Raw genomic sequence first — 64,681 nt, forward strand, 5'->3', positions numbered from 1 at the left:
ATCCCCCACTTTCACAGCTACCTGGCACCTCTAATCCAGAGTGTTGTCTACTGTCTCCATTCTTCATCCATCTTTCGGGGCCTCCCTCCTCCCCATGCATCAACTTTCACTCTCTCTGCCCTAAAAGCAGTGGTCATTGTTCTGTCATCTTTCAGCTTCCAGAGTGCTGTTGCCATCGTCTCCTCTTCCACTTTGGACACATGGGCTTGTGCCTTTACAGACTTTATTTTACTGTCCTTTTAGAAAAACTGGGGGAGGGAGTGAAAATTCAGGTTTTTATCCTCCTTCTTTAATAGCAAATGCCAAACTGCTTTTTTGAATGAACACTTAAAAACAATATTATGTATGTTTCTACACTTTTGACTGCTACCTAGCATCCCGTAGTAGAAATACTTAATAACTTATTTAACCATTTACTACCATTGGTCATAGGTTATTTCATACTTTTTACTACTATCAATATCATTGAGGTGAACAATCAGTCTGATACAGACATCTTAGGGCTCATTCAGAATTATTCCTCAATAGAAAATAGCTAGGGCAATGAAGATACCCTTCTTAAGTATTTGGATAGATTTTGCCAAATTGCCCCCAAGAAAGGCTGTACTAATTTATTTCCCACATCAGTGGTGAAAGTTCCTGTTTTTCTACACTCTTGTCAATACTGGCACAACCATTAAAATAGTAGTGAGATGATTCCTTGCCAACTTGACAGGTACAGTTTGAGTATCTGGTTTTAATTTGCACGTCTTGATGTTCATGCTTATTGTATATTGAAATGACATTTTATATGTGTGTAGCTTGAAGGGTACTTGAAACCTGGGTGATGCGTTGGGGGAACCGTGGACTGACTCAGCCTCCCACATACACACTTGTGCCCACCCCTCAATGTGCTCCCAACCTGCTACCATAGAAGGACAAGTAGGCACAGAACAGACAATGATTCAGGGGATCTCAGGCGGTTACAACTTCCCCGTGGCTCCTGTGACCTTTCAGAGTGAGAACTGAGAGCTCACATCAATAGGTCCTGGGATTTGGCAAAACTTTTTGCCATCTAGCGTTTTGGAAATGCTTATGTAATTATTCTTGCTGAGGCCTGTGGGAGCCCCAAAGGCCAAGCTTTCACCTGCAGAGAACTTATCTGTCTTTGGAAAGGAGAGCTCACCCTCCACCCTCCCAGTGAGTGTTTGGGAGGTTCCTTTTCAGAGTATCCCTCTTGGCCTCTCCAGTGGCTTACCTGCTTCTTCCAGATTCTACTTTTGGAAACACCCTTGTTATCTTGTCATTACCATTGCAATGGCTCCCCATTGTCTGTCCAGGGTGAAACCCAGTTCTCCTTAGCTTGGCACTGGTGCCCTCTGTCCTTTATTCACCTTTCAGCCCCTGCTGACCTCCCCAGGAAGCCTTCAAATCCACCTGGCACTGCTGCTAATGTCCTTTCTTCTCTGTCCTCCAAATTCTGTTCACCTCTTAATGCCCAGTATGATCAGAAGTCATGGAAAGTTTTGAGCATTTATATATATGTATATATTTTGACAATTCCAGGATAAAAAAAAAAACACTTCTGTAGTTGGAGGTCACTGTATTTGCCCAGATGTCTATAAAAAATCTATAATAATAATTTGAACTTTTTCCAGAATATAATTCAATCTTAACTTTTCTAGGTCTAAATTTTTACATGTCTTTCTGATTCACCCTTTTTCCTTTTTGACTCTTAAAAGGCTGAAGGAAAGCTTTATAGAGTAGTCCTAGCAAGTAGGGACTGGATGTACAATCAGGCTACTGTAATTTAAATCAAAGAAACAGGGCTTCCCTGGTGGCGCAGTGGTTGAGAGTCCGCCTGCCAATGCAGGGGACACGGCTTCGTGCCCCGGTCCGGGAAGATCCCACATGTCGCAGAGTGGCTAGGCCTGTGAGCCATGGCCGCTGAGCCTGCGCGTCCGGAGCCTGTGTTCCACAACGGGAGAGGCCACAGCAGTGAGAGGCCCGTGTACCGCAAAAAAAAAAAAAAAAAAAAAAGAAACAGAAAAACTCAGTGTTTACCAAAGTGTAGTACTTATTCCCAGAGTTATGCAAGGTCATTTTAGATGGTGTACAAACAAACTTTAAAGGGTTTATATAATGATTACATGTTTATTTTGCTATGAATTAGGAAAAAAATCTCTAATATCAAATCCATGATTTAATGGCTATTAATTGTGGCAGGAATTGCTAGCTGTCCATTAAAATCCATCCTGCTTTGTTTGGTGCACAACCAGACCACGTTTCCCAGCCTTCCTTGCAGTTAGACTGACTGTGTGCCTGAGTTCTTCCCAGTAGAACCTGAGTGGAAGTAAGGACTGTCACGTCCAGGCCTGGCCCACTTTTCCCCAATATTCACTCCTTCCTGCTCCTCCCCTCTCCAGCTGGACTAGATTTAACACCAACTACAACATTAGAAGCCATGAATTAAAGATAGCAAAGCCACCATTGTCTAGATCAGGGGTCAGCAAACTGTGGCCCATGGGCCAAATCTGGTCCACCACCTGTTTTTTGTTGGTTTTTTTTTTAACATCTTTATTGGAGTATAACCGCTTTACAATGGTGTGTTAGTTTCTGCTATATAACAAAGTGAATCAGTTATACATATACGTATATCCCCATATCCCCTCCCTCTTGCGTCTCCCTCCCACCCTCCCTATCCCACCCTTCTAGGTGGTCACAAAGCACCGAGCTGATCTCCCTGTGCTATGCGGCTGCTTCCCACTAGCTATCTGTTTTACATTTGGTAATATATACAAGTCCATGCCACTCTCTCACTTCATCCCAGCTTACCCTTCCCCCTCCCCGTGTCCTCAAGTCCATTCTCAATGTCCGTGACTTTATTTCTGTCCTGCCCAGCACCTGTTTTTAAAGTAAAGTTTTACTGAAACACAGTCATGCCCATTTGCCTAGGTATTGTCCATTGCTGCTTTTGCTACAACAGTAGAGATGAGTAGTTCCATGGAGACCATATAACCGGCGGAGCCTAAAATATTTACTATCTGGTCCTTTATAGCAAATGTCTGCTGACCCCCTGGTTTGATCCCTGAATGGAGGACAGCCACCTTGTTGACCTGAACCACACCCAAGTTCTTTATATAACAAGAAATAAGCCACTAAATTCTGAGCCTATTTGTAACCATAATTCACTCCCCTCTCTCAATACATTCTCACTCAACAGGAGCTAAACTAGGCAGTCCCACATGATTGCCCGATGGAGACAGCATGACCACCAGTTGTTTGTACCATGTAGGGTGACCACTTGTGCCCATGGTGACTGACTCTCTCCCCACTGGGAACCACCCCCAGGCCAAAATTTCCACAGGTACTCTGCCTCAGTCAGTCCTAGGACTGGACTGACCCCAGGGTGTCTAGCAACACAATTACAACAGAGCATCAAAGGCCTTGAGAGGTGTGAACATAATGTGATTTCTGCCCAGTGATTTAAGTATCAAAAGGAAGAAGGTCCCTGAAGCTCAAGGAAATGGCTACAGTAATGATGACCCTTGATGAAGCCAATGCCTGGTCACCTAACAGGTGGTCATATGGTGGACAAGTTTGTCCCTGCCCTTATATTACTAACTGACCATCAATGGTCCACTTTTCCCATTGAGTATTTATTTTCAGGTGTACACTTTTGTAAATCAGTTAGAGATGTTATTACCTATATACTTATTCAATTTTTATTTTTACCATTATTTTAATTTTTAAAAATACAATGACACATTTCCATGCTTACTATTAGTACATAGTACGTTATACAGGTCTTCCTTTTATGGAAATGGTGTAAAAATTTTTTGAATAAGTTTGTTAAAGTAAAAAGAATTAATCTAAAGAAAACTGGTAATAGTAGTACAGATGGTATACTGATATGGCAAAAAAACATGATGTTATTATGAGAATAACTGAGGTTCCAGAAACACTGCCTATGTCTAGGCTGCATTGGAAAATGCCATATAATTCTAGATTCACAGAATGTTGATCCAGGGTAGGTGGTACATGAGAGATCACCTCACCCATAGCCACCCCTGCCTCTCACCACTCCCTTTCCAGAACAGACGCCCGAATGTCACCCAGTGGGGTTCCCAGATTTCTGGTCTCCCAGCGCAGTGTTCTCCATCATAGACAAAGCCCAGTAATGGGCCTAATAGGACACAAGCTCATACTTGTCCAGTGCTTGTTTTGGTGTATACCCTCCATATATCTTTTGAGTAAATTGATGGAGATGGAAAGTTTTGGGGGTAGCTAATTTGGAGGCCCCACAGGTGTCTTCTCTCCTAAGACCTGCCCAGCTGCTTAGGAGTTAGGGTTAGTTCCTAGGATTTTACTTTCCAGATCATTTAGTTTCATATGGGAAACCTTAGGGAGTTCCCCAAAGGAAAAGTGATAATCCCAATCAACTGCCACTGAAACCTAAGAGCTGTATTACTTATAGCTAATGTGATGCCAAAAGATTGTACACATTAAGTGAAACTGAGGGTTGGCTTCAGGTTTGGTAGGCTGCACCCACTTCTGCAGAGTCCTTATGAGCCAGGAAGGGGCATCCAGACTGCAGCCATTCACAGCAAGGTTTGGAAGGGGCTGCCTCTGGTTTTGATATTATGGGTGTCACAATTGGGTATGTGATTGAACAGTGAGAGTAGGAGAATAATTCATCCCTTTCTTTATATTTTGCTAAGACAGCATCCTACAGTCTTATAGCCTGAGAACTAGGGCTGTGTTCCTAGGTTAGAAAGGCCAGATGGCCAGGGCAAAAGGCTGGATGGTTATTCCTTGACAGGTGTGTGAATTTTTGTGTTTGAGTGTATATGTGGTGTGGTACGTGATTAGAAACAGCGCTGTTTTCTGCTTAGGAGGACCACCTGGATTGTCCTATGTGGATAGAATTAGGGGTGCTCTTTATTAGGGTGCTCCTATGACCCATGATTCTTTCCCAGGTAAAAGGGAAGAATCCCAGACAAAGTCAAATTTCATAGAAGCAATCTTCTCTAAGGGCTAACGCTAATGCTGTCACAAAGTCCCCGTCCCTAACACAGGGCTCCCCCTTACTGGCCTGCCATAGTGGCTAGAATGAGTGAAAATGAGCATCCTTTATAGAATTTTGGTCTCCAGAAGCTTCATTTCAGCTATATCCTATGCCCTTAGCCAAGAACTCATGAGCTTTTCTGGGATTGTCATGTGTTTTATAGACGCTGGTTGCTTAACTCTCTCTGATATCAATATTGGTCTGACCTGGACAAAAGCAGGCTTGCTAAATGAAACTGTGAAAGCAGTGTGAGCATAGGGAAGATACAGCTGCCTCTTACTGTGCTGGCCTGACTTAAATTTTAAAATGAAACTATAAAGTCTCTTTGCATCTGTCTGTATGTTTATGTGTGTAAATATGCTTGTTGTAGATGTGTGTGTATTTTCTACCTTCTAGATGGCATTTCCAAAATTAATTTGTAAAAAGAGCTCTCTCTATTTAATTGGTTTAAGAAAAATTAAGTGCTTATGTAAGTCAAACTCTCAGAAATATAATAGAAACTAGCCCAAATGTTTCTCAAGTTCATATGATCTAAAATAATCTTTAGTAAATAAAAGCTAGTTTAAGTTTATTGGGGTTGTTAGTAAACATAACGTGTGCCACATTGAGAAATTTACTATGAAAATTTATGTTCCTAAAAAATATATTAAATGTATATTAAAATTTTTAAATAAGTTGAATGAGTTTTAATATCAAAAGTAAGCTGGTACAAAATTAAAATTTGGTTTTCTCACTGTTAAAAGGACAGTCTTATTGGACTATTGGTCTGTTCTTCATAAGAGATTGTGAAAGGTTTTTCTTTACCTTTTAAAATAATCTGCCTAGAAAACAAACATCTTGAGACTTGTTAAAATAATCTACCTAAGTTTCTGTGTTGTCTTTGATTACTTAGGTAAAACTAGTCCTCTAAGTAGTAAAAGAGCTAAGTTTTGCTCAGAGTATATCACCTTCTATGTTTGCCTGCGAAGTCTTTAATTGTCACTTTGGTTAAGTAGATAACTAAGTATTGTTTCACAGTGACCTGTGATCCTATTTGACTGAGTGTTTTTAAACCTTTTGTTATTTTTGACAAACTTCCCCAAAATCAAATTCTAAATGAAATCTTTTGACCTCAAACTAACTTTGGGATTTTTTGAAGGGTTCCTGGAACACCTTAAAAATTTTATTCTTTCTCCTTTAAAAAAAGAAAGATGTTAAACTAATTAGGTTTATTTAATATATTAAGTTACATGGGAAGCATTGTCAGAAAAGAAGTAATACTAAACTTTTTTTTTTTTTTTGAGGTACGCGGGCCTCTCACTGTTGTGGCCTCTCCCGTTGTGGAGCACAGGCTCCGGACGCGCAGGCTCAGCGGCCATGGCCCACAGGCCCAGCTGCTCCGCGGCATGTGGGATCCTCCCGGACCGGGGCACGAACCCGTGTCCCCTGCATCGGCAGGCAGACTCCCAACCACTGCGCCACCAGGGAAGCCCCTAAACTTTTTAATGTTGCATTTATGTTGGTATGTATTATAAGTGTTCCAGAAATTGCATGAAATTCCTAAAATCTGAGATGTCCTAGTATGTTATCACTTGTAATTCCAGTTATTATCTTAAAATGTTGTGTGTGTCACAGAAATAACCAAATTTCCTTATCAATTGCATTGTAATGAACTCTAATCAGATCTTTAACCATGGCTATTTTAAGTCTTTTGTTATTTACATATAGTTATTGTTTTACTCTGATGCTTTTGCAAAAGCGTTCCTACAAAAGTGTTTCATCTTCAGAGAAATTCATAGAAAGGATTCTGACAGGTACTCTAGAATACAGATTCCTGATAACTTTCAGATCATACCACAAAACTGGGTAAGCATTTTCAGAACTCTAAGGAAAAACTAGATTCATAGAATTGCTAACAAAATATCGAGAGCAACAGTAATTAATTACATAGGACTAAATGAACTGATAAAGATCATTATAATTTTTGGTGATGACTTTTTGTTTGAAACGTTGCTGGTTCTCTTATGTTTTGTTTTTCCAGATTTAAGGAAACCTGTTTTCTTTCTCTTGAAGCTATTGACAAGTTAAATCAGTTATACCTTAGTGAACAAAGACGAAACCTTTACTTTTTCTCCCTACCCAACCCCTTCAAATTTCAGAAACTCTTGAGTATTCTTTTCATGCCAATATAGTTTGCTGTTTCAGTAAGTTCAATAAGAGTCTGCTCTCCTTGTAACAGAACACAATAACATTGGATAGATTATCAAAGTTTTTTTATTAATTAATTTACTTATTTATTTTGACTGCACCAGGTCTTAGTTGAGGCATGCAGCCTTCTTAGTTGCAGCATGTGGACTCTTAGTTGAGGCATGCCTGCAGGATCTAGTTCCCCAATCAGAGATCGAACCTGGGCCCTCTGCCTTGAGAGCGTGGAGTTTTACCCACCGGACCACCAGGGAAGTCATATATTACCAAAGTTTTGACTAGAATGTCATATTTAAAAGAGATGTAGGGACTTCCCTGGTGGCACAGTGGTTAAGAATCCACCTTCCAATGCAGGGGACGTGGGTTCGATCCCTGGTCAGGGAACTAGATCCCACATGCATGCCACAACTAAGAGTTTGCATGCCACACTAAGGAGCCTGCTGGCCACAACTAAGGAGCACACGTGCTGCAACTAAGGAGCCCTCAAGCTGCAACTAAAGAGCACATGTGCTGCAACTGAGCCAGTGAGCTGCAACTAAGGAGCCCGTGGGTTGCAACTAAGGAGTCCACCTGCCACAGCTAAGAGCCGGTGCAACAAAAATAAATAATAAAATAAAATAAATAAAAAATTAAAAAAAAAATTCCCAGCTCCGTTTTAAAAAAAAAGAGAGATGTATAAAGGCTCAAATTGACCAGACAACTTTAAGGAACTGCTTGAAAAAATCACCCTGGTACCTTGCTTACAGGGTTCCCAGCAACCTTACCAGGTGAGTAAGGCAGGTAACTTCCTGGCAGACCCAGGAACCTCAAGAAGAGAGGAATTTACCCAAACTATAGGTATTGCAAGTAAAAACTGATGGTGAGTTCTTGGCCTTAGAGACTTTTAAGAGTTCAGTCTGAGATTCCTTATGAAAAGTGCCAATGAAGCAGTCTCAAAAAGAACGTATATGGTCAACTATTCTTGCTGCACTTATGTAAATAATCAAGCCAAATTCGATACAAACAAATTAAGTTTTACTGTGATTATCCTTGGAAAATAAGAAATGTGGATGGTTGTAGAGAGAAAAATTACTTTTGCATAATCCTGATAATTGCCTTTGAGGTTTTGCTATATACCTGTTAATTGGACTGGATCTTGAATTCTTCTAGTTTCCTCAAATATCTGGCTACAAATCTCCAAACTAATGTTTCTAATTATATCCCACCCTTCTGATTTAGAATCACTAAGAACAAAGACTGCCCTTGGATCTCCTTGGAAGGATCCAGGTCTTCCTCCTACTACCCAGACGGCAGCCAAACTTCAGGAACTTGAACCTTAGATATATAACTCACAGCTGAAAAAGGCTCCACCTGTCATCTGGTCCTGTACAAATGCTGGAGGCCACCACATCAAATTGACTGGAGAGAAGCAGCTGACATCAAGGTAGACTTCTTCCACCAAAGATGTCGGATCGGGACTTCATACTTTAACTAAATATGAAACCTTTTTTTTCTTCTTTTTCTTTCCTTTACTCTGGCATTGGCCTAGAAAGATGATGCCATTATCCATATCTCCAAGACCATTGCTAAAGGGGGTAAGTTTTCAGACTGCTGGATTTGTCGTTTAAAAAACTCTTATCTGTCCATGATGCCAGGGTCACCCTGGTCCATTTCCTTATCTCTGGTTAACAGCCCCAAACTTGGGAAACCTTGTGTCCAGGCTCTATGCAAAGAAAAGTACATGAGGAAAGGGTAACCAGAATAAAACTGCCTGTGTGGTCTACAGACCCTTTTACTGGCCTCCATGGCTGTCACCTTTCCAATCCTGAGCCAAAAACTTAAATGGGAATTACCAGGAGGCATTCAATTTTCAAGATTCGCTTCCTTTGAAGGAAGGCCCTACTTCCCTGGTTAGGAGTAAATGTAAATGAGGCTGTGATCAGGAAGCTCTTCTTAACTCTTGAAAGTATTATGGAATCTGCCACTAAAGCAATAGCTCAGAAAAATTCTGAGACTCTGGCCAAAGTTGTTTTTGATAATACCCTTGATTATCTTTTAGCTGAGCAAGGAGGTAACTGTGCTTTGGCCAACACCACTTGCTGCACTTGGATTAATATTTCTGAGGAAGTAACTTAGTTACATAAGAACAGTTATATAAGATCACTGAGCAAGCCACTTGGCTTAAAAAAGTGACTTCTTCAATAAGTCTTTCTTGGACTTATTTGATTTTGATTGGTTTGGGTCTTAGGGACCATGGCTCTAGAGTGCACTCCAAACATTGAGAATTATCTTGCTAATTACAATCATAATCATTTCTGTGGTGCATTGTATTCTCTCAAAGGTTTTAAATACGCGTTCCCAGCTGCTAACGACCACGCAAATGATCTCACTAAGATAAAGACACAGACCTACTAGAGAATAGACTTGAGGATATGGGGAGGGGGAAGGGTAAACTGTGACAAAGTGAGAGAGTGGCATGGATATATATACACTACCAAACGTAAAATAGATAGCTAGTGGGAAGCAGCCGCATAGCACAGGGAGATCAGCTCGGTGCTTTGTGACCACCTAGGGGGTGGGATAGGGAGGGTGGGAGGGAGGGAGACGCAAGAGGGAAGAGATATGGGAACATATGTATATGTATAACTGATTCACTTTGTTATAAAGCAGAAATTAACACATCATTGTAAAGCAATTATACTCCAATAAAGATGTTAAAAAAAAGAAAAGAAGGAAAGAGAATAACCACTTAAGTATTATGAACCTGAAGCCAGGACCTGTGACCATCACGGGGATTAGACAAAAACATGATGAGCTATGGACGCCACACAAAGGATCCACAAAAGTGACCGGTAGCTGAGAGTGGTGCTGATGCCTTAGATTTTGATCGCATCTCTCAGTTAAGCCAAGAATTTGATCAAAAGAGGGAAAATGTTAAAAAAAAAGAAACAACAGACCCCAAATGCAGCCACTTGTGCTAAGCCCTTGTCACCAAATGAAGATTTAGTACCTAACTTAATTGTAGTTTCAACCTTCCCCAGGAATGTAATCTTAACCAGTCAGTCTGGAATTTCCTGGTCAGCACCAGTGAGGTAGTATGCCTAATAGACCCTCTTATCCCCTCAAAGAAGGTAACCCTGCCTGAAATCATCATTTTTGTTTGTTTATGACTTCCTTGTCCTACTTCTTCTCTGCCTTTAAAACCTTTTCTTTTCTGCTTGCTAGATGGGATGCCGCTTGGTTCGTGAATCATTTGAAAGGCCAATTAGATCTTCAAATTTATGAAGTAAAACTTTGTTTTTTAACATGGGATATTATACATGATGGGATTTTTAAAATATTTATTTTTTTGAAATACAATACACATACCATAACATTCACCTTTTTAAAGTGTAAAGTTTAGTGATATTAGTATATTCACAAAGTTGTTTAACCATCACCAGTATCCAATCTCAGAAAATTTTCATCACACCTAAAAGAAACCTTATACCCATTAGGAGTCATTCCTTATTCCCCTCGTCCCCAGCCCATAGAAACCTCTAATCTACGTTCTGTCTCTATGGATTTGCTTATTGTGAACATCTCATAAATAGAATCATACAATATCTGGCCTTTTGTGTCTGGCTTTTTCCATTAGCATACTGTTTTTAAGGTTCCTCCACATTGTAGCAAGTATCCGTACTTCATTTCTTTTTATGTCTGAATAATATTCCATTGTGTGGTTAGATCATATCTCTTTGTCCATTCATCAGTTGATGGACATTTTGGTTGTTTCCACTTTCGACTTTTTTGAAGAATGCTGCTATTTGAGTACAAGTTTTTGTGTGGACATATTTTCAGTTAGCTTGGGTATATACCTAGGAGTGAAATTGCTATGAAATATGGTAATTCTAAGTTTAATTTTTTCTGAGTTTAATTTTTGACGAACTGCCGAACTGTGTCCCGAAGCAGCCATAACTATTTTATAACCTGTTTTATTTTCCTTCACAATGGATCATGACTGTATTCCCTTGTCCACATGTAGAGGTATGCATCTCTAGTTTGAGTGAATGTGTAGTATTGTCTTAGCCAGCTAAGTATCAATATCACAGTGTATTTGGAGAATTCTCTTTTATTGGACACTTAATGATTCAATGACACAGGCTTTAAGCATCCTCCTTGCATCCCCATCAGGTAAATGACACTCTTCCAGGTATACCCAGAGCACTTTGTGTCCCTTTATTTTGGTGCTTTCACATTGCATAGCAAGCCACCCCTTCCCCCATCTATCTTATCTATTACATGGTGAACTCCTCTGGGCACTAGAACATGTCTTAAATTTATCTTTGTATCCATACTACCTAGCACAGAGGCAGGCATTTGATAAATGTTTGAAGAATGAATAAATAAAGGGAATAATGACTAAATGGAAGGATGGATGGTTAGAGCGAGGGATTATGAAGAGATGGAGTTCCTTTACTATAAGAACATTCTGTCCAAAGATCCCTGCGTGGAGAGGTAATGAATTCCCTGACCCTGGAGGTGTGCAACAGGAGGCTGAGTTAATTGGCAGGAATATTGAAAAGTTAATCCAGGCATCAAAAGGGAAATGGGATGAAATTTAAGATGCTTCCAAAGTGGAAAGCATGGAACTCTATGAAATAGAAACTCAGGGAAGCTAAGGGATTTGCCCTAAGTTCTCCAGCTGGGCAGCTGTGGAGCTAGGAGTCACTCTGAAAGTTTTCAAGTTGTTCTGAGGACCCCAGGCCAAAGCCTCCCCTTGTCTAAAGGCCTCTGTCTGCTTGTGTCTGCCTTGGGTAGCCCACAGCACACTAAGGTTAGAGTCCAGGAAGGGAAAAACACTTATGAAACAAATTGTTGAATGAGTAGGTGGCTATCTGTAATCAGAGAGTTTAATCCAGACTCTTTTGATAAAAGAGGGTAAACTCTGGGAGGGCAGGGCTTGGAGGCGCCAACAGCCGCCCATTGCATCTTTGGGAAGGGGAAGAGCTTTTCTGTTGTCTCTTCATCAGGCTATTGGGTGGCGGGGGCAGAGCTGGGGGTGGGAGCTGGAGGGGGGCGGGAACTGGGGGGTGGACTCCTAAGGCCCTCTATGGGCACAGAGACCTGCAGGCCCAGAAGTTGCTGTCCTTCCACGATGTGGCTGCTTCTTCTGGTCCTGACCTCCCTCGCCACTTCCACGGCTTGGGGTGAGTCCTTCTGAAATGCAAATAGCGGGGGCATCTTTGGAAATCTTCCTGGGGGACAAGGTAGAGGAGATGCGTACAGGGCAAAGGAGTGACAGGCTGGGTTCTGCAGTAGCACGTGCTGTCAGGACTCTGAGTCTCTGCCCAGCCAGCCCCAGTGACAGGAGACAGAGAGGAAGGTAACCGGGCTATGCCACGTGCAGGAGGGCAGCCAGCTAACCTCGCCCCTGGCAGTTGAGGACTTTGGCAAGCCCCATGTATCAAGGCAACCCCTTGATTATTAGTCCAGATATTGCCAAAAGTGGGTTAGCAGAATATTGATATCCACTCTGGAGTCAGAGTGTGTGAGTTCGCATCCAGCTCAGCACTTAGTAGCTGTGTGTTCTTTGGCGAAGGATGTCCCTTTTCTGTGCCTCAGTTTTGCATTTCTAAAATGGGGGTGACAACTGTATCTACCTCACTGGGCTGTTGTAAGGTTGAAATGGGTTGTTGTTTCTAAAGAGTGCCTGGAATGGAGAAAGAAAAATAAAGTAATTCATAAATAAAGGGGTTGTTTTAAGATATAGTATATTAATAGACAGTCTGAGGTGTGGTAAGGCCACGGATCAGGAGCCAACTGCCACTGAAAAGATAGTTTGTTACTCACAGCTCCCCAGAGGAGGGGGCGTGACACCACCATGGTGGGCCACAGGTGAGGCACCGGGTGCATCAGGAGGCAGAGGAAGGAACGAGGAATTGGGCGCAAGAACCTTTATCTTGGTTGCTGGGGGCAAGGTCGAGGTGAAGCAGAATAAGTAGGTTTGGAATTGGCAAACTAGCCAATTGCAATGGGCTCTGGGGCTTAGGGAGTTCCCACAGTTGTCAGGTACTTGGCCTAGAGTGATTAGGGCAGGATGATAGTGGCCAGATGTGGAGGGCCTGGTAGAGAAGGTAGTTGGGGTACAGGCTCTGGCATGCTTGAAGGGGAAGTCCATTCCTATCATTAGGGATTGGCAAACTCTGGGAGGAGCAGTCCCTCCAGAATCAGCAAGGTCCCAGATGTCAAGGCATCAGAATACAGAACATAAAAGACCTGGTTAATACAAGGGTGCAGCAAGGGACCTCAGAATGCATCTGTGCCATTTTATAGGTGGGGAAACTGAGACTCAGAGAGGGAAATGTACATGCCCAAGGTCAACCGGAAAATCATGCTCTGAATTCTATCTCTAACTCCTGAGTCCAGAGCCAGTGCTCTGGGCTGTCAGTGCACTGACAGCCCAGGCTCCACTGGGTTTTCTTTTCTTCCTGGGCCTATGACACTGTGAGAGGCCTGGAACTGAGGGTAAGAGCAGAGTAAGAACCAAATTAGGGGCAGATTATTCCCTTACTGCTGTTTACCCCCTGGCAGGGCCATGCCAGTTCTACCTTTAGAAAGTCCATACTGGCTGCCTCCATTTCCTCAGTTACCTCATCTGTAAAATGGACATATTAATGTCTACCTAGCAAGGCTTTTGTGAAGATTAGTTTAAAGGAACTGGAATGCCCATGTAGCACATAGTAAGTGCTCAGTATACAAACATTACATATAACACAAGTGGTAACTGCTGCTGTTACCAGTATTGCCTATACCTCTCAGCCAATCACCCACTTTTTCACCCTTGCCATTTGGACATCTGTCCACTTCATCTCTCTTGAAGGTTATCATCAGATTTGTCCATAAGACCAAATTTGGGTTATTCTTTTCTATTCTGGCCACATACTTTGAGAGAGAGGTTGACCTTGTGTCTATATATAAAGGGGAACCATTGGGAGGATGAGAGGCTGGAAATCATTTCCTGTTAGGATGCTTAAACAAACTGAAGCTGTTGAGGACGGACAAGAGAAGAAGAGAAGACTTGAGGGATGAGTGTGAACATGGGTCACTAAGGCTGCCTGTCACATGAAGGTGCGGGATGTCCCACAGCAGGTAGGACCAGGACTGATGTGGCAGCTTCAGGGAGACGCATTTCAGCTCAGTGAGAAAGAACTGTCTGCTCCATGAGAAGGGGACAGATGGAATCTGAGCCCGTCTTGCTCCCTCTGGATGACCGTGCTCAGAGCCAGCAGAAGGGACCTCTTCAAGCTGATTGTGTCACTCTCTTTTACTCCAGGATGGTTCACTGCTGCTCATTTACCCACTAAATAAAGGCCGAATCACTGGCCTGGCGTTTGAGACCCTCCCAGACATGAACCTGTCTCATCCAGGGTTATGTTCCTCCCCCATTACTCTTCCTGACCCAAATGGGCCAATCGCTCTTCCTCAAGCAGGTCTTGCACTTTGCTGTCGCAGAGCCTCACCTCTGCACAATCTCATCTCTGTTTATACCTTTAAGCACCCTCTTCCACCTCCCCTTGTCACTCCTTCCACTACTGCAAGTCCCAGCTCCAAGGTCACTGCCTCCATGAAGCCACCAGTCAGAAGGCCTCGCTCCCTCTTCTGTCTCCTATGGCACCTTACTTGGTACGTCTCTCAGGACACGGACCACTTTCTTCCCAGCAGTAGGGTCAGGTATGTATGTGGCTCATCCTCCACATAAGGCCAGATTTATGAGAAGAGCAGCCTGCTCTTGTTCATCCTCTCATCCAGCGTGCAGCTCGGCACCAGCGTCCAGGGATTTCTAGATGCTCCTAAGTGTGGAAACTGAATGCCTTCTTCATTCCCAGTGGCTCTTCTTTTTGCATTTATGTCTTATTTGATGCTGTTATACCTCCAATTCCAATTTGCTCCTTCAGATAGCACTGTGAGTTAGGAAGGACAGTTAGCTTCGCTCTCTCTTACATAAGAAGAAACTGAGGCTTAGAGAGTTGAGGGGACATTCAAGATCACGTGGCAAAAGTAACAAAATTCACCCAGAATCCAGTTCACACCTTCACCACTGACATGTTCTCATTTCCTCTCAATGTCCGGCAGGGCAACCGCCCTCACCGCCTGTTGTGGACACTGCGCAGGGCAGAGTCCTGGGGAAATATGTCAGCTTAGAAGGTTTTGCACAGCCTGTGGCTGTTTTCCTGGGACTCCCTTTTGCCAGGCCCCCTCTTGGATCCTTGAGGTTTGCTCCGCCGCAGCCTGCAGAACCATGGATCTTCGTGAGGAATACCACCTCTTACCCTCCCATGTAAGTCAAGGTGTGACTCTGGCATCTTCCAGTGGGGATGTTAGCCTCAAAGGGACACAGGAAGGAGCCAAGGCGATCCTCTGAGTGGCTCATACTTTGTTCTGGAATCCTAAGATATTGTAGATCCTTACAAACATTTCAGAACTCTCACAGCATTCTAGAGCCATTTATTCAACAAATATTTATGGAGCACCTCCTGTGTGCCAGGCGTGTTCTAGTTTCCTGGGATCCATTAGTGAACAGAACAAAGATCCCACCCTCATGCAGCTTGCATTCTAGCAGGGAGAGACACACTGAACAATATGCAAAGCAATAGGTTATGTAATATGTTAGAGTAGGATAAGTGCTTTGGAATAAAATAAAGAGTTGAGCAGGTGAGGGGGATCAGAAGTAATGATTCTATTTATTCTCCTGTCTTGAACTTTGTTGTAGTTGGGGAGTGAGGTGGACCAGATGTGTAGGTGGGGAGTCTTTGGGGTGTTGACCAGTCAAGTTCCCAACTCCCAGGTGTGACTGTTACCTAGTAAGGAGCAGAGCACTGGTTGGTGTATCCTGGTCACTCTGGCCGTGTTGGGCAAAGATGTTGAAGTCATCCCCCAGGACACCTGGGATATCTACATGCATGGATTCAGACCTTTTTCATCTCAGCAAGGCATTTCTGGGAATTTCCAGGGGCCCGCCTCTTCCTGCTTTTTTCTTTTCTTTTCTTTTCTTGTCCTTTCCTTTCCTCTTCTCTCCTCTCCTCTCCTCTCCTCTCCTTTTCTTTCTTTTCTCTCCTCTACTCTTGCCATCCTCCCTTCCTCCCTCCAACTCTCCCTTCTTTCTTTTCTTTATAATATTCACTGTTTTTATTTCCTGATTGCAAGTGTAATACATACTTATTACAGAAAAGTGAGGAAGTAAAGGTAAGAAAATGAAAATTATATATACTTCTACCACCTAGAGAGAACTGCCATTCATATTTTAGATTCTGTTTTTGTAGTCTCTTACCTATTGCATATTTTATCCCTTAAAATGTAACCACATAAGATTCTGCACACAATTCCAATGTTTATTTTCTTTTTTCCACACCAACACGCAATTCTCTGACACCAGCTGGGTGTCCTACAATTCAACTCAATTCTGACACTAACCACCTGGAGACAGCATCATATTATATGGGTTAAAGGCTCAGTCCCACAATACCGCCCTCCGTTTCAGATGATATCTCAAGTCCAAGTTGTTACCTCTGCTTCTGATCAAATGGCTGTAAGTCACAGGTTCCCATGACCCCCTCCCTGGGTTCCATTAATTTGCTAAAGCAACTCATAAAACTCAGGATGCTAGTTTACTCACTAGATTACTGGTTTATTATGAAGAATATTAAAGGATATGAATCACCAGCCAGATGAAGAGATACATAACATGAGGCACAAAGGAGCTCCTGTCCTGTGGAGTTTTGGTCCCAGCACGTTGGCACTTGGAAGAGTTCTGGTTCACCAACCTGGAGGCTCTCTTAACTCTAGCCTTTTGGGCTTCGGTACATGGGCAGGATTGATGAAATCATTGACCGCTGGTGATTGATTCAACCTCCAGCCCCTTTCCCTTCCCCAGAGGTCAGGGGGGTGGATCTGAACGTCCCAAACCTGGAATCACATGTGGTTCTCTTGATAATCAGCTCCCATCCTTAGGTAAGGTCCAGAATCACCTCATTAACACAACAAAAGACACATTTATCACTCTCATCACTTAGGAAATTCCAAGGGTTTTAAGAGCTCTTTGCCAGAAATGGGAAGAAGACCAAAAATATATTTCTTATTATATCACAGGATACAGATACTTTGAATGCCTGCTTTGCTCATTTATAAATGTATCATGAACATCGTTATATGTCATTAAATATCACAGCCTGACATGATATTACACTGGGTACTGAATAATAATTTATTTACCCAATCTCTTATTTGGGATCGTTAAGTTGTTCTTGATGTTTCTGATAATATAATTAGCACCGTGATGAACATCATGCAGCCAAACCTTTATGCACATTCACAGTATTTTGGGATAAGTTCCAAGAAATGACATTTCTGAGGAAAAGAGTATAACCTTTTGTTAAATTTCCTTCCAGAAATGTTCTAACTACACTCCTTCCATTAATATATGAAAACTTTCATTCACCAGACCCTTGCCAATGCTTGGGATTATTAAAAAATTGTTTTGACTATTGGATAGGCAAAATAATAATAATTATCATCATAATTATATAATTTTAAAATTTATTCTGCAATTATCTGAATACTAGGGATGTTGAACTCTCTTTCCCTTTTTTAATTTTTGAATTTCTTCTTTTATGAATAATATGCCCTTTGCCTTGGTGATCTGGGGAAAGTTCCCCCACGATGGAAATCAAGAGGCTGTCTTTGCAGCTCTGACTCTGCCACTTGACAGCTGTTTCATCCAAACACCTCAGTGCCCCAGTTACCTCATTGACATACTGGGAGCAGTCATGCCTGCTTTCTGGAAATCTGAAAATGTTGCTTATAATGTCCTCAGAAACATAAACACTACATAGTATGGCTCTTCCTGGCTGTGTGACCTTGGGCAGGTTCTGTAACCTCTCTGTGGCTCAGTTTTCTCAAATGTAAAATGGGGATAATAGTAGAACCTATATCATGGAGCTGATCTGAAGATTAAATATTACCAATTATCTCTGTTCGATCTTTAAGATCCATTATTTGGGCAACAAATAGCACTTGACCAGATGGGTTGATGATAGAATCTTAGCATGTCAGTGCTGCAAGACCCTTACAGAAATCACTCCCCTCACTTAGACATGGCAGACTGGGGCCCAGAGCCGAGAAGGAATTCACCCAAGGTCACCCAGCACATAAGTGGCTGAGGCACGACTAGAATAAAATTCTCCTAATGTTGCACCACAAATATTTTGTCCTTGACCTGTTGCATGCCTTAAATGTCTACCAATAGAGTGACTTCTCATGGTTTTTGGAAGTATCCCATGGACTGGAACACCTGGTTTACCTGGTAGAGGAACGTGGTCACCCCACACTCACTATGCAGAGCCCAGCAGAGAGTCAGCCGCGACCAGGACATGCAGAAAATGATCCTTTCCCAGGCATGTAAGCAGCATCCTCTTCTTGACACAAGGCATCCTGAAGGCTCCTGCAAGGGGACGGTGCCAGGCCTGCTCACTATTCCCTCTCCCGGGAGACCTTGGTGAGCCCCAGGTCCCTCCATCGTGATCCCCCAGGTAGCCTCCTACGCATTCCAGTGTCTGGAATCTGGTAAGAACAACTCTATTTACAGGCTTAATTCTCCCGGTCCAAGACCTGGCCTGACCACAGGAGACATCTCCTTGGTCAGCTCTGATTGAACTTCAAGAAATCATTTCTCTCCTTGCCTCTCCCAGGTGCTCCCAAGACCCAGTGGCGGGGCAAGTGATCTCAGAGCTCTTTACCAACAGAAAGGAGAACATTAATCTCAGGTTTTCCGAAGACTGTCTTTACCTAAATATTTACACTCCTGCTGACTTGAGGAAGAGAAGCAGGCTGCCGGTAAGCAGTGGGAACACATGGTCAAGGCTGGTGTAGACTGGAGGGGGATGAAGGCAGTGTTGGGTTGGGGCGTCTTGGACCAACGCTGTTCCAGGGGCCCCAGGCTGTTCCCCAGGGGCCCCAGGGCTTTCTTTACCACCACAGCCAAACCTGACATCAGGAAACACAGGTTTTCCACACCTCAGTTTCCCATAGTGACAGACATAGGGCCTCTGGGGGAGTTTGCTATACATCTGTAATGAACATTTTAATTTTTCTAAGGTCTCTCATGCTAATAGATGGACAAGAAGGATTACTCTTAATTGTTAGATTAGGAATCTGATACCCAGGGTGGCTAAGACATAATTTCCAATAAAGTCAGAGCTGGAAGGAATCTTGGAGATAAGCCAACAACCCAACCATTCCGTTACAGATAGAGAAACTGAAGCCCAGTGAGGGGAAGGCGAGGTCGCAGAGTAGGGTTGGCAGGACTAGAGCACGGGTCTCCTGATCTCAAGTCACGCTCTTTGACACACACACACACACACTAGCAAGTGGAGCCTGTGTGTGGCCTTTCCTCAGCACACAGAGACCTTCTCTGACAAACTTTCAGTGTCTCAGTGTCACAGGTGGAGGATGCAGAGCCTGGAGCAACAGAGAAGTCCTTTCCTTTGCCTTTGCCAACTATCAAGATTTTACTGTAGATAATTTCACTTCCTAATTTACTTTGACACAAGCTGGTGACCCAGTGAGTCAGCATTTGCAGAATAAATGGAAGCCCAGAGATGGGGCAGCCTTCCAGACTCAGGCTGGAGGGTGGGGCTGGTCTGCTGGGAAAGGAGGGGTCAGTGGGGTAGAGACAGGAGGGGTGTGAGCACCCAGCCATCTCCCAGGAACACCCCTGGCATGGTGCCCAGATGTGGAGGAGGGCATCTGTGAACTTGTGACTAGAAGGTGGCCCTGCATATGCTGGGCTCAAAGAGGTGGGGACAATTGTTAATTCATTCATTCATGCATTCATTCATTCCCCTAGTACATACTCAGCGCCCCCATATGCATAGCTAGAATTGGGGGTTAAGAGAAAGGAGGAACATAAAACCATGACCACACAGCCCCTGCCTTCGAGGATCTTAGCATCTGGGTTGCACAGAGCTGGACTAGCTTCTTCAGCAAATCACTGCTGGCCAGCCCTTGGCTCAGCCTGGACTCAGAGGTGACTGCACACTCAGTCCCTCTGCCCGGAGGTAGGCAGGGATCAGAGATGTAGGAGGAGCAGGGGCTCCAGGAACCTGAAGCTGGAGAACCTCTACTATGGACACAGGCTCTGGAACTGCAGGATCTGGGTGTAAATCCTGGTTCTGCCTTTTACTAGCTGAGAGACCTGGCTCTGTTTCCTCAAATCAGGGATAATCACACACAAGTGTTCAATGATGAATATCAAGATTTATGTCAGTGTCTGACACAGCACACGAGGCAAGTCTTGCTGATGCATTAGTTAGAGTTGAAGGGAAGAAATTACTCCTGCCCCAACAGCCGGCCTACTGCACCGTGGCCATTGGCTGCCGTGTGCTGGGCAGCTCGACGTGTGGAGTCTGGAGCCAGACTGCCTGGGTTCAAGTCCTGCCTCCACCACCTATTAGCTGCATGACCTCAGGGTGGTTAAGTGCCTCGGTTTTCCTGTCTGTGAAATGGGACAATAGTAGTCCCTATCTTGTGGATGGTTTATTTTTAAATGCTTAGAGCAGTACTTGACACATAGTTCATGTATGAGTTCTTTGATTTTTTTATTAACAAAATCATTATACTATTATTTTAGCCATTCTCACTTTCTTGCTATGTGAACTCTTTAAATTCAGGGCCATGCATTATGAATTGTCATGTCCACTCTCATCCTTAATCCTTACCACAGTCCCTGGCACCTAGTAGGTTTTCAAATCATATTCATCAGATGATTGAAGACTTCTTAGAGGAGGTGGCTTTTAGGCTGGGCTTTGGAGGATGGGTGAGATTTGGGGAGCAGAGGAGGCAGTGGAAAGGCCTATTAAGAAGAGGTACCACCCAGGGCATGTGCTTCTTGACATGGTCATCATTCACGTGAGAAGTTTATTTCACCTCACAAAAGGTAACTAAGGTGAAGCTGAAATAAGCTTCTAACCAAGGGCTGTTGCATGCGGAGTGTGCTGAGCTGCGTGAGGGGTCCGGGAGTGAGGACTGTGGGAGTGTTGGGGAGAAGATGACGCTCTTAGCCTTGGCTGTTCCCATGATGATGTTCTCAGCATGAAGAGCACTGGCAGGAGGTGGCACTGAGGCAGGGGAGACAGGCAGGGGCAGCCAGGGTGCCCTGAGTTGGGCCACAGGTGGGAGGACGGGTAGATGACCAAACCAGACAGCCTCTTGAGGTCTTTCCCAGCTCTGCTTCCTGTGCCCCGTATGGTTGCTTCCTCCCCATCCAGGTGATGGTGTGGATCCACGGAGGAGGTGTGATGTTGGGCGGGGCATCAACCTATGATGGGCTGGCCCTCTCTGCCCATGAAAACGTGGTGGTGGTGACCGTTCAGTACCGCCTGGGCATCTGGGGATTCTTTAGGTAAGACACTGGACTCTCCTCACGGCACATTGACCCTCAGTGTGGGAGTGCTAGGACCCCACTCTGGTCATGCAAGCCCTCAAAGGGATCTTTGCTAGGTTCCCTACTAAGACATGCAAGTCCCCTCATAATTGGGCTCTACCTACCTTCTCCTTCCCCAGCCACCCTGGTCCACTTACTTGCATGTAAAATGCCTAATCTGCCTGACAAACTCCTATTATTCCTGCAAAACCCAACCCAAATGTTACCTCGTCTGAAATGCTCATCTCTTTTTCACCTGTGCTGCCCAGCATGTTGCATACCTGTAAGGTGACAGTTAACATGCAGCGCAGCAGTTAGAGGCTTATACATCTTACCTCATGGGGAAGGAAAGAAGGAGCAGACTCACGTGGGAGCTCCGTAAAGTCTTGTAGGTGGAGGAACGGGTGGCTGGAACTTGGAGGCTGTAACGAGCACCTGACTCCAGTGGACACGTCTACTGAGAGGAGTGTAGGGCCCACTCACCCCATTTCCTTCGTGGAGTTTGGCACATGCGTGAGCGAAGGCTCGAGTCTCCTCCATGGAGTGTCCGTGGGGACAGGAACCGGACTTCCTGCAGGCACAGTTACCGAGCCTTTTCTGAATGCACCAGCCCCAGGACCGCTTACCCTCAGATGGCTGGTGGGTGGGCTGGGCGAGGGGTGGTCATCTCACTGGAAAGACCTATGGGCTGGAGGAGGGCTGTCCCAGGTGAGTCATGTCCCGGGATGTGTCACCTTCACTGAGACTCCTCATGTCCTTCCCCCGCGGCCCACGGCTGCTCCCAGTTACAGTATAACTGCGTACACTCCCCCCCCCTCTCCCCCAGGCTCTCCTCTACCACGTCAGTCAGGGTTTCACCCCGACCAGACACCACACTGCTCTGGTCCAGGTCACCAGCGGCCCAGCCTTGGCAGCAACCGCACGTCACCCCTCAAACCTTTTTGAAAAATTTCCTTCTCTTGGCTCCTGGCCACCTCCTCCCTCATGGCAGCTCCTTCTCGGCCCCTCCCGGACCCTCCCCTCCCCGTCTCAGCCTCTGTGTGCATCTTCTTCTCTGTCCCACTGGTTTCCTGAGTGACCTCAGGGGGCACTTCCAGGCTCCCTATTTTTAGCCCATTTCTCCTTTGAAACCAGCAGGTACATCATTAACTACCTCCTGCCATCCCCACGGGACACCTGAGGGCACCTCTCCCTTCCTCAGACAAACTTAACCCTTGACTCCCCATGCCGCTGCCCCAAACCCTTCTCCTTTCTCCACAGGGCCTCCGGCTCAGCTGCAGGCAGCTCCACCCTTCCAGTTACTCAGGATAAAAGCCTGGGGGCACTTGGATTCTTTTCTTTTTCTCACACCCCACATCCAGTCACCAGCAAATCCTCTTGGCTCCACTTTTACAATATGTTCAGAATCCAGCCACTTCTCACCTCCTCCCTTGTAGTCACCCTGTTCAAAGCACTCTGTGTCTCTCCCCTGGATTGTTGTAATAACACCTACTTTTATAACCCTGCTATTTTACACCGTGTCTGATCCACACAGTAGCCAAAGTGATCATTTAAGACATAAATGGAATCATGTCATCCCTGCAGTGGCTTCCTAACTTACTCAAGATGACATTGACATCCTTACTGAGGCCCTCAGGGCCCTCTGTAGCTGTAGGTCCTAGACTCACACTTTTTTTCACGGGACGCTGGGGCCTTTGCATGTGCTGTTTCTTCTGCCTGAATTCCCTTTGGAACTGTAGAATAGTAGATGCTCAATAAATAGATGTGGGATGGATGTATAGAGTGCTACAATGCTGTAGGATGGGAGGCAGCTAAAGACCCCAGTGTCAGGGCTCTGGAAGCCCAGTCTCTTGCAGAAGGCTCACCCAGACCCCCAGCCCCATCTGTGGTCCTGAGAGCCCTGCTGTGACATGTCTGCTCTCAACCCCACCCTGTTCTCTTACAGCACAGGGGATGAACACAGCCGGGGGAACTGGGGTCACTTGGACCAATTGGCCGCACTGCACTGGGTCCAGGAGAACATTGCCGACTTTGGAGGGTATCCAGGCTCTGTGACCATCTGTGGAGGGTCAGCAGGAGGGGAAAGTGTCTCTATTCTTGTAAGTGTTCCTGGCCCTGATGTGGCTACCGATGGGACCCCTTGCAGACCAGCCAGTCTAGTCATGGGACCTGGTTCAAGGCTGACCCTACTCTGTGCAGCATCAGATGGTGGAAAGTTATGGCCAAACTCTCCTTGGACCGCAGGAAGCTCAGAGCTCAGCTTAGCATCCTGGGGCCATATCTCCAGCCACGGCTGCAACGGAGACATTCCTCCTGTCCTGTGTTGGTTGAGCTCTTACTCTCCTTCCTAATCATTTTACTATTAGTACTCACCTCACTCCTCTTGGGAAGTAGGGGTGGGTGTAAATTCTGGATAAGAGGAGGCAACCATGAAGTTGGGTGCAATGTCATTATTTGGCTTGAAGCCAGATCTACAATTCAAGGGGACACGAACACTAAGAACAGGTCAGAGGCCTCCTCTGGGGAGGTCTGATGGCTTGTTCCTCTCACGAAGGAGAGCAGCAGCGTCTGAGGCTGAGGATGGAGCTGGGCTGGGGCAGGAGAGGTAGAGAGAGGAAGGAGGATGGAAGGGGGGATGGGACCCGGGAAATGGAACACAGACACGACCTGGGAGCCTGATGTGGGAATGGCAGTTGGGAGACACCGAGGGAAGCAAAGGTGGAAAACCAGATTAGAAGGCGCTGGGAGCTGTTAGAAACCCTCCAGCTGCCTCACAGTTGAGCAGAGGGTCAGTGCTATTACTGCATTTTAAAAGCATATCTTGGTTTCATAGTGGAACACTCAGAGGAAAATGATTTTATATTTTGTAAAGTGGAGAAAAGGAAAAGTACAGATAATCTCAAAGAAACAAAAAGTCTTTCACAGTCCCATTATCCTTGGATACTCACCATGAACATTTTTTTTTTTTTTTCCCGGTACGTGGGCCTCTCACGGTTGTGGCCTCTCCTGTTGCGGAGCACAGGCTCCAGACGCATAGGCTCAGCAGCCATAGCTCACAGGCTTAGCCGCTCTGCGGCATGTGGGATCTTCCTGGACTGGGGCACGAACCCACGTCCCCTGCATCAGCAGGCGGACTCTCAACCATTGCGCCACCAGGGAAGCCCATGAACACTTTTTTTAATGTTTATTTTTTAATTATTTTTTTTCTTATTAGTTATCCATTTTATACACATCAGTGTATACATGTCAGTCCCAATCGCCCAATTCATCACACACACACCCCACCCCCTGCCACTTCCCCCCTTGGTGTCCATACGTTTGTTCTCTACTTCGGTGTCTCAATTTCTGCTCTGCAAACTGGTTCATCTGTACCATTTTTCTAGGTTCCACATACATGCGTTAATATACGATATTTGTTTTTCTCTTTCTGACTTACTTCACTCTGTATGACAGTCTCTACAGGCATCCACGTCTCTACAAATGACCCACATCTCTACAAATGACCCAAGTTCATTCCTTTTTATGGCTGAGTAATATTCCATTGTATATATGTACCACATCTTCTTTATCCATTCATCTGTCAATGGGCATTTAGGTTGCTTCCATGACCTGGCTATTGTAAATAGTGCTGCAATGAACATTGGGGTGCATGTGTCTATTTGAATTACGGTTTTCTGTGAGTATATGCCCAGTAGTGGGATTGCTGGGTCATATGGTAATTCTATTTTTAGTTCTTTAAGGAACCTCCATACTGTTCTCCATGGTGGCTATATCAATTTACATTTCCACCAACAGTGCAAGAGGGTTCCCTTTTCTCCACACCCTCTCCAGCATTTGCTGTTTGTAGATTTTCTGATGATGCACATTCTAATTGGTGTGAGATGATACCTCATTGTAGTTTTGATTTGCATGTCTCTAATAATTAGTGATGTTGAGCAGCTTTTCATGTGCTTGTTGGCCATCTGTATGTCTTCTTTGGAGAAATGTCTGTTTAGGTCTTCTGCCCATTTTTGGAATGGGTCTTTTTTTTTTTAATATTGAGCTGCCTGAGCTGTTTATATATTTTGGAGATTAATCCTTTGTCCGATGATTCATTTGCAAATATTTTCTCCCATTCTGAGAGTTGTCTTTTCATCTTGTTTATGGTTTCCTTTGCTGTGCAAAAGCTTTGAAGTTTCATTAGGTCCCGTTTGTTTATTTTTGTTTTTATTTCCATTACTCTAGGAGGTGGATCAAAAAAAATCTTGCTGCAATTTATGTCAAAGTGTGTTCTTCCTCTGTTTTCCTCTAAGAGTTTTATAGTGTCCGGTCTTACATTTAGGTCTCTAATCCATTTTGAGTTTATTTTTGTGTATGGTGTTAGGGAGTGTTCTAATTTCATTCTTTTACGTGTAGCTGTCCAGTTTTCCCAGCACCACTTATTGAAGAGACTGTCTTTTCTCCATTCTTTATCTTTGCCTCCTTTGTCATAGATAGGTTGACCATAAGTGTGTGGGTTTATCTCTGGGCTTTCTATCCTGTTCCATTGATCTATATTTCTGTTTTTGTGCCAGTACCATATTGTCTTGATTACTGTAGCTTTGTAGTATAGTCTGAATTCAGGGAGTCTGATTTGTCCAGCTCTGTTTTTTTCCTCAAGACTGCTTTGGCTGTTTGGGGTCTTTTGTGTCTCCATACAAATTTTAAGAGTTTTTGTTCTAGTTCTGTAAAACATGCCATTGGTAATTTGATAGGGATTGCATTGAATCTGTAGATTGCTTTGGGTAGGATAGTCATTTTCACAATATTGATTCTTCCAATCCAAGAACATGGTATATCTCTCCATCTGTTGGTATCATCTTTAATTTCTTTCATCAGTGTCTTAAGTTTTCTGCATACAGGTCTTTTGTCTCCCTAGGTAGTTTTATTCCTAGGTATTTTATTCCTTTTGCTGCAATGGTAAATGGGAGTGTTTCCTTAATTTTTCTTTCAGATTTTTCATCATTAGCGTATAGGAATGCAAGAGATTTCTGTGCATTAATTTTGTATCCTGCAAGTTTACCAAATTCATTGATTAGCTCTAGTAGTTTTCTGGTGGCATTTTTAGGATTCTCTATGTATATAGTATCATGTCATCTGCAAACAGTAGCAGTTTTACTTCTTCTTTTCCAATTTGTATTCCTTTTATTTCTTTACTTCTCTGATTGCCATGGCTAGGACTTCCAAAGCTATGTTGAATAATAGTGGTGAGAATGGACATCCTTGTCTTGTTCCTGATCTTGGAGGAAATGCTTTCAGTTTTTCACCATAGAGAATGATGTTTGCTGTGGGTTTCTCATATATGACCTTTATTATGTTGAAGTAGGTTCCCTCTATGCCCACTTTCTGGAGAGTTTTTATCATAAATGGTGTTGAATTTTGTCAAAAGCTTTTTCTGCATCTATTGAGATTATCGTATGGTTTTTATTCTTCAGTTTGTTAATATGGTGTATCACATTGATTGATTTGCGTATATTGAAGAACCCTTGCATCTCTGGGATAAATCCCACTTGATCATGGTATATGATCCTTTTAATGTGTTGTTGGATTCTGTTTGCTAGTATTTTGTTGAGGATTTTTACATCTATATTCATCTGTGATATTGGTCTGTAATTTTCTTTTTTTGTAGTATTATCTTTGTCTGGTTTTGATATCAGGGTGATGGTGGCCTCATAGAATGAGTTTGGGAGTTTTCCTTCCTCTACAATTTTTTGGAAGAGTTTGAGAAAGATGGGTGTTAGCTCTTCTCTAAATGTTTGATAGAATTCACCTGTGAAGCCATCTGGTCCTGGACTTCTGTTTGTTGGAAGATTTTTAGTCACAGTTTCAATTTCATGACTTGTGATTGGTCTGTTCATATCTTCTATTTCTTCCTGGTTCAGTCTTGGAAGCTTATACCTTTCTAAGAATTTGTCCATTTCTTCCAGGTTGTCCATTTTATTGGCATAGAGTTGCTTGTAGTAGTCTCTTAGGTTGCTTTGTATTTCTGCGTTGTCTGTTGTAGCTTCTCCTTTTTCATTTCTAATTTTATTGATTTGAGTCCTCTCCCTCTTTTTCTTGATGAGTCTGGCTAATGGTTTATCAATTTTGTTTATCTTCTCAAAGAACCAGCTTTTAGTTTTATTGATCTTTGCTATTGTTTTCTTTGTTTCTATTTCATTTATTTCTGCTCTGATCTTTATGATTTCTTTCCTTCTGCTAACTTTGGGTTTTGTTTGTTTTTCTTTCTCTAGTTCCTTTAGGTGTGACGTTAGATTGTTTATTTGAGATTTTTCTTGTTTCTTGAGGTAGGCCTGTATAGCTATAAACTTCCCTCTTAGAACTGCTTTTGCTGCATCCCATAGGTTTTGGATCGTTATGTTTTCATTGTCATTTGTCTCTAGGTATTTTTTTATTTCCTCTTTGATTTCTTCAGTGATCTCTTGGTTACACAGTAACGTATTGTTTAGCTTCCATGTGTTTGTGCTTTTTACGTTTTTTTCCCTGTAATTGTTTTCTAATCTCATAGTATTGTGGTCAGAAAAGATGGTTGATATGATTTCAATTTTCTTAAACTTACTTAGCCTTCATTTGTGACCCAAGATGTGATCTATCCTGGAGAATGTTCCATGAGCACTTGAGAAGAAAGTGTATCTGTTTTTGGATGGAATGTCTTATAAATATCAATTAAATCTATCTGGTCTATTGTGTCATTTAAAGCTTGTGTTTCCTTATTAATTTTCTGTTTGGATGATCTGTTCATTGGTGTAAGTGAGGTGTTAAAGTCCCCACTATTATTGTGTTACTATCAATTTCCTCTTTTAGAACTATTAGCAGTTGCCTTTTGTATTGAGGTGCTCCTGTGTTGGGTGCATATATATTTATAATTGTTATATCTTCTTCTTGGATTGATCCCTTGATCATTATGTAGTGTCCTTCCTTGTGTCTTGTAACATTCTTTATTTAAAAGTCTATTTTATCTGATATGAGTATTGCTACTCCAGCTTTCTTTTGATTTCCATTTGCATGGAATATCTTTTTCCATCCCCTCACTTTCAGTCTGTATGTGTCCCTAGGTCTGAAGTGGGTCTCTTGTAGACCCCATATATATGGGTCTTCTTTTTGTATCCATTCAACGAGCCTGTGTCTTTTGGTTGGAGCATTTAATCCATTCACGCTTAAGGTAATTATCAATATGTATGTTCCTATTACCATTTTCTTAATTGTTTTGGGGTTTTTTTTGTAGGTCCTTTTCTTCTCTTGTGTTTCCCACTTAGAGAAGTTCCTTTAGCATTTTTTGTAGAGCTGGTTTGGTGGTGCTGAATTCTCTTAGCTTTTGCTTGTCTCTAAACCTTTTGATTTCTCCATTGAATCTGAATGAGATCCTTGCTGGGTAGAGTAATCTTGGTTGTAGTTTTTTCCCTTTCATCACTTTAAGTATATCATGCCACTCCCTCTAGCTTGTAGGGTTTCTGCTGAGAAATCAGCTGTTAACCTTATGGGAGTTCCCTTGCATGTTATTTGTCATTTTTCCCTTGCTGCTTTCAATAATTTTTCTTTGTCTTTAATTTTTGCCCATTTGATTACTATGTGTCTCAGCGTCTTTCTCCTTGTGTTTATCCTGTATGGGACTCTCTGCGCTTCCTGGACTTGGGTGGCTATTTCCTTTCCCATGTTATGGAAGTTTTTGACTATAATCTCTTCAAATATCTTCTCGGGTCCTTTCTCTCTCTCTTCTTCTTCTGGGACCCCTATAATGCGAATGTTGTTGCATTTAATGTTGTCCCAGAGGTCTCTTAGACTGTCTTCATTGCTTTTCATTCTTTTTTCTTTATTCTGTTCCGCAGCAGTGAATTCCACCATTCTGTCTTCCAGGTCACTTATCCGTTCTTCTACCTCAGTTATTCTGCTACTGATTCCTTCTAGTGTATTTTTCATTTCAGTTATTGTATTGTTCATCTCTGTTTGTTTGTTCTTTAATTCTTCTATATCTTTGTTAAACATTTCTTGCATCTTCTCGATCTTTGCCTCCATTCTCTTTCTGTGGTCCTGGATCATCTTCACTATCATTATTCTGAATTCTTTTTCTGGAAGATTGCGTATCTCCATTTCATTTAGCTGTTTTTCTGGTGTTTTATCTTGTTCCTTCATCTGGTACATAGCCCTCTGCCTTTTCATCTTGTCTATCTTTCTGTGAATGTGGTTTTTGTTCCATAGGCTGCAGGATTGAAGTTCTTCTTGCTTCTGCTCTCACCATGAACATTTTGATCTGTATTTTTCTAGTGTTTTTTTCCATGACCCACCCTATCTATCTGTGTATCTATCCATCTATCTACGTATTTATCAATCTAGCTAGAATTTTTAAACACAAACTTTCCTTAGCATTATAAAACAACATAAATATTTCTCTAACCATTAAGCACTCTTTCATATTTTTTATGTGTATAGTCAAGAAGTATTCCATTGTAAGAATGAAAAATAGTTTATTTACCAAATCTCATAATATTGGAACCTTGGGTTATTTCCAATTTTTACTACTATAAAAAACATGAGCATTCTTAGAAACTGTTGTGTACCTCCGTGTTCATTTTCCATAGGATAAATTCTTTTTTTTAAATTAATTAATTTATTTATTTATTTTGGCTGCGTTGGGTCTTTGTTGCTGTGCGCGGGCTTTTCTCTAGTTGCAGCAAGCAGGGGCTACTCTTCGTTGGGGTGCGCAGGCTTCTCATTGCGGTGGCTTCTCTTGTTGTGGACCACGGGCTCTAGGTGTGCGCGTCAGTAGTTGTGGCACACGGGCTCAATAGTTGTGGCTCACGGGCTCTAGAGGGCAGGCTCAGTAGTTGTGGCACACGGACTTAGTTGCTCCACGGCATGTGGGATCTTCCCGGAATAGGGCTCGAACGCATGTCTCCTGCATTGGCAGGCCGATTCTTAACCACTGCACCACCAGGGAAGTCCAGGATAAATTCTGAGTAATGGAAATGGGGAATCAGAACTGTGCTTTAAAGTGTTGCTAGGAATTGCTGAGCTGCCTTTCAGATACTTTGATTGTTATAATCAGTGTGTGCCACACACTTCCTGTTTTGTCCTTCACTCTGCTCCTGGCTCCTTCCAGCTGAGGTTTTCTTGCAGAAGCCAGGCCCCATGGTCTCCAGGGGAACAGCCCAGGACAGGGCTGTGGATGGGGGTAACTCTTGAAGACCCCTCCCCGTGAGCATAAACTCCCTTTCTCGCCACCCTCCTCCCAGGTGTTATCTCCCCTGGCCAAGAATCTCTTCCACTGGGCCATCTCTGAGAGTGGTGTGGCCCTCACTTCTATCCTGGTCAAGAAGGACGTGAAGGCTGCAGCTAAAGTAGGTCTCACACTGGACTGTCCCCACACCCTTTGCTCTGCTCTCCTGGAGTTGCCAGGGGTCTTTCTTGCTGTGGGAGCCAGTTGACATCCTCAAAGAATCACAGAAGTGAGGGTGGCTGATCAGGGAGGGCAAGGACACACCTCATCCCACCTCCACCTTCTACTGCTGAGCAAACTGGGGCAGAGAGCAGAAGCACTTGCCAGGGTCAGCAAGTGATCAGAGCAGAGCCGGACTCAGACTCATGACTCTGGACTGCCAGCCCCATGCACGGTCCACTGACCATATTTCCTAAGGGAGGGGTGCTGGGCTGGATGTGTCTGGTGGACTGTCATTGTGTCTTGCCTCTCTCAGGGTCTGAGGTCTGGTGAACTCATTTGTACCATGTGGGCCTGGAGTGGTTCCTCCCTGGGGGCTTGTGACTGGGGTGGGTTCCTGAGAATTCATTCATTGCTTCATTCATTCATTCAACAGATAGTTTTGGTACAGCCTGACATCTAGCTTCTATTCTCATGGAAGAGATTAATGATTACATAATTGCACAATTTATAAAATATCAATTGTGACAATAGCAATAGAGGAGAGATACCTGATGTCATAACAGAATCCAAAAGGAGTGCTTAGTCCAGTGGACAGGGGGAGGTTTTCAGGAAAGGCTTCATGAAAAAAAGTGATCAACGAGTTGAGATGAGAAGGATGAGCAGTAAATTACTTGGTAAGAAAAGAATATCCAGGAAGAGGGAACAGCCCCTGCAAATGTCCTGTGGCAGGAGCAGATATCTCAACTGAGAGAGAGCGAGAAAAGCTGCTGTGGCCAGAGCAGAAAGAGCAGACGGAACCTGGAGTGAAGTGAGGATGGAGCCATCGGCAGGGCCATGCTGCAGAGGACCTGGTGAGGACTTTGTCTTTATTTGGAGAGTGTTAGGAAGCCAAGGAAGGGTGAGCAACAGGGAGGCTCTGCTGAGGAGTGTGCGCTGGAGTCACTGATGTGGAGCGATTTCGTCGGGCTGTGAGAGCTGGTTAGGTGGACGGGTGGGGGCAGCAGCCAGACTTAAAGGGACTGACTGGTAAGCAGGAGGGGAGGAGATAAGACACCAAGAATTTAAAAAATTGTTGAGACTGTTTTTCAGAATTCTTTGGCTATTAACAGCAGAAGCCCATTGATCAGGCTTAAGTCAAGAAGGGGGAGTTTATTTAAAGGAAACAAAGGTGGCAGAAATGGTGCTGGATTTTGCTGTCACACAGGACCAGAAATTGGCAGAATGAAGAATCCAAGACTCATATTTTTGTGTGCGCGCTCGCTCTCGCTCTCTCTCTGTCTCTCTCTCTCTCTCTCTCTCTCCGCTCTACTTCTTCATGTGCCTTTTTATTTAATTTTTCACCAAATACATACTGAGCATTGATTGTATGTCAGACACTGGACCGGGCTCTGGGTAGCCCATGTGCGCTCTCCGTGGTCCCGCCATCATGGAGCCTGACTTTCCTCCTTCTGCATCTTCCCCTCTGGCTGCACGTTGCAAGTGTCTAGCCTGAGGCCAAAAGGCTATTAATTGGATGAGCTGAGATTTGAAATTAGTGGGATTCTGGATTCCATGCTCTCAAGCCCCACTCCATGCTGCCTCTCTTTAGATGTTCAGCTTTGAGATCATTATGTCCACTTGAACAGAGATAAGGCAGCAGAGGCTGAGGAGTATAATTGGCACGTCTGGGATCCAGGACATACTGGTCTAGAGTATCTTCTGCTACCATGTGTTGACTTTAGAAATTGAGGTTGGAACAGAACACCTCTTTATTGATGGAGGGAAGAGACAGGGCTCTTGAATTCTGCTGTCACCTCTGATCTCTGCAGAAAATTGCTGTCTTTGCTGGGTGTAAAAGCACCACCTCGGCTGTCCTCTTTCACTGCCTGCGCCAGAAGACAGAGGACGAGCTCTTGGAGATAACGCTGAAGATGGTGAGTACATCCACTCTCATAGCCACACAAGCTCCCCGTCCTATAAACATGGCCCCAGGCTTCATCATTTCAGCTCTCCCCTTGCCCTGGAAAAACTACCTGGGACAGTTTCTCACCTCTCAAGAGCAGTGTCAGAGCTCTGGATCTGAATGGGGAATTTCCTTCTTTCTTTTTTATTATGGAATATCTCAGATGTTAGCAAAGACAAAAAATAACGTAATGGGGCTTCCCTGGTGGCACAGTGGTTAAGAATCCGCCTGCCAATGCAGGGGACATGGGTTCAATCCCTGGTCCAGGAAGATCCCACATGCCACGGAGCAACTAAGCCCATGCACCACAACTACTGAGCCTGCGCTCTAGAGCTCGTGAGCCATAACTACTGAGCCTGCGTGCCACAACTACTGAAGCCCGCACGCCTAGAGCCCGTGCTCCGCAGCAAGAGAAGCCACCGCAATAAGAAGCCCATACACTGCAAGGAAGAGTAGCCCCTGCTCACAGCAACTAGAGAAAGCCCGTGCTCAACGACGAAGACACAACGCAGCCAAAAATAAATAAATTTATTTTAAAAATAGTAATAACGTAATGAACAACTGTGTAATAACTCCTCATATCTATCAAAACTTACTTTTTCCAATATTGTTTTCTGATAGCTTTTTTATATATAACTATTTTCTTTATTGTAAATACATGTGTCACATACAATTTACCATTTTAATCATTTTAAGTGTACAATTCAATGGCATTAATTTCATTCATAGTACTGTGCAACCATCGCCACTATTTCCAAAAATTTTCATCATCCCAAACAAAAAATCCCTACCTCTTTAAACATAACTCTACCTTCTCCCCTTCCCCCCAGTCTCTGGAAGCCTCTAATGTACTTTCTGTGTATGAATTTGCCCATCCTAGATTCATTCATGTAAGTGGAATCTGATAAATTTTTAAGAAATTAAACATTACACATTCTCAGAGGTGATTACCATCCTGAATTTTGGGGAATGAGGTTATTTAGAACAAAGCTTTTCAGAAAAGTTGTCTCAATTGTCTTGGTTAATTTAGAAACCACCTCAATTATAATCCAGTGGTGGCCCAATTTTCTAGATTTTCTGCACATCTGCCTCAGTAGTGATTCTCACATAATCGTATATCTACCCATTCATCCATCCAACCATCCATCCACCTATTCATCCATCCATTCATTCATCATCTTATTATACATCTGTCCATCCACCAGTGAATCCAATTCATCAGTATCTTTTCATCAATCTAATATCAACTCATCTATAACATTCATTCATCTGTTATCAATCATTCATATATCTGTATTTCATCATCCATCTCTCTAAAATCAGTGATCCATCCATTACCTAATCTGCTAGTTATCATCCATCTATCCACTTATCCCCCCAATTCAATGCTCCAAGTATTGACTAATTCCATCCACCCAACCATCTCTCTTTGCTAAGTGTATGGGGGTAGGTAACAGCGTGGGTGATGCAGACATAACTGGATATAGTCCCTGCTCATAAGGAACTATTCAAGGAGAAACACGCCCATATACTTAGTGGATTAAGTGTGGTGGAAATACAGAGAGGGGACGCATTCATTATAGTAAGCAGGGATGCTTCACAGAGAAGGTGACATTTCAGGATTGGTGGATGGCTATGGTAGTGGGTCATCACAGGAAGCTACAGCACAACAGATACCCAGAGATCACCACTTATAAGATCCGCTTATAAGGGGAGAGTCTGGACCCTGGACCCCTGAGGATGCTCCTGGACCCCCAGCGGCCAGCCGCCAGCACTGGACTCTGCTCAATTTCCATGGGTTAAGTCCAATGTAGCCTTGGATCCTGGTTTCTCAGGCTCAAATAAGGTGACCAATGTGCTCAAAGATAAAAACACAACTGTTTTCTGATGCCTGGAAAGAGGTAAATTTATCTCAGCAATTCTCCGTGTGGCACAAGAGATCCGCTTATAAGGGGAGAGTCGGTGACTTTGGGAGAATCCAGAGAACCTAAGAGCCCATGTTATCCTTCTGAGATCTTCTGAGATCACATGGAAGTGTTTCCATGATTATCCTCTCTCCCCAATAATACACATGGGTGTGCACGTGCACACACACACACCTGGATTGCGGGGCTACAACCCATAACGGAGGGACCCTTACTGGGACTTCCTGCATACTGGTCAGGACTGTTAGCTGCAGTGTCACAATAAAATCAGCACAATCTTGGTGAACTCACAACAAAGAGAAGCGTGGGGTGGGGTGAATTTCAGTGAGCTTGTATGAGTCAGGATTTTCTAATGCAGGAGGAGAAAACTCATCTCGAAGTGACTTGAGAAGAGAAAGGTGTATGTTGTAACAGAATCTTCAGGTAACTAACTGAAAAGTCCAGGAGTTGATGGTTTCAGGCATGTCCGGATCCAGATGCACATATGATATCATCAAGACTCTCTCTCTATCCCTCAGCTTTTTACCTCTCTGCGTTGGCTTCACTCTCAGGCGGATTTGTCCCCTGGGGAGGTTAGACAACAACAGTATTCTAGACTTACATCCTATCTGCTTAGAAACCCTCTTTCCCAATAATTCCAGCAGAAGTTTTGGGTAAACTCTATTGAACTGACATGGGCACATGTCCATCCCTGAAGTTATCCCTGTCTTCAGGGAGATGGTGCACCTCAGGTCACATATAGATGCCTGGAATCGTGGAGTGAGACTGGGGAAGAGGGAGTCCCCCAAAGGAAAATTGGGATGTTTTTTGCCTGGAGGAACAAGAAGAGGAAATGGGGGCAGGGCAGGGCAGGCACAAGCAGCAGTCCTCTCCAGAGCTCCCCTCCCCTGTCCCATACCTGCACCCTGTGCTCATGCCCAGGGGAGCTGGTGCCCTGCCCATTTCCTTTCAGCCCAGCCAGGGTGGCACCAGGAGGGAGGACTTGATACCTTTGACGCACAGCTCACAGGATCAGCTTTGCTCTCAGGAAGCCTTTTCACCCACAGCCTCTGCCTTTGTCTTCACAGAAATTTTCCCTCTTGATTTACATGGAGACCCCAGAGAGGTAAGGACCTTTGGTTTCTTGATTATAGGTTTTAAGTCTTTAAGCTCCAGTTGCATATGAATGAAAGAATTCTCTCTTGTGAAATCATAGTAACTCCTTGCATTTACCCTGCTGAGGCCAGGAGAGGGACAGAGTATTGCCTGGATAGCACAGGGAGGAAGACCAATCATAGCACACAGAACCTGTTCCCCCAACTCCCAGTCCAGTGCTCTCTGTCATCAACCCTGTGTCCCCTGGACCCACCTACCCCCTCATCTTGTTTACATTCCTAAAAATGCCCTGTTATGGGAAGGCTGGACTAGAAACTTCCACTGTGAGGAGTGGAGAGAACTGGACAATGGGGGCTCTTCAGGAGCCGTCACGAGGAGCTCAGATCTCCTGGGAGGCTGCAGGGGTGACTGGCTGTGCAAATTGCACTATTTGCAGGGCTGTGAGGAAAGGAGTCATGAATCTCAGTCCTGAGGACACTACCCTCCTCCCAGCCACGCAGAAAGCTCAAACAGCAGCCTCCCATCTCCTTCCTCCCCTCCCACCTTCCAATGCTTTGCCAGGTTCTGATGCAACATCTTATGTCCTGCCCTCTCTGCTCTCTCCCTGGGGAGAGTAACACTTACCTTAAAAGGTGTAGAGAGGATTAAATGAGATTCATTCAGTCATTCAACAAAGACTTTTCTTTTGAAGTATAGCTGATTTACAATATTGTGTTGGTTTCTGGTGTACAGCAAAGTGATTCAGTTATACATACATATACATATTCTTCTTCATATTCTTTTCCATTATGGATATTGAATATAGCTCCCTCTGCTATACAGTAGGACCTTGTTGTTTATCTAGTTTATATATGGTAGCTTGTATCTGCTAATCCCAAACTCCTAATATATCCCTCCCCCACCCCCTTTTCCCTTTGGTAAACATAAGTTTGTTTCCTATGTCTGTATTTCTGTTTTGTAAATAAGTTTATCTGTGTCATATTTTAGATTCCACATATAAGTGATATCATATAGTATTTGTCTTTCTCTTTCTGACGTCACTTAGTATGATAATCTCTGGGTCCATCCATGTTGCTGCAAATGGCATTATTTCATTCTTTTTAATGGCTGAGTAATATCCCTTTGTATGTTATATATATATATATATATATATATATATATATATACCACATCTTCTTTATCCATTCCTCTGTCAATGGATATTTAGGTTGCTTCCATGCCTTGGCTATTGTAAATAGTGCTGCATGAACATTGAGGTGTATGTATCTTTTCAAATTAGAGTTTTCTCTGGATATATGCCCAGGAGTGGGATTGCTGGATCATATGGCAATACTATTTCTGGTTTTTTAAGGAAATGTTCTCCATAGTAGCTGCACCAATTTACATCCCTACCAACAGTGTAGGAGGGTTCCCTTTTCTCCATACCCTCTCCAGCGCTTGTTATTTGTAGACTTTTTAATGATGGCCATTCTGACCAGTGTGAAGTGGTACCCTACTGTAGTTTTGATTTGCATTTCTTTAATAATTAGCGATGTTGAGCCTCTTTTCATGTGCCTATTGGCCATCTGTATGTCTTCTTTGGAGGAATGTCTATTTGGGTCTTCTGCCCTTTTTTTTTTTTTTGATTGGGTTTTTTTTGTTGTTGTTATTGAGTTGTATGAGCTGTTTGTATATTTTGGAAATTAAGCCCTTGTTGGTCACATCGTTTGCAAATATTTTCTCCCAGTCCATAGGTTGTCTTCTTGTTTTGTTTATGGTTTCCTTTGCAGTACAAAAGCTTATAAGTTTGATTAGGTCCCATTTGTTCATTTTTGCTTTTATTTCTATTGCCTTGGGAGACTGACCTAAGAAATTTTGTTTCACTTTACATCAGAGAATGTTTTACCTATGTTCTTTTTTAGGAGTTTTATTGTGTCATGTCTTATATTTAGGTCTTTAAGCCATTTTGAGTTTATTTTTGTGTATGGGGTGAGAGTGTATTCCAACTTCACTGATTTACATGCAGCTCTCCAGCTTTCCCAGCACCACTTGCTGAAGAGACTGTCTTTTCTCCATTGTATTTTCTTGCCTCCTTTGTCAAAGAGGATCAACTGTAGGTGTATGGGTTTATTTCTGGGCTCTCTATTTTGTTCCATTGATCCATATGTCTGTTTTTGTGCCAATACCTCACTGTTTTGATTAGAGTAGCTTTGTAGTATTGTCTGAAGTCTGGGATGGTTATACTCCAGCTTTTCCAACAAAGATTTGTTCTTTTTCCAACAAAGATTTAATTAGCACTTTACTGTGCCAGGACCTGATTTATAAGCTGGGGATATAGCAGTGGAGGCCATGCAGACACAATCCCCTGCCCCCTTGGAGTGAGGGTGGCAGACAATAGACAAGCAAACAAAATATGTAGTATGTTTGATGATGGTGTGTTTGGTGAAGGGAAATGGGGATAATTTGCCAGTGGTTTGAATTTGCAGAGCAGGGTCAGGGAATAGCTGGATGCAGAGGTGACATTTGAGCCAAGTTCTGGAGGAGGGGAGGAAGCCAGTTGTCAGGAAATTGGAGGAAGAGTGTTCCAGGCAGAGGGAACAGCAAAGGACATGAGACTGGTGTGGACAGCCACACCAGTGTGGCTGGTGTGAGGGGAGAGAACAGGCTTGAGGCTAAAAAAAGAGTGGAAGGTGGGGGTGGTCCTTTAAAGGACTTGGATTTTGATTCCAAGTGAGATAGGAAGTCTTGGGAGGGTTTTGAATAGAGGAGTGACAGGATCTTAGATTTTGCGAAGGGCACTTTGCTGTGTTGAGGACGATGTAGGGAAGGGGCAGGGCAGGCACAGGGAGACCAGCTGGGGAGCCTCTGTGCTGGAATAATCCAGGCCCGGGATCATGGCAGCTTGGACTAAGGCTATAGCAGAGTGGGTGGAGAGAAGAGGTTTGGGCCTGGAGATAGATAGATAGATAGATAGGTAGATAGATAGATATAGATATAGATATATAGAGATATATTTTATGGAAGTATAGTTGATTTACAATATTGTGTTAGTTTCAGGTGTACAGCAAAGTGATTCAGTGATATATATATTCTTTTTCAGATTATTTTCCATTATAGGTAATTACAAGATATTGAATATAGTTCTCTGTGCTATACAGTAAATCCTTGTTGTATATCTATTTTATATGCAGTAATGTGTATCTGTTAATTCCAAACTCCTAATTTTCCCCCACCCTTTCCCCTTTGGTAACCATAAGTTTGTTTTCTATGTCTGTGAGTCTGTTTCTGTTTCGTAAATAAGTTCATTTGTATCATTTTTTAGATTCCACATATAAGCAATATCATATGGTATTTGTCTTTCTCTATGTGACTTACTTCATTTAGTATGAGAACCTCCAGGTCCATGGATGTTGTTGAAGTAATAGCTGATGGGATGTGCTGATGCACAGCGTGTGGGGCGTGAGGAGAAGAGGAGTGAAGCAGGCCCGAGTTTTTTGTTTGTTAGTTTGGTTTGGTTTTGGTTTCAGCCGCACTGCGCGTCTTGTGGGATCTTAGTTCCCCAGCCGGGATCGAACCCTCGCCCTCAGCAGTGAAAGCGTGGAGTCCCAACCACTGGATCGCCAGGGAATTCCCTCCTCTGGGTTTTTTGACCTGAGCAAGGTGATACATGAGGCCCACACAGAGCAGCCACTAGCAGCCCCTCTGGACAGCAGTGTTTACTGTCCCTCTTACTGTTGCTGGTATCAGTCAGTCCCCACTGGACACTGCCCTGGACTCCACCTTGATCAACTTGGACCCTTGTTGTCTCTCTACTGCCCCTCCCCATCCCATGTCCCACGGTCCTGACAGATTTCCCCTTGTAAACACATGCCGCCTCTGTCTTAAAAGACAGACCTTCCTTACAAGACAAATCCCCTCACTCATGGAGTTATTCATTCAAAATACATCTGAGTCCCTACTGTGTGCAGGCACGTGCAGAACACGTGCTCCAACATGTGACCATGTCTCTAGTGCACACCCCCAACATTCCTCCAAGCCCAGGACCCTTGGGGTTTGAGGTTCCTAGGATGAGCACTAAAGTGACACCTTTGTCACTTTGCTTATGCTGTTCCCACTCTTTAGAAAACTGTTCATTCCCCAAAGCCCACTGCCAACGGTAGGCACCTCCTCTGTGTGGCCTTCCTGGGTCCTCCTTCCAGAATGAGTTGCTACTCTTGCTGGCCTCCTGCAGCAGCCCTTCCTGAACTGTGCAGCCTTTGGAAGTGAGCAGTAGTGGCACCCCAGTCCCTTCTCCCCTATCGTCAGCCATAGTGGATTAGGATTCAGGGCCTTGTCCTGCTGCATCAGAATCATGCGACAGAACCTCTCTTGCTGGCAACTAGAGATGGCCTGTCATTCACTGGTCCTTGCAGAGTAGAAGCAGGTCCCGGGAGCCATAGGGTCTCAGAGCCTAGGAATTGTCCACTTCTACCTGCCATCCAGGTAGGGGAATATGCACATGGGGCTGGTGTCCAGTGCAGGATCTGTAACAGCACTGCTAATGAATCATATCTAATGTTATTCAGCCCTTTCCAGGTTCCAGGTACTGTGCTCAGCGTTTTGCATGTGTTCAGTAATTTAATCCCCACAACAACCCATCTTATAGATGAGGAAACGGAGGCACACACAGGTGAAACTACTTTCCCAAGTGACCAGCTAGTAAATGACAAAGCCAGATTTCAAATCCAGTCTGGCTCCAAAAACCCTGCTCCTAATGACCACTGTGACCAAATATGAACTATAACTATACCGGAAACCAGCTTCCCAGGTTGTGACATGTGAGTCAGTTGCTACTAATCTGTGGCCATGTCAATACAGTAGTCCCTCATTATCCTCGAGGAATAAGTTCCAAGACCCCCAGTGGATGCCCAAAACCTCAGAGAGTACCAAACCCTATATATCCTATGTTTCAGTTCCTACGCATACATACCTATGATAAAGTTTAATTCATAAATTAGGTACCCTAAAAGAATATCCAAATGCTAGCATCACTACTCTTGGGCTTTGGAGCCATTATCAAGTAAATAAGGGTCACCTGAACACAAGCCCTGCAATACCATGAGAGTTGATCTGGTAACCAAGAGGGCTACTAAGTGACTAGAGGGCAGGAGACCCTGGCAACCATAATGGACACAACACTGCCCTCTTCCCCAGAGCTTTCCTTTCCTGCCCACCGTGCTTGACGGAGTGCTGCTGCCAAAGATGCCCGAAGAGAATCTGGCTGAAAAGAATTTCCACCCCGTTCCCTACGTCGTGGGAATCAACAAGCAGGAGTGTGGCTGGATTCTGCCGATGGTGAGAAAGTGCAGGCCTCTTAGACTCGCCTCCCCTGCCCGTCACATCACCCCTCCCATCTCTGGTCACAGGATCCCTCCTTCTACGCACACGCACCTCTGGGACCTTCATACACCTTGACGTTTCCGTGGAAACCTTCTCCACGATGGCCCAGCTGTCACCTGGGTGGTGCGGCCCTGGGGACCCACATCCCCACACACTCTCTGCTTGTCCTCCCATCCAAGAATCCTGAAATGTCAGTGCCAGGAGGGCTGGGAGAGATAATCATTGGGCAGATGAGAAACCCAAGGCCTGGAAAGGGGAAGGGGCTTGGGAGTTAAGGAGAGTGAGGCCTGGGACCTTCAGCCTCTTCCCTGGGCTTGGTGCTTTCATAGTTTCCCCATAAATTCCACCCACCCACACCTCACACTCTCATTCATCTAACTGGAAAGATTCAAAGGAGCCTGCTTCCTCCTGAGTTAAAATTGACTTCTAAAAGTTAGGAAGTACTTTCCCTTCTGCCAAAGATAAACAAAGCCGGACACCAGTTGAAGTGGTAACAGATTTGATTCAGATACACCCTTGCTGTAGGGAAAAGATCAGTTGTGAACTGAACCCAAGGCTGGGGGCTCAGGGAGGATTATCTGTGTAACTGGGCCACCTAGATTTGTTGGCTGGCATTTATCTGGAGAAGAAACAAACTTCTTCTCTCTTTATGACAGGAGGCCGTGGTGTAAGTAGAAGCAAGGCTCCTGCTGAAATTAGGCCTTTATCTTTCCACAGGGACTGGAAGAGAGAGCAAGAATTACCCCCTGAATGTTTGCTTTTCATAGAGATGGCTCTCAGGTCCTGAGGAAACAGTTTTGTGTGGTAGATTTACATCTCAAAGGGCAGAGAAAGGATTTATAATAACAAGGTTTTAAAGTAACTGTTCTAAGAATGGGTTCAGGGACCTACCTGCCTATCACCAGGTTTTGGCTAGAGCAAACGGTAAATTTTCCTGGCAGCACAGAGCTTTTTAAGGGGGCCTGGGGTCATCCTGGGGACAGCGCCTTAAGCTGCTTGTGGCTGTGCTAGAGTTTGGTGAAGTCACTTAGTGCAGAGTTTTGATGCAGTTGTTATGTGCAGAGTTCTGCAGTTCTTCAGAATGATTTCAGAGGTTATACCAAAGGACCAAAACCATAATGGCAGAATTTGGGGCTTTCTCTGCTATCTAACACAGGCGGGGTATTTGTGAGGTCTGTGTCATCTGCCCCAGAGCCCTCTACTTCAACACTTGGCTGGCTGAAACCTTCCCTCTCTGCCTTGATGACCAATGTGGAGACTCTAGCCTAAATATACATATATATATATATATGTTCGCATATACACACACACACATATATATATATACATACATACACATACACACAAAGACTGGGGCAGCTTCCCTTAACAATTACTTTATCTTCTTTGTACTCCTTGATGTCTAAATATAAAAGTCCATTTGATTCATTGATTTTGCCCAACTCCTCAAAGACCCATGCCCATCAAGACATGACAAAGTGACCTTCAGCCTGCATTGGTTTGGTGTGTTGGTCACTTCGGTTTTTCTTGCCATTACCGGATGATTCACAATTGCTTAACCTTTGTTTTAACAGTTCATGGGCTACTCATTCTCTGAAGGCAAGCTGGACCAGAAGACGGCCACGTCACTCGTGTGGAAGTCCTACCCCATCCTTGTAAGAGTCTAGGAATCACAGGAACTGGCTGAGCCCTAAAGAGGGGAAGAGGCTTGTCCCCAACTGCAGAGCAACTAATGGCAGAATGAAGACTGGGGCTGGGGGGGTTCTACTCCCATTTTTATGCCTTTCCACCTCACCACCAGGAGTGGGCGGAAGTGGTTGCACAGAACTTGAGAGGTTCGCCATTAATGCAAGCCTTCCTCCCTGGCTGGAGAAGCCATGCTGTTCACTAGGGCTTGGTGGTCACTTTCACTCTTGATCTATTTCAGAACATCCCTGAGGAACTGACTCCAGTGGCCGCTGACAAGTATTTAGGAGGGACGGACGACCCTGCCAGAAGGAAAGACCTGTTCCTGGACTTGACTGCAGATGGGATGTTTGCTGTCCCATCTGTGAATGTGCCCCGTCGCCACAGAGGTGAGTCATGGAAAGTGGACAGGAGAAGGACACTGACCGCACCAGCTTCACACTGTATTCTCTCCTAATGCTCAGCATAGAAAGATATGTGGAGGGACTTCCCTGGTGGCACAGTGGTTAAGAATCCGCCTGCCAATGCAGGGGGCACGGGTTCGAGCCCTGGTCCGGGAAGATCCCACATGCCGTGGAGCAACTAAGTCCGTGTGCCACAACTACTGAGCCTGCACTCGAGAGCCCATGAGCCACAACTACTGAGCCCACGTGCCACGACTACTGAGGCCTGCGTGCCTAAGGCCCGTGCTCCGCAACAGGAGAGGCCACTGCAATGAGAGGCCTGCACACCACAACGCCCCTGCTCGCCGCAGCTAGAGAGAGCCCACGCACAGCAGCAAAGACCCAACGCAGCCAAAAAATAATAAATAAATAAATAAATTTATTTTTTTAAAAAAGACATGTGGAAACTCCAAGGTCCATTCTATATGGCCTGGGGACAGTGGGGGGCACTGTCCTATTTTGGTTTCCACCAGGAGCGACTCCAAGGAAAGGATCCAAATACAAATATTTTATTTGGGGGGTGATCCCAGGAAACACCAGTAGAGGAGTGGAGAAGTGACATGAATGGAGAGGAAGCCAGTCCACCCTGCACTGTCAAGAAAGCATCCACTGTGGACAACTGGAGCTGGGGAGTTCTGAGAAAGACATATCTTAGGGTTATCCCAAGAGAGTGGCAAGAGAGCTGGGGTATTTATCCTCCAACTTTGTCAAGACATTGGTTGAAGGCTGTTCCCAAGGGCAGTTAATTCCCTGGTGCTTTGACCTGTTGCACACGTGGGCAGAGTGGTCTCTGGCTGCCAAAGACCTGAGGCAAAGAGCTACGCATGCAGGAGGTGGAACTCAGGCTGGCGTGTCCGGAAACAGGGGATATGGGGAGGCACCGACAGCCTCTGCCACAGGGCTCCTCACTTGAATTGCGGTGGTCTGTGGGGCTAGAGGGGAAATCTTGGAAGATAGGTCTTGGAAGGTTTCCAAGATCAGAGCTAGTTGCAAACTAGTTTGTTAACCAGTGGAGCTGGGGGTAGAGTGAGGCCAGGAGTAAGACCAGGAGTGTTGTCTGGGACCAAGAAAGCTGAAAGGAGTGAGAAGGGGGAGGTGTAGGGCAGGTGGTCTGGAGAATGTTGATGTCTGCAGCTGGCCTTGTTCCATCCCAGTGTGTGCTGGGTCTATCACAGGACCTTTCAACATATCCCAAGACTGTGTAGGGGGGATGTGAGGTAAAGGATGGATGAGCTCACCCGAACAGGAGGTGTCCCTTTGGGGCGCCTTGTTGAGGTCCTCACCGGACCCTTCCTTTTCTAGGAGCTATCCTTCACCTAGTCTGCAAGTCAGGAAATGGTTCTCTGATCCAGACCACTCTCTCTAACTGTGCTAGAAGGATTTTAGAATTGGGGACTTTAAAAGCATAATAAAAATTAGCTACAGCTCACCTACCATGTCCCCAAAATTCAGGACAGTCATGTACAGGTGCTGGTTACCACTCCCTCCTCCATAGGGTCCTGATGAAACTCTTCAGCCAGGGGCTGCCTGGGGTCAAATCTGTTCTTTCACAAACTTGGCTTTGTCTCTCGATACATGTGGTTTCCTCTTCCTCACTGTCTGTTGACCCAGCCATCCTGGACTTGTGTTTTATCTGAATCTCATGACTGCCTTCAGGATCTTTTTTGCCTGGACTTCCCGGATTTTATCAACATTATTCTTTCCTTTTTAAATTTTTGTACTTGTCTTACTCTTTTTTTTATAGAAGAGAACTTTTCTGAATATAAAATTAACATCTTACAGTTGTAAAATATTTTGAAAATATGGAAACACGTAAAGAAGAAACTAGATATCACTCATAATTCCTCCACCTAGAAGAATGTGCTATAAATTTTTGACATATTTTCTTCTATTAATATTTCCATATCTTACATATAATTTAAATATTAATTTTATCTTATGTTTTTGTTCACAGAATCCTATATTGTAAGCATTTCCTTAATGTCAACAAAAACTCATAAAAAACATCCATTATTTCATGGAATAATGCATTAAAATTTACTTTAGTCTTCCTGTCCTATTGGATATTTAGGCAGGGTGCCCATACTTTGGTGCTACAAAAACATTATGCTCAGCCTCATGTGCATAAATCTTTAACCAAATCTCTGATGATTTTCTTAGAATTGGTTATTAGAGGTTTAATTACTAGCCTGGGCCTGTAGGAGCATTTTAAATTTCTTGATACATATTGTGAAATTGCTTTCCAGTGTATAAGAGTGTGGGTTTCTTTTTTTTTGATTAATTTTTTTATCTTTATTGGAGTATAATTGCTTTACAATGGTGTGTTAGTTTCTGCTGTATAACAAAGTGAATCAGCTATACGTATACATATATCCCCATATCCCCTCCCTCTTGAACCTTCCTCCCACCCTCCCTACCCCACCCCTCTAGGTGGTCACAAAGCATGGAGCTGATCTCCCTGTGCTATGCAGCTGCTTCCCACTAGCTATCTATTTTACATTTGGTAGTGTATATTTGTCAGTGCTACTCTCTCACTTCATCCCAGCTTCCCCTTCCCCACCCCATGTCCTCAAGTCCATTCTCTACGTCTGTGTCTTTATTCCTGCCCTGCCACTAGGTTCATCAGTACTGTTTTTTCTTAGATTCCATATATGTGCATTAGCATACGGTATTTGTTTTTCTCTTTCTGACTTACTTCACTCTGTATGACAGACTCTAGGTCCATCCACCTCACTACAAATAACTCAATTTCGGGTTTTTTTATGGCTGAGTAATATTCCATTGTATATGTGTGCCACATCTTCTTTATCCATTCATCTATCGATGGACATTTAGGTTGCTTCAATGTCCTGGCTATTGTAAATAGTGCTGCAGTGAACATTCTGGTACATGACTCTTTTTGAATTATGGTTTCTCAGGGTATGTGCCCAGTAGTGGAATAGCTGGGTGATATGGTAGTTCTATTTTTAGTCTTTTTTTTTTTTAATACAGCAGGTTCTTATTAGTCATCAATTTTATGCACATCAGTGTATACATGTCAATCCCAATCACCCAATTCATCACACCCCCACCCCCACCCCCTACCCCAGCTTTCCCCCCTTGGTGTCCATACGTTTGTTCTCTACTTCTGTGTCTCAATTTCTGCCCTGCAAACTGGTTCATCTGTACCATTTTTCTAGGTTCCACATATATGCGTTAATATACAATATTTGTTTTTCTCTTTCTGACTTACTTCACTCTGTATGACAGTCTCTAGATCCATCCACGTCTCAACAAATGACCCAATTTCGTTCCTTTTTATGGCTGAGTAATATTCCATTTTATGTATGTACCACATCTTCTTTATCCATTCGTCTGTCGATGGGCATTTAGGTTGCTTCCATGACCTGGCTATTGTAAATAGTGCTGCAGTCAACATTGGGGTGCATGTGTCTTTTTGAATTGTGGTTTTCTCTGGGTATATGCCCAGTAGTGGGATTGCTGGGTCATATGGTAGTTCTGTTTTTAGTTTTTTAAGGAACCTTCATACTGTTCTCCATAGTGGCTGTATCAGTTTACATTCCCACCACAGTGCAGGGGGTTCCCTTTTCTAAGAGTGTGGATTTCTTAATTCTCTCAGTTGAGATACTCAGATTAAAAAATAAAAATAGGGACTTCCCCAGTGGTGCAGTGGTTAAGAATCTGCCTGGTAATGCAGGGGACACAGGTTCGAGCCCTGGTCTGGGAGGATCCCACCTGCTGCAGAGTAACTAAGCTCATGCCCCACAACTACTGAGCCTGTGCTCTAGAGCCTGTGAGCCACAACTCCTGAGCCCACGTGCCACAACTACTGAGGTCCTTGCACCTAGAGCCCATGCTCCACAACAGGAGAAGCCACTGCAATGAGAAGCCTGCGCACCACAACAAAGAGTAGCCCCCACTCGCCACAACTAAAGAAAACCCACACACAGCAACAAAGACACAATGCAGCCAAAAATAAATTAGTTAATTAATTAAAAAAATAATGCTGTAATTTCATAAGCCCCTCCTAACCAAAAAAAAAAAAAAATCACACTTTTAATTTGCGTATTTTTGATTGCTAGCTTTCCTTCCCTCTGCTTTTCTTATTGTTCTTAAATGTTATTATTCAATTCTGTGCCTACTTTATTTTGAAGACTTGTGGTTGCAGGAATTTAATAAATCTCAGAGGTTTAAGGCAGAAGGCTTAAAAAAAAACAAAAAGAAACAAAGAAGGAGAATCTATTTTGGGCAGCATGCTGCCATAATTAAGTTCTCTCATTCACAAAAGGTCTTTCCTCTCTGGCTGGGTTGTGAGTTCCATTCTAAAACTTCTAAGTGGCAGAGCCAAGGATAAAACCCCTCCTTACAGCAATTTCTGCTTGACCTTGAAACAACTGTTTAATAAGTGGATTGTGGGACCACAGAAGGATTGCTTCTTCCAAAAACACCTCTTGCTAAACCACAGTGCAATGATGGGGGGTGAGAGAGGCAATTAAATAGATTATTCTACATCCTCCTGTGGGGATAGCATATATTGTTAAGCTACTTTGTGGGCAAATATTTAATGATATGAAGCAATTATTATAGCCATATGAAATAACATATACAGTAGTATCCTAATTTTATATACATAAGTCGGATAAGTGCTAAAATATTAACAGGTTTCTCTGAGTGGTGGGATTAGATGTGATCATTTTGTTCTTATTCCTTTTTTCTGCATTTTCCAAATGTGATTCTGTCCCCAGGAAGGGAAAAAGTGTGATATTTCCCTGCCAGTCTGACTTGGGGCCTGACCCTTCCCGGGTAGAGTCACTCGCTCTGGGCATAATGATCAATGCAAAGCACAGAGCTCCCCAGGCGGGTGGCCCGTGAGTTAGCCCTGAAGGAGCAAGATGGGCGACGCTGCTGAAGCATCAGCAGAAAAACTGACATCTTCCTGGGGCTTAGAGAGGGGGTGGTGAGCATAGGGGCAGGGGAGAGGAGGAGGGAGGAACTGTACCCTTCCTTGGCCCCTTCTTCCTTCTGCCACTACCTTAACATTCCCTGGGCCAAGCAGGAAGCAAGACCTGTGAGATGACAGAGAAAAAGGAAATTCTGAATTGTGGTTTCCTGAGACACAAGGACTAGACTCTCCCCTTTCTGCATAGGCTTGTATTTAAATATCTGCACTTTCAGGCCAGCAACTTGGATTTACTTCACTCTTCTTGGAATACGTGTGAAAAATACCAGAAATGCTCAAAAATGGGCATAATAGAAGGCACCTGTCAGGCTGCAGGTATTCTCCAAGGGAATGAAGACTAACCTGTTAGCAATGAAATACGGTAGTGTAAAGTGTGTGCATATAGACGTCCTGTGTGTATGAATGCATCAGAAGGGGCTTATGTGAGTTGACCTAGTGCCGCTGTAGTTATTTTGAATGGATCTACCCAAGGTTTCAACATTCATTGATTTATTCAATCAATCTTCACTTATTCATTCAATGAATACCTGGCTCAAATCCTATTCTACCTCCCCCAACTAGGCACCCTTAATCAAATCATGAAATTTTTCCAAAAGTCTTTTTCTCTGTTACGCTGATAACCAGGGGCTTCCTGCAGGGACACACAGGGTCTGGCACACGGTTGGTTCTCACAACGGGCAGCTGCTGTTAATATTGTTGTTCACTCAGGACCAGGCATGCCCCCAATTTCCTGATTGCTCACAGCGCCCCTCCCACCCACCTCTGGAGCCCTTGATACCATCCAGGTGTGCGTCTGCTGAAGTGAACTGTGCATGAATCCATGTCTTCCAGATGTCGGAGCCCCCACTTACATGTATGAGTTCCAGTATCGCCCAAGCTTCTCATCAGCCATGAAACCCAAGCGGTGATGGGGGACCATGGGGATGAGCTCTTCTTGGTCTTCGGGGCTCCATTTGTGAAAGGTGATGGCCCTTTGGTGACTACAGACTTGGAGTTAGGGGATGTGGGTTCAAGTCTTGGTTTGGTGGCCTTGGGCAAGTTCCTCCTTCTCTCCAGGTCTTAGTTTCCTGAATTCACCATAACAGGGTTGAAGGACAAAGGGTCCTAACCTTTCTCTTGCTCTAATGTGCATGGTGGAGAATGTGTATCCTTGCGCCCTCCTCCATGGTCACTCTAAGAATCCAGACCTGGGCATCAGTAAGACAGGAGGTGGGTCACCTGCAGGGCCCTGCTCAGGGCTAGAATGCCACCACTCACTTCGCACTCACAAGAGCATATCAGAAGGTACGTGAGAGTAAGGTTAGAATTGCTCTTAACCTTGAATCAGGACTAATATGTTTCTGTCTATCCAACCATCCATCTATCTATCTAAAAGTCATATCTTTTAATATTTTAATACACTTAAGAGTATAATATTTTAAAGAAAGACTTTTCACAGATGTCTTCAATGTCTTAACCCTCAGCAGTTACCGACAACTTGTGTGTGACACAACCCAGGGCTGTACATGGCAGCGCCTCTGGGCATTTTCTGGTTGGGTGACTCTTTGGGGGCCTTGCAGCTTGGTTATTTTTCAGATTCTATGAAAATGTGTGTGGGTGTAGGAGATTGAAGAAAGACCCAAAGGAGAGTATCCTGGGAGGTGGGGTTACTGTAGCAGAAACCCTGGGGTGTGGCCCTGTGACCCAGCCAGTTTATGGATTGACTACAGCCCTTCACTGAGCCCGACCTAGGTCAGTAACTGTCAAGCTTAAAGTGCACTTGAATTACCCAAGATCTTCTTAAAATGCGGTTTTGACTCAGTAGGTCTGGAGTAAGGGCCCCGTTTCTGAATTTCTAACAAGTTCTCAAGGGCTGCTGCTGCCCCTGAACCACACTTTGAGTAGCAATGGCTTTGTCTCCTCCCCACAGATGGTGCCTCAGAAGAGGAGACCAATCTCAGCAAGATGGTGATGAAATTTTGGGCCAACTTTGCTCGGAACGGGTGAGCTGGTGGCACAGACGGAGCAGGGTTGGGAAGGGGCAGGGCGTGTCTGCTGGGTGGGAGGAGCTTCAACGTGTGCTGGGCAAACTCCCCGCCCTGTGGCCCCTGACGTGAGAGCTCCCTCAGTGGACAGGCTGCCCAGGAGATGGTCAGCGTCCTGTCTCTGGAGGCGTATGAGCCTTTGGCAGAGATGAAGCCAAGGGGTCCCTGACAATCTCTGAGGGTTGTTGGGGCCACACAGTAGCTTTGGGGAATTTCTATGTGATTCTGTTCCCAGGAATCCCAACGGGGAGGGGCTTCCCCCTGGGCCAGTATATGACCAGAAAGAAGGGTACCTTCAGATTGGCGTCACCACCCAGGCAGCCGAGAAGCTGAAAGACAAGGAAGTGGCTTTCTGGAACGAGTTCCTGTCCAAGGAGGCAGCAAAGAAGCCACCCCAGTTAAAACATGCTGAGCTGTGAACGGGAGGCTCAGCTGGCCTTGGGGGCTTGTGGGACCCCAGACAGGGGTATTCTATAGAAGGTGTTTGTGGGCCTAAGAGGCATCTTATTGTGGAGGCTGGGGAATTATCTGATGGGAGTAGCAGAGGTCAGGGAGGGGGAATTTCTGTTTCTGTGGCCTCAATTTTGGAAATAAATGTTCTTTTGGAGACCAAGTCAGTGTCTTTGTCTTGGACTGGAATTAAGTCATCCTCATTAGCGAGAGAAGGATGAGAGAGGGCACCACTGGCAGGAAGGTGACTCGGGCAGCTCTGGCTTGGCCTCTGGACAGGAAGAGTCCAGTAGGCTGGGCCCTGGGAGGGGCTGAGGGGGACACTGCATCTGCTCCATGTCTCTGGGCCGTCAACAACTCCAGTAAGTGGATGTGAGGGAACCAGAGGGCAGTGTCCCTCTCCTCCATGTGGAGCCGCCTGTAGACATGGAGGGGGCACAGACCGAGGATGTACCTGGAGTGGGAAGGAGGGGGACTTGCCATGGTGACACTGTGGCACTGTTGTGTGGCCCTTACTGACCCTCCCACAGGTCTACAATTCTTTCTTCAACTTACACAGTATCCTCCCAGGCCCCTCCCTGAGGCCGTCTCTTCCAGCAATTCCTCTGAACGCTTTCTGCAGCCTGGACCACATCAGGTCCAAGCAGTGACCACCTTGAAGTGAGTCCCTGAAGTGTCACGTGAAAACTGACTCTTTCAGAATCCCTGGGGTGACTTCTGGCTCCTGGGATATAGAAAGCTCTAAGGAATGCCACTCCCACCTTAACAGAAAGAAAAAAGTGGATTATCCTCAAAATCATGACTTTCTCTGACTCATTCAAAGAGGTTGCAAGGCAAACAATTACCCTGAAATCTCGGGGAAGACAGGCATTTTGAAGGAGAGATGGGAAGTGAACACTGGCTTACCGTCTGGAGACAGATGGAAGATGGAGTCACCATATGTGTGAGTACAATTACTCTTAAAATTCGAATCGAGGGCTAAAGGCCAAACATAGGTGAGTATGAGAGTATGAAATCGTCAGGAGCCACGGACCCACAGGAGAGTACAGGGCCTCATTACAGGCCCTTCTCCATGGACCTCTATCAGGGACCTGTGAGAAATATTGGGAACAGGTAGTAAGACCAGAGGATGCAGGCTTGAAGCCCTGCCCAGACACTTCTCCCCCTAAGAAACAAAATCCCTTAACCACTGGGAAAAGGCAGCAAACCCATTCCCCTTTGGGCCCTGGGGAAGACCTATTGAAGCTGAGGGAAAGGAAAATTTAAAAACCCTCTACTACTGGGAAAGGGACAGGAAACTAACCTGGGTCCCAATCATTAAAGGTCTTTTACTGCAGGGGAGGGGAGAATCACTGAGAAAACCCCGTGTCCATGACCAAGGGACTGCCTAAGATTGCGGCTGGACCAGGACACAAGAACCCGCCCCTGGATTCCACCACCAAGTTATCAAGCAGTAAGTACTGAGCAGCAGAAATCCACCACTGGGGGAGGAAGAACGTGTGGAGAGAGACTCCCTGAGGGGCAGGAGCACAGGGCAGGCCCAAAACTGAGGGCAAAACAGGAACACTGAGTGAAACCTTTCAGCAAGCCCTCCCCCTCAGCACAAGGTAGTACAAAAAGGATTTGAAGCAGGTGGTGCACTTAAGAGAACCATAGCAGAACCCAAGCTCTGCTCAACTCCTGACTAAATTGCCTCAAGTCCCCCAACACACAGTCACATGCACACACACACACACACGCACGCACAAGCCCCAGTCTAGTAGAAGAGGCATGTCCATCCCCAGTCATAAACACTATTTACTTCAGTTTCTTCCCCCCTGCACAGGGTGTTAAGCATTTCATCTAAAATTATAAACACACACAAAAAAAGGAGAGAGGAAAAAACACACTGAAAGGGCAAAGCAGTCAGTAGTACCAGATTCAGAGATAACCCAGGTGTTAGAACTACAAAAGTAGGAATCTAAATAACTCTACGAAAAACTTACAAGAGCAGATGGGTAATTTCTGGAGAGAGAGAGAAGCTCTAAGAAAGAAGCAAATGGAAATATTAGAAATTAAAAAGAATAGTAAGATATGAAGAATACCTCCAACGGGAACAGATTTTTGGTTGCCAAGGGGGAGGGGCAGTGGGGGAGGGATGGATTGGGAGTTTGGGATTAACAGATGCAAACTATTATATATAGGATGGATAAACAACAAGGTCCTACTGTATAGCACAGGGAACTATATTCAATATACTGTGACAAACCATAATGGAAAGGAATATGAAAAAGAATATATATATATATAACTGAGTCATTTTGCTGTACAGCAGAAATTAACACAACATTGTAAATCAACTATACTTTAATAAAAATTTTTTAAAATAAATAAATAAAAATAGGACTGTCCAAAAAAAAAAAGAATAACTCCAATGGGTTCCTCAGTAGATTTGAGGCAGTTGAGGAGAGAATGAGTGAACTTTAAGAGAGGGCCATATAAATTACCCAAGTTAAATAAGAAGAAAAAGTAGTGGAGAAAAGAGAACAACAGTACAGAGGATCCAAGAGATGTGTGACAATATCTCATGTCCAATATATGTGTACCTGGAATCCCAGAAGGAGAAGAGAGAAAAAAAATGGATAGGAAAGATATTTGAAAAAAAGATAGCTGAGAATTTTCCAAAATAGTGAAAGACAAAGATCCAAGGAGATCAGACAGTCAGGCAGCGATGGGATCTATTTTCCAGTGTCCTCACACAATTCAGTGCTGCAGCATCACTGAGTGATTCCTCCCTGGACAGGGGGCCAGGCTACAGAAAAGTAGAGACCCAGGGAGCCCAGTCTCACTTCATCAGAAGCAGGACTTTGTTATGTAATCCAGGGTGTCTCAAGCTCAGTACTGACATTTCGGGTCAGAAGATTCTTCGTTGTGGGAGCCGTCCTGTGCATTGCAGGGTGTTTAGCAGCGTCCCTGGCCTCCACCTACCCTATGCCAGTAGCACTCCCCTAGAGTGACAACCAAAAATATTTTCAGATATTGCCAAACGTCCCCTGGGGCGCAAAATAATCCCCATTTGAGAACTGGTTCATTTATCTAGTAAGTCCCCGGGGGAAGGGGTTGGGGGGCAGGGGATCGTAGGTACATTGAAAGCTGGATACGTTTTTTTAAAATCAGCAACATAATTTAGCTATGGTTACCCAGAATTCCAAGTACTCCCCCTCGCAATGCCATAGATCTCAGCTCTTTGGTTCATATCTGCAAGTCTGAGGACTACAGTTTAAAAAGGGATTGACTTTTAATGGATGTCTGCTGCCACCTAGTGGTAATTTAGTTCATTGCACTCTGCGGGAAATCCCAATTTAGTCTTACTGGTCAACCAACCAGCGCATCAAAAAGTTAAGACAATCAGATTTGCTTTGCTCAGATCTTAGAAAGTAGTTCTAAGTTCACAGATGACAGGCCCTTGGGAAAACAATTCGGAGTTAGCATAAACTGCTGTAAGCAGTGACCCCCCCTTTTTTCTAAAGCCTTGGTTTGAATTTTTAGGACATTAACTTTGTCCCCAATTTCCCTACTACCAAAAGTCCTATTTGCAATGCATTTATAAGTTATAGTCAGGCACAGTTAAATTCATCTTGTGAAGATTTTTTTGAGAATTTCATAGTACAATTGGAGATAATTAGACATATTTAGGATGCCATAAAATGGGAACATCTTGTATTAAAGCAGTATTTTCCAAATTTGTCTGACAGAAAAAACAAAGCGATACACTAAGCCCAAGGCAGGGCCCTCCAGCGACTGTTAGCAGCAAGGAGGGCTGTGGACCTCAGTGTCCGGAAGTGTCGGAGCTGTTGCTATGGTGACTTTGAATGCTGGCTGACCTTGAGGATGGTGAATAATCCCAAAACTCGGTTTCCAGGTTTGTGCCACCTCCCTGTCCCTCTGGGCCCAGATAAAATGGTTATTCAGAGCTCAGTCTTGGACAGAAGCCAAGTTCCACAACTGTTATTAATATGAATAATACTTAATAGCAATAACAACAATGTTTCAAGAGGCTTCAAGAGAATTCAAGTGAGTGCAGCTAGAACCTTGGTCTGTTCCTAACACAGCGGCCGGACTAATCCTGGTAGAACATGTCATCTTCTGTTCCAAACCCTCCAATGGCTCACCACTTCTCTTGGAGTAGAAACCAAAGTACATATGTTGGCTTACAAGGCCCTACATGACTCCCTCCCACCAGTTCCATTTGCCTAGTCCTGTACCTCAGGACTGTCAAAAATGTTCTGCCTCAGGGCCTTTGCACTTCTGGTCCCCTGTGCCTGGGATGCTTTGTCAGTGGCTCCCTCCATCATCTCCTTCAAGTCTCATCGTTCCGCCCTCAGAAACTTACCCCATTCCCCTTCCCAGCTTTATTTTTTTCCTGGGCACCTGTCATTTTCTAACTTCCCCTAACAGAATGCATATTCCATGGGGCCAGGGACTTTACTAACGGAAAAATCCTTGCTTTCTGCAGATGTTAATTGGCAGGGTGTGTACATTAGAAAGTCAGACAAGCAAACTTGTGAATTAAAGTTCTATCTCTTTGGAAACAGGGACATTATTTGAAGGAAACCATTCATAAGCCATTATATATTTATCATGAAAGATGCCTTATAATTATAGTTTAAAATGCATAATTTTTTTTACTTAGCCCATGAAGTAATATAATAATCCCCTTATTGGCTTTATAGGTTCAGATGAGATCTGACCTACATTCCGTCATTTCTTCTGCTTGTTACCGTAAGTGTTTATTCGGTCAAGGAAGAACCAAGAACAGTGAACGGCGGCTGTGAAGTAAATTGCTGTAGACTTTAGAATAACCACATTGGAGAAATTAACTGTGAGTGCTGTGGGGACTCTAACAAAACCATGAATTTAATCACCGATGGGTCTGAGGTCTGAGGATCTGGGGTCAGTATCAGATATGGCATCTGAAGGCTGGGGTCAATCCTTGTCTTTGCCATTTACTGGGCATGTCACTGTGGGCCAATCCCAGTGTCAAGAACAGTGTCTGGCACATAGTAGGTGCTCAGTGGACTTGGCAATGCACCCTTAGAGGCACATGGGGGTGGGACGGGCAGTCAGAAGACCCTTGGAACTCAGAGGGGGTCCCAGGTGGGGAGGGAAAGGTGGACATGAAGGATCCTCTCCTCTTCTATTTTGAAGGACTCTGAACAATGTAAATTCCATCAACACTGATTGATGCCCATGGACCAGGGCTTGGAGTGAAGCCTGCAGGGAGGTCAGAGGCCAGCACGGAGGGCCCACCCTGGAGAAGTTCATGGCCAAGCCCACATATCCATCCAAAATGGGGCAATGTAGTCTGCACCACTGTGGGGCTCAGAGAGCAGTGAGTGGGGAGTAAGCTGTTCTGGGGGAAGGGGCTGGGGACTAGGACATCCTGGTGGGTCTGGGAGAACGAACTGGAGAGGACCAGGAGGAGAAGGTGGGGGCATCATCTTGGGGCAATAATGATACATTTGTTTCTTTTTGCTCCCTTCCTTCCTCCCCCGCCTTGATTTCTGAAGTCATATATTTTCTCTTGGTAGAAAATTTATAAATTATAGAAAAGAACTAAGAAAATCTCACCACCCAGAGATGGTCCTTGGTACCATTTTAGTATATGTTCATGTAGACTATTCGGGGCATTATTAATTTTTAATTATGCATAATACATGAATATACTCTTCTTGTAAAAAGAATTAGAACATTACAGATAGGTCTCAAGTCCCCTTAGACAGCCAGCCCCACTCCTGGAGCTGGCTCCAGCCCTTGCCTTCCAGATGACGACTCATCAGGGTAATAAATATCATTCCAGACAGTTCTCTATGTATGTGGAGATGCAGAGACCTGGTTTTCTTTAAGTTAGTATATATTTTATATCACAAATTCAGCTTTGTGGTTGCATTTTTCTACTTCACATTGAGTACTTATTCTAATATATGCTTACACATGTACTTCTAGAAAACACATTATTTTGTGGGTTTTTTAATTTGTTTGAACTGTATTTCTCATACTGTTGTGATTTATTGACTTAGGGCAGAGGGGTTGAGAGCACGGGCTTTGGAACCTGATTACATGGGTTTGAATCTTGTCTCCACTGCTTCTTAGCTGTGTGACCTCGGGCAGGTTACTTAACTTCTCAGTGCTTTGATTGTCTCCTTTGTAAAAGGGAGATTTTAGAAGTTAGTATCTCCCTTCCTAAAAAAGTTGTCATGAGGACAAAATGAGATAACACATGTCACCTATTAAAAACAGTGCCTGCCATGTGAAGGGCTGCAATTAAATGTTAGGTCTGATAAATTTATTGATATTTATAGGACCATCTCATCATCAAGTGGTGAAATAGCATAATGACTTAGAGCATGGGCTCTGCAGCCAGGATGACTGCTCCCTGGGTTCAAACCCCAGGATCACCATTGGCCCAATGAACTTTGGGCAAGTTTCTTAATTTTTCTATTCTTTATCTATAAAATGGCTTGACGATAATACCTTCTTTATAGGGTGAGAATTACGTTAATGTGCCTAAGTATTTAGAAGGGTACCTGCACTTAAGTGTTCTGATAATTTTCTTTTTGTCTGCTGCCAAATATTTCAAAGAATGATTATAGTACCATTTTTTTATTAATTAATTTTTATTGGAGTATAGTTCCTTTACAATGTTGTGTTAGCTTCTACTGCACAGCAAAATGAATCAGCCGAACATATACATATATTCCCTCCATTTAGGACACAACAGTGCATTAAGTAGAGTTCCCTGTGTTATATGGTATGTTCCCATCAGTTGTCTACTTTATACGTAGTATCAATAGTGTATATATGTCAGTCCTAATCTCCCAATTCCTCCCACCCGACCCCTTTCCCCCTTGGTGTCCATACATTTGTTCTCTACATCTGTGTCTCTATTTCTGCTTGGCAGTTAAGGTCATCTATACCATTTTTCTAGATCCCACATATATGTGATAATATACAATATTTGTTTTCTCTTTCTGACTTACTTCACTCTGTATGACAGTCTCTAGATCCATCCACATCTCTACAAATGACCTAATTTCTTTCCTTTTTATGGCTGAGTAATATTCCATTGTATATATGTACCACATCTTCTTTATCCATTCCTCTGTTGATGGACATGTAGGTTGCTTCCATGACCTGGCTATTGTAAATAGTGCTGCTGTGAACATTGGGGTGCATGTGTCTTTTAGAATTATGGTTTTTCTCTGGGTATATGCCCAGTAGTGGGATTGCTGTGTCATATAGTAGTTCTATTTTTAGGTTGTTTTTTTTTAACATCTTTATTGGAGTATAATTGCTTTACAATGGTGTGGTAGTTTCTGCTTTACAACAAAGTGAATCAGTTATACATATACATATGTCCCCATATCTCCTCCCTCTTGCATCTCCCTCCCACCCTCCCCATCCCACCCCTCCAGGCGGTCACAAAGCACAGAGCTGATCTCCCTGTGCTATGCGGCTGCTTCCCACTAGCTAGCTACCTTACATTTGGTAGTGTATATATGTCCATGCCACTCCCTCACTTTGTCACAGCTTACCCTTCCCCCTCCCCATATCCTCAAGTCCATTCTCTAGCAGGTCTGCCTCCTTATTCCCATCTTACCCCTAGGTTCTTCATGACCTTTTTTTTTTTTCTTAGATTCCATATATATGTGTTAGCATACGGCATTTGTCTTTCTCTTTCTGACTTACTTCACTCTATATGACAGACTCTAGGTCCATCCACCTCACTACAAATAACTCAATTTTGGTTTTTTTTATGGCTGAGTAATATTCCATTGTATATATGTGCCACATCTTCTTTAGCCATTCATCTGTTGATGGACAGTTAGGTTGCTTCCATGTCCTGGCTATTGTAAATAGAGCTGCAATGAACATTTTGGTACATGACTCTTTTTGAATTATGGTTTTTCTCTGGGTATATGCCCAGTAGTGGGATTGCTGTGTCATATGGTAGTCCTATTTTTAGTTTTTTAAGGAACCTCCATACTGTTCTCCATAGTGGCTGTATCAATTTACATTCCCACCAACAGTGTAGGAGGGCTCCCTTTTCTCTGCACCCTCTCCAGCATTTGTTGTTGGCAGATTTTCTGATGATGCCCATTCTAACTGGTGTGAGGTGATACCTCATTGTAGTTTTGATTTGCATTTCTCTAATAATTAGTGATGTTGAGCAGCTTTTCATGTGCTTCTTGGCCATCTGTATGTCTTCTTTGGAGAAATGTCTATTTAGGTCTTCTGCCCAATTTTTGATTGGGTTGTTTGCTTTTATGGTGTTGAACTGCATGAGCTGCTTGTATATTTTGGACATTAATCCTTTGTCAGTTGCTTCATTTGCAAATATAGTACCATTTTAAAAGCCATTTTTCTATTAATAGACACTTAGGCTGTTTACCCATTTCCTTTCTCATGTGTGTTTCTCTACCCAGAAGTGGAATTGCTGGGTCATTGGGTATGTACATTTCAATATCTTTTTTAAATATAATTCTCTTAATTATCAATTTCTTAATATTTCAAAATGTATGTATAGATTTATCGTTTTAAATAGTTGGATTAGCAGTTGTAGCCAGTTGTTTTTTCACTTAACTACATAGTGAATAATTTCCAAGTACAACAGCATTTTCTTTATCCACCTTTTTATAAGCGTTTTATTATGGAAAATTTCAAACATACATAAAAGTAGAGAGTATAGTAAAATGAAATGTACCCATCCCCCAGCTTCAACAAATGTCAGCATTTTGCCAGACTCTGTATGACACTGCTAACGATGGCGTAATATGCATTGTAAGTGTGTGCTGTAATTTATCAAGCCTAGTCTCTATTGTTGGACAATTAAGACTATTTTTTCACCATGATAATGGGATTTTAGTATCTTGAATTTAGTGCTGGGAGTAGAGGGGTTTCTTGTCATCCTGTTTTAGGCATTGCCCTGCTCCTTGCTCAGTCCAGCACTGACCCTCTTCTGCCCACAGGCTTCTCTGATTAAAAGCTGGGGACAAGAATTCTGTGCCCGTGACTTTTTGAAGGCGAGAGGGAAACAGAACAGGGAAGGAGGGGGCCCAGCACTGATGTGTTGTCAGGGACTCTCTATCCTTGACCTCTCCTCCTGGGGTGCTCTGGAGCAAAGCTCATACCACTGAATTGTCCTGCTATGAGCAAGGAGATGGGCTTTTTCCCCTCACATCTGCCCAGGGGTGGGGTGCAATGTGCCAGGCATCTTAGGGGGAGGCAGAGGCCCCAGGGTCAGGTGGAGGATGGTGACAGCCTGTAGGGGGGTCTGGAACACCCACACGCCCACATCCTGCATCGTGAGACCCCGGCTCACACCTACTGATGAGCGAGGTTTTATAAGAAGCATGTGTGAGGTTAAAGCAAATCTAACCCCCAATACCTCAGAAAGTGATTATATTTGGAGATAGTCTTCAAAGAGATAATTCAGTGGGAGGGAGGGAGACGCAAGAGGGAAGAGATATGGGAACATATGTATATGTATAACTGATTCACTTTGTTATAAAGCAGAAACTAACACACCATTGTAAAGCAATTATACTCCAATAAAGATGTTAAAAAAAAAAAAGAGATAATTCAGTTAACATGAAGTCATGAAGGTGGGCCCTCATCCAATATGACCGGTGTCCTTATAAGACAAGATTAGGACACAGACACGCACAGAGGAGAAGACAGCCATTGACAAACGAAGGAGAAAGGAGTCAGAAAAAAGTCAACCCTGCCAACACCTTGATTTTGGACTTGTGGCCTCCAGAACAGTGAGAAAATAAATTTCTGTTGTTTACGCCAGAAAGAAAAAAGTCTCCAGAGCTCTTGGATTAAACTGGAAGACTTGGGGTTGGAGAGGCAGGGGGGAGGAAATGTATGTGGAGATGCAGAGACCTGGTTTTCTTTAAGTTAGTATATAATCTAAACTGCTACTAAACTCTCCTCTTTTCATATCTGGCCGCAAAGCCCACAGACGCCCAAGCTCAGGCTGCAGCTAGATATGGAACGAGGTGAAAGATTGGGCCACGCGATGGCGCAAATGGAATTTAAGAAAGGAACGAAAAAAAGTATCAGCCAATAAATGGAGCAGGAGGCAGCGGAGGACATGGGGGGACAAAGTGGGAGGCAGATAATCCTAAGATTTGGCAGACGTGCGGGCCTTTGGAAAAGCTGGCGGGGGGCAAAGGAGTACTGAGGAGGGGGTGGTTAGATCCTGGGATGGAGCTACTGACTGTCAGGAAGGAAGGGTGCACGCAGACAGGAGGGCAGTGTGGGACTCTCCTGGCTGCCTCAGAAAGTTCAGGTTCAGTATGCAGGCGAGGGTGGGCTTTTAGGGAGTTAAATATCCTCATCCTTAGAAGACCGAGGCCTGACCTTCTGAAGGTCACTGGCCTGCCGTCCACCCTGCTCCAGGAGACCCAGGAGGCAGGGGAGAGCAGACGTTGCAGTCCTCACCCCCGGGGCTGCATCACACCCACACACATTTCACTTGACTGGAATGTGAATGATCAAAATCTTTAAAACTCTGGGTCTCCAGGGACCAGTGCTCCTGCATGGCCCCGATGGGACCATCTCAGTAATGGCTGCCCCCTTTAAAGTGGTCGTGCCACCATCCCCACCACTCCCTAATGTGTCAACGTGCCCCTTTCACTCATTTGCAAGACCTGCCTGGCCCTACAGCAGCTTGTGGCTTCCCACTCAGCAAGGCTTTGAGGAGTCCAACCTCAGTTATCTTTTTCTTTTCCTCAGTCATTTTTTGAGGCTCCATATTTCTACCTATGACTACAGCAATTTATCTGATGCCCAGGAAAGCAATGATACAGAGGTGGGGTGGGGGTGGGGGTCAGTGGAAGGCGGAGACCAGCACGGAGGGTCAGGATGTGAGCCCTGGAACCAGGTTATCTGGGTTCAAATCCTGACTCCCCTGATGTCTCAGTTTTCTCATCTATAATATGGGGAAAACAAAATGAATAGATGCATATAAAGCTCTTAGCACTTGTAAAGCGCTCAGTATATCTTAACTATTACTGTGATTCCTAGTGAAACGGAGTCTCCCTAAAACTGAGTTCCTCTGCCGAGTTTATGATTAACCTCTCTATTATTTATTTATTTAAAACGTTATTCCCCTTCTTAATCCACACCTGTTCCTCCTCAGGATTGAGGAGTAATTTTTCCTCCTCAATTGAGGAAACTGTAACCAAGCAGGACTCTATGGGGCCTTCCTGGGACAGAACCCCCATGTCCTCTACCTGCCTCCTGTTTGTAGAAAAACTTTAGCCTCCTTGGCCTCCCCCGAGCTCCAAAGAATAATTTTTTTTTTTTTTCGGTACGCGGGCCTCTCACTGTTGTGGCCTGTCCGGTTGTGGAGCACAGGCTCCAGACGCGCAGGCTCAGCGGCCATGGCTCACGGGCCCAGCCGCTCCGCGGCATGTGGGATCCTCCCGGACCGGGGCACGAACCCGTGTCCCCTGCATCGGCAGGCAGACTCCCAACCACTGCGCCACCAGGGAAGCCCCAAAGAATAAATTTAATCAGAGAAGTGAGAAAATGCAGAAACAAAGCAAGCAAGACAAAATAATCGTTTAGCCATTAAAGCCAAGGACCTTCAATTCCTCTTCAAGGGCTATAGATAATCTTCTGAGCCAAATCCTTTGAGCTGTTTTGTAGATACTGAAACCCCCCATCAGGTGGGAATAGTTAACTGCGTGCTGCCCACAAGTACGTAGACCCCAGACCAGCTGGAACCAGAAGATTGCTGATGTTGACTCCTGATTACCTCACCACCAACCAATCAGAAGAATGCTGATCACACACCCCACAACTCCCTCTCCTTCACCCTGTCTTTAAACACCTTTCCCTGAAAGCCATGGGGAGTTTGGGTCTTTTAAGCACTTGCTGCCCTGGACTCCTTGCTTGACCCTGAAATAAATGCTGCACTTTCCTTCACCACAGCCTGGTGTCAGTAGATGGGCTTTACTGCGTGCAGGTGAGCAGACCCAAGTTTGGTTTGGTAACACTAGCCCTGGGTTGTGCTTCCACTGGCCATCAGCTACAAAGATATTCTCCCAGCTACCCTCACCCCTGACCACAGGCCTCTGTGATGGGGCCCTGCCTGCTCCCCCAGAGCCCCTGCAGTAGGCACCAACGTCCTGAGCATTCTTGCACCTACCCACCCGAGGGCCCCCCCCGGCAGGGCACTGTGTGCAGTGGACCCAGGCCCTTCTTCCCACCTCCACCCCACACCTTATGGTCCTCTGGAACTCAGGGAGCCAATCCCTTCCAAGCCACACGGCCTTCATGCCTCCCTCTCGAATTCCAGAACTCACATCTATCCTGTCCACCGGCATCAGGACACCCTGAGGAAGGGGGGTGATAAAAATGCCAATTCCTAAGCTGAAAAGTGTCAATTTCCTAGATCCCATGAATCAAAATCTCTGAGACTAGGGCTGGCAATTGATAAACACACTCAGTTTTTGAGATTAAATTACATTTATATTCAGTAAAATGAGCAAAACCTCAACTGCAGAGTTTGATGAGTTTTGACAGATGTACAACAGTCAAGACACAGAACATGTACATCACCCTAGCAGTTCCCGGCCCCCCCAAGTCCGTACCTCTCATCCACCCACAACCACTGTTTGATTTCTATCCCATGTTGGTTTCATCTATTCATGAACTTCGTTTAAATGGAATCCTATAGTAAATATCAATACTTTGTTCTGGCTTCTTTTACTCAGCCCACTGTTTCTGAAATTCATTCGTATTGTTGTGTATATCAATAGTTTATTCCTTCACATCTCTGACTAGTATTCCATTGTATGCATGCCCCACAGTTGGGTTATCCATTCTTCTTGGATGGACATTCAGGTTGTTCCCAGTCTGGGGCTGCTATGGGCATTCTTACATAAGTCTTTCTGTGGACAATATGCTTTCATTTCTCTTGGGTAGATACCTAGCAGTGGAATTGCTGGGTCTTTATTAGAGTCCGCCAAACTTTTCTGAAATGGTTGTAGCCTTTAAGATTCCATCCAGCAGAATACGAGAGTTCCAGTTGCTTCACATTTCTGTCAACACTTGGTATTATCAGGCTTTTAAACTGTAGTCATTCTAGTGGGTATGAAGAAGTGGATCATTGTGGTTTAAATTTAGATTTCCCTGATGACTAAGGATATTGACTATTTTTTCATGTTTATTGGTATTTTTATATGCTCTTTCATGAAGTGCCTATTGAAGTCTTTTGACCATTTAGAAACATTGGATTATCTTTTTAATTATTATTCATAATTATTAATTTTCAGAAGTTCTTTTATATATTCTTGTAGTGTAAGCCCTGACAATTTTTTCTTTTTTGTAACACAGTGCCTGACAAACTTTGATCGCTGAGGCATCCGTTTCAAAGAGGTATCCTCGGCTTCCCTGGTGGTGCAGTGGTTAAGAAGCCACCTGCCAATGCAGGGGACACGGGTTCAAGCCCTGGTCCAGGAAGATCCCACATGCCACGGAGCAACTAAGCCCGTGCACCACAACTACTGAGCCTGCGCTTTAGAGCCTGCAAGCCACAACTACTGACCCATGTGCCACAACTACTGAAGCCCGCATGCCTAGAGTCCGCGCTCCGCAAACAAAAGAAGCCAACTCAGTGAGAAGCCCGCGCACCACAATGAAGAGTAGCCCCCGCTCACCACAACCAGAGAAAAGGCCGT

At 44.2% G+C, this 64,681-nt stretch overlaps 1 protein-coding gene across 1 annotated transcript; it reads left to right on the forward strand.

Moving 5' to 3' along the window:
- The first annotated feature begins 12,347 nt into the window (after positions 1-12,347).
- On the forward strand, positions 12,348-51,102 carry LOC132509155 (liver carboxylesterase-like). The gene is given in 15 exon segments (XM_060129797.1): positions 12,348-12,399; positions 15,326-15,530; positions 18,937-19,081; positions 21,514-21,647; positions 23,614-23,767; positions 30,917-31,021; positions 32,871-32,979; positions 35,997-36,034; positions 41,197-41,337; positions 42,957-43,037; positions 43,310-43,457; positions 49,303-49,371; positions 49,374-49,433; positions 50,381-50,453; positions 50,731-51,102. Coding segments are annotated over 15 exon segments (1,698 nt in total). The 3' UTR covers positions 50,915-51,102.
- The last annotated feature ends 13,579 nt before the right edge of the window (positions 51,103-64,681 follow it).

Source organism: Lagenorhynchus albirostris, chromosome 19, assembly GCF_949774975.1.
Source record: "Lagenorhynchus albirostris chromosome 19, mLagAlb1.1, whole genome shotgun sequence".
NCBI classification, from domain to species: domain Eukaryota; kingdom Metazoa; phylum Chordata; class Mammalia; order Artiodactyla; family Delphinidae; genus Lagenorhynchus; species Lagenorhynchus albirostris.